Here is a 51480-nt window from a genome sequence, read left to right on the forward strand (position 1 = left end):
AGTCATTTGAATTCATCATCTTTTGGAAACCTTCAAATTTAGATTTAAGTTTGGCAGATCTCTCAACATTTTGTGTCTATTTTTACAGCTATACATGATTATTATTATTGATATGCTTATCTAAAATGAAAATAATTCATGATGTGTTTCACAGACCCACAAAAGTTAATGTAGCACTGATGATTATAAATACTTTTCATACAGTCAGATGATGATTCTGCAGCGATGGATTCAGAGATTGGATCACTTCTCAATTATATTGATTGTGTACAGTATAAGAAGCATTTTTGTGAAATTTCTATTTAAATTTATACTTTTTTTCACATAAAGTTATTTTATACTGAAAAGAATTTGGTGTATGACTTTAAAACAATTTTCACTCAGAATGTGCTAGTAAATTTAACAATTACAAAGAAGAGCAAGTAACACTTTGGATTAAACATGAATGTTTGATGTAGAAAGACTGAAATAGTATGAAGTCTTATTCTTATTTTCTGTCTTAAGTCTTATTTTCTAAAACTTACTCCATGAATTTGTTTTATTTACAACTTCCACAAATTAGTGTGCATAAGTCTCTTAATCATGTACCAAAATTTAAGTAGAACAAGAAAATGTGTTTTGCTTACAACGCCTAGTTTTACCATGCATAAGCATAACCTCATCTGCATATAATTTCCATGAATATTCCCATCGGTGTGACACCATGTTTAACACAGTCAAAGGTACAGGACATTAAGGAAATATGAGATACAGACTATAAATGCCATTTGTGCCAAAATATCCATTAAAACAAAACTAATTTAAAATTCTTTAGAATATTTAAAATATTTTAGAATATAGTTGATCTAGTTCTTTTCTACTGGTACTTCAGTTTTAAACTATTCAAATCAAATTGATGCAGTTTTGCTGATAAGGTGAACATATTTTAGCTATTTTTAGTGGATATACTAATGATGAATTATTATGCATCTATACCACTCCTCGCTGTCATTAAAACATAGCATGACACAGGAGAAGTGTTCAAGCACATCCACCATAAATATGTCTAAATTCATATAATTTTTAACTTCTGCGTAATGACTTTATGTAATTTCAGTGCTTATTTCTATTCATGAGATTTGAATATTTAATGTAAATGTGTATTTATCAAAACGATTAAATAGTTTAAAATCGTTGTTTACTTCTTTAGATTTCTCACTCCAGGAAAAAGAGGATGTACACTGTAGGCCTAAGCATGGTCATATGTCCCTACCATGCATGCATATTTACGCAAAGTTTTATAAATTCTGATAAATGTGTGATATTTCTATGCCCCATTTTGTGCACTCAACGCTTATAAATGAGACCCCAGGTCTCTGTTGTGGGCTTCCAGGACTTCTAAGATACAAAAGAGAGTCCCAGAAGAGGATGTACAATCCTCGGGTGCATTCATTTGATCACTGCCATGGTAAAAGCCTGACACTTAATAAAATGTATTTATTTATTTTAAATAAATAAATCGTTATACTCAGCCCCAACTGCAATGGGACTCTCTCATATGCTGTCAGTTCTGTGGTTTAAGAACTTGGTCTGCTCTGGTTCCTGAACATGAGAGGTTTGTCTCTTGAGAAAGGATGTAGCCAACACAAACTCTTACTGCTTCAACTACGAATGTCCAGACCAGTTTTTTGTGTGTGTATCCCCAATTATATCTGAGTTTCAGAATATTAAATATTCATAATAATATTAATAATAATCCAAAATATTCTGAATTGAATAATTCTCTTCTTTTTAACTTTCTATTCATCAAATATTAATAAAAATTAAAATAAAATAAAAACTCTCATGGTTTCCGCAAAAATATTAAGCAGCAAATCAGTTTTAACATGCTGGAAAATTCAGCGTATTAATTTTAAAACATTAAAACAGTACAACAACAAAAAAAAAAAATTAAATTAAATGTAGAACTATTTTTCATATTCATATTCACATATTGATATTTTATTATCAAATAAATGCAAATATAATAGACCTTTCTCAAAAACATAAATAATTGTATACCAAACTTTTGAATGATAGTGCACATGGCATATATTATGTTGTAACAATATATATATATAACTGAAATATGCTGGATTAAATAATTTTGTTTACTTTTCATTCCCACCTTTGGCTTAGTATCAGACAGCAGCAGATAGAGATGCTCACTTCAGTTTTGTGGTATCAAAGAACAGTGAGTATCCACATGATGTGCTTGGACAGGATGTCTGTAGATGGACCAGTAACAACAATCACAATTCAAAACAGCAATAAAGAGAAAGTAAAAGTGAAATCCTGTTTCACAAGCCAGCTTTTAAAGTCAAACCATTTCAATTGCTTATACGTGTTCAACTCGTCGTCACAAGTCAGCAGCAGTTTGCCCGATTCAACATGTTGCATATTTAATACACATAATATTGTCCTCCAAAAAATGTCCCATTGACTGCAAAGTAAATTACACTGTCAAGGTCCAGAAAAGTATGAAAGACATCACCAGAATAGTCCATCAGTGGTTCAGCCATGTTATGAAGTGACGAGAATACTTTTTGCACGCGAAGAAAACAAAAATAATGACTTCATTCAACAATTGGTCTCCTCTGTATCTCTCCGCATCACTGTAGCACCATTTTGTAGAATATCCGCTGAATGCAAACTGCGTACATTATTCTGTGTCAGCTATGACACAAGAATACGTTTTATATGTGTATTTACGCTTTAACTTGAATGAAAACAGTGCATCCGTGCAGCGGATTTCATAATTTTCTGGACCATGAAAGTGTAATTTACTTGGCAGTCTATGGGACAGTCACAAAACTATTTTGGGGTGGAGTATCCCTTTAAAGTTGTAACATTTTTGATTTGTGGTCTTTCAGTGGATGGACTAAAAAGATAAGACAATATTAAACATTTTGAATTAATCGGTAAAAAATTTTTTTACGTTTGAAACTACACGAGGAAGAGAGTAAATGATGACAGAATTTTCATTTCTGGGTGAAGTATCTCAGTTCATTGAACAGCAAAAACACAAATTATATACAATAACTGAATCTGCCTTGGTGTGGCATATGTTTCCCGTGGAGCAGGTTGAGTATGGATGCTTGGGGTGGACGGAGTCTAGATGAAGGCGGGAGAAGGATCAGAACATGGAGCTGGGCAGACCAGGCTCAATCACCAACCTCTCTGAGACCATGAGACCACTCGTTCTGTCACTCAACAGGAATATAGGGGTTTAGATCCAGGTTCAAAGTATGCAGCTGTAAATCAGTAAGAAAGTACACAGGTCTTTTATTTTTAATCTGATTGCCAATTCTAGTTTCAAGACATTTTCTTGATATGTTAAACTTACTACTCAACTCAGATCGGTCCAGCTAAATGTTGTGTCTGCCATGTCTTTGCTTATAGTCCAAAGAACACAACATACCTCCTCAAGTCCTCATGTGCAGAGGAACTAGTACTTCTGGCATGCAGGGTTGGCCTTCACATGGCTCTGATACAGTTACAGGAGGGCAAAGCCTTCCCGTCCAGCTTAACACTCCTACGGGTCAGACCTCCACCTTACCTCCACTCACTGGTTTGAAGAATACAGAGTTTGAGCCACAGAGTACTAATGGAAGAGCCAGTCAAGGCCTTTAACACACGTCTGCAGGCCTGTCCATGAACTGACATGCTCAAAAAAGCGTATAAAACATCATGAGAAATTTCACTTGATTAAATGTGTGGATGTATATGACTTACTGTACATTTGGATGATTGTGAAGGTCACTCAAGAAGTGACATAAAACCCCAGAGGACTGTTATTAGTTCTCGCATGAGCTTCACGATGTTTACATTTACTTACCATTTATTCACCCTCTCGTGAAGGTGTACAAAAGTTGGCCGTAAGTGATGGTCAATGGTTAAAGTCTTTCTTACACACACTTACTGTGTAATTTCACTACAGAAGATATTGATTTGTCTATTGTGGTTTTATGGATTGTCGTCATGATGGCTATATGCGCTTTTTCAAGCGTCAACATTTGGGCACTCAATTACTTGCAATGAATTCAAATTTGTGGTTGGGCTGTCTTCACAATCAGAATATAATACAGTCTAGTTTTCCCTTGTAATGATAACTTTACTGGCATTCACATTAGGAATGTTCATTATAAGCACACGCCATGGTTTTGTCGCCTGCCAGTTTAAATAGTTGAGCTTTTTAAAGTTTAGTGGATTCTGAGTTGACTCTGTTTTTGTTTTTATCATTCATCAGCAAAAAATTGTTCAGCAAGAAAAAAAAATGTATTCAGCTATATTAGTACTCTGTGGCATTATCATTGTAGCTGTGGTGTGGACTTCACCATTTTCCTAGAATTAAACAGATTATTAAAACATTATATTTATTGTCCTTGGTGTGAAGCCGAAGGTCTAGACTAGTAGAGAGAATTCACAAGGTGATCTGGATGCTAGATGAACTGACCCAAATCTTTTGCTAGTAATCCCATTGTATGTGTAATTGTACATGTAACATTATCAAATTCCAGCTATTGCAATATAATCAAAATCTTTGTATTCCAATTATAGAAGTATAAAGCCATGTTGAAAAGCTATTAAGCTGAATGTTTTTGTACGGTGTAAATCGTGCATTTCAATAACCAAAATAAGATGAAGCCTTCATTAGACGAAATGCATTAACTGAAAATCTCAGCTCACAAGGATTCTTAGATGGAGATAAGACTTTTCACCTGAAGTGATCTGGGTAAGACCAGACTAAACCCAATTCTGGACTAGGTTAATGACATTACAGGACTAACGAGCGAACAACCATATTTAACAGCATGTTTAATGAAAAGAAATCAGTTGTTTTCTAATGGTTCAGTATTATTTCAAACATTAATGTAAAATGTAACTTGTAAATGTGACTGTAAAAAACTTTTGTTTGATTACATTTTATTTTCCTTTTAGTAAACATTTTAAGCTATACAAAGCAATATAAAAACCAGGGCTCAGAAATATAATAAATGTTAATAAGATGTAAAATGATCATGATGGGGGTTGGGTGTTTAAGTTAGGAGCATCTCATATCTACTTATTAAATAAAACAAAGACCAGGTTTAGCCATACAGTTGCATGTGAAGAAAACATATGCCATCATAAATTCTGTTGACTGAGCTAACTGGACTAAAATGGAAACTGTAGTCTTTGTGAACATTTATCCTGACCTGAACCAAATGGTTATTGCACAAGATATGGGCTGCAATCATATTTATATGGCCACTGTTGTTGCCGTAGATCCCACACCAGCATCTGTAGGTGATGCATCTCCGAGGGGCACAGTGAGGAGAACGCAGAACATCGGGTGTGCGCTAGTAGTCTTTACTTTCAGGGCAAACCTTCATAAATGTCACCTCACAGCCGTAGGAGAGCTTCACCATAGAACTAAGAGACAATGTGGAAAAAATACAAAGACAATTAATTCAAAAGGGGAAAAAGCAATATCACTAGTAATCCACTAACTCACGGTTTCATGAAAATGAATATACATTTTTTCCTTATAGCGGAACATAATGTTGGCTAAACTACACTGAGATTAAGAAAACAATCAAAACATTAAAGTTCAATGACATTTTTTTTTTTTTCAAATTTAGTGTTGTGTAGTTGCCGTTTCCCCTGTTAAACTACTGTTCAAAAGTTTGGCATCGGTAAGTTTTTTTAAAAATATTTTTATAACAGTAAAGATTTTAAATGTTACATCATTTGTATTTCAAATGCCATTCTTCTAAAAACTTTATACTCGTCAAATAATTATGAAAAATGTTAGAATGATTTCAAAAGCATCATGTGACACTGCAGACCAGAGTAATGGCAAATGAAAATTCAGCCTTGCCAACACAGGAATAAATTACATTTTCAAATATATTGAAGTAGAAATACAGCTAGCTAGTGTTATAAATAGTAATACTAGATCACAATATTAGTGCTTTTACTTTATTTGTTACCACACAAATTAGGGGTGCTAACCCCTAACACAAATGCTGATTGGTGATTAAGTTGTAAAAATATTTCACAACATTACTTTTTTCTTTATTTTTTATCCGAATCAAATCAAACAAATGCAGCCTTGGTGAGCATAAGAAACAAAGTCTTGCTGACCCCAAACATTGTTGTGTATACATTACAGATTTTTTTACAGACAATATTTTGAATAAAAATTGATTTCATATATGGTAGGCTAATGATGGTTGAACATACGAGGAGGGGTCGTCAGCTCCATTCAGTGAATCAGAGACAGGGTTACGAGTGATGGTGTGGAAGTGTGTCCATGTGCACGTTCATCTTCATCTCATTCTCCAGAATTTGGACCAGTTGCTGCATGGAAGGCAGATGGCCGGACTCTAGCTTGGACCAAACTGGAACATCTAACCAAAAAATGCCCCAAAATAGTGTTACTTTGGTGATAATGCAACCAAGTCATTTTTCTAACTTTGGCCAGACTAAACCACAGAATTAGACTAAAGCCACACTTCTTTACTTTAAAGATGTCAATAAAACCATATGCTTAATACGTCTGATAGACATAACAACTCTAATTCTTCTGATATGATAAACTATTTCTTGCATAATACACTTTTCATGTGGTATTCCATAAAAAGAGCATGAATGCCGTGGGTCAAGACAGGTTATGTTTTTCTGAAAAGGGTCAGAAATGGATTTTCTAAACTTTAAAATCATTCAATCATCCCATAAAAAAAAAAAATAATAAATATGTGAAGGTTTAGGTAAATTAATATACAATAAATACACTACAAATAAAATAACTCATTACAAAACAGGTATTATATTAACGAAATTATATACATTTAATGGTCAATTTATGAATTTAATATACGCTTACCATTGAGGGTGATTTCAAAAGCACCGGTAGACATACACTGATTCTCGATCATATTGCTGAAGAAGAACACCATCATACAGGCATATATCTAAAAAAAAAAAAATAATAATAATAAAATAAATATTAAAAAAAAATGAAAACAAGAACTGCTGCAGCTAGTTTGTTTGTACATACTTGAATACTTTATTTTTTGTGGATAGTTTATACATAACTTGTGTGCTACTTTTTTCACATTGAAACGCACAAAAAAATAATAGTAAAATAAATAAAGTTTAAAGAATGCCAATGGTTTTCTTCTCTACTATTAAATCCACATTAAATACATATTTACAAATTTCATTTTGTTAGCGCCCACTGCTAGTTTTGAGTTGATCCACTGAAAAAAAAAAAAATAGTTTGTCTTCTTGATAATGTTTGATTAAAATCTGAATATTTGCTTCCGCTCTGTTATGGTATTCATTCCTTCTCTCTGTAATATTCTATTTCAGTCGGAAATATGTCACTATACTGAAATAAAGTTGGCAACAGCTTCTAGTTCAAGAGGACTTTAATGCCTACATTTCAGAAATAGTGCAGAAAGAGTCAGGTGAACATTAACATGGGAGCTTGCTCTTTAGTCTCTTGTGTATTACACTCACTGAGGTGACAAACTAATGAGCTCCATGGGGGAAAAGATTGTATTTGGAACCTACTACTCAAATAGATTCTAGTTAAGAACAAGATTCTAAACCTCCAAATGAAAAAAAAAATCTCAATTGGAAAAGTCTGAGGTCCTGCCTTATTCTCCTGACTCCAAACCCAGAGACCTGGGGCCTGCATGCCAAATAGAGCGAATGGATCCTTGCCCACAATGATCACACCGATTAACAACAGCTTAAACATAGACAGAAAGGAAGCAATGTGCCTGGAGGGGAATAAAGAAAGAAAAAACACACACTGTATAAATAAATATTTCACACACAAATACATGCACATACATACACTAGTAGAATTTGTAGAATAACAATAATAAATGTTTCTTGAGCAGCAAATTAGAATGAATTCTGAATATGCTTCTGAAATAATTTTTTTAAATACTATTCAACAATATAAGTGTGTGTCACATAACTGCAGCCTTGGTGAAACAAGAGACTTCTTTAAAAGCAGTTATCATAAAATCATAAACTTTTCCAAAGTTTTGGAAGTCAGTGGTTATTCTTTTGCAAAGATGTGCGAGTGTGTGAGGCCACAAGGATAGAAGACATGTAAGTGGTTTGTATTGTAAGCGATCACCTGTAGACAGGCAGAGGAAGGTAGTTCTCTCCTTCTATGCGGATGTCTGGGTACCGCTGGGACAAAGCCTGCATGTACTCCTCAAACACCCGCTTGTATCCTCAGGAGATACTGCAGAAAACAAACAAGACACACCTTACAGCCTTTGGTTCACTACCACAGGCTGACATGAAATACTACCGACTCTTGTGCAGTAACTACACAAATAACGTTTCCCATTTCAGACTGTGATAAATGATCTCCCATTGGAAACTATATATTAAAGTAGCCTCAAATTGGCTTTATAAATCCATGAATGCTGCATTATTAAACGTGCAGCGTCTCAAATGACTTAAGTGCAAGCACACAGACACATGGGCTGATCCTCAAATGACAGCTCTCCACTTAACACCAGATTACTGGACGATTATAACATCCTACCGAGGTTATCTGCGAGACTACTTGTGCCATATGAGACACATTAACACTCTTTGTATACTGTTACAGTACACATTCCGTTGCTTAAGTGTGGTTAATATATCTCTGCGAGGTTAATCACGTCAAGCAGAGCTACCATCAACAATGTCATACTCTGGTCGGCTTGTACCGGGGACAGACATAAAAACGCCCAAACTCTCACTCACCAGATCTGGAATTTAAGAAGAGGACCCGTGGCAAACTGCACCTTCATTTTCTTGACGGCACTGTTATCTGCAGAGACACTGTAAAGATAACAGGCCCATAATATCACGACCGAGAGAGGTAACCAGCGCATCTCTCAAACAACGATAAGTGAGTGAACTGAAAACAGGAAGTGGTGTACTGAATTTCATACGGGTAATCCAGGAAGCCACGCTGGGATTGGTTCGCGATTGCTTGACGTGGGGTCACATATTTTGACGAAGAAAGTCTCTCAGTTCAACGAATCTGTTCTTTTGAACAGTTCGTTTCAAAGAACAATTGAACAATTGATGACGTTAACAAAAGCAAACAAACAAAACAAAAAATATATATTATATATATATAAATATATAATAATATATATAAAAAATAATTTAGTAGACCATAATTCCAATGTTTTGCCTTGGATAGGCATAAAAAAATATTTGAAAAGTAAAAAATGTATAATTATTGTATGATATGGATTATTTTCTATTGTTCTGTATTTGTTGAAACAATGTTAAGTCGTATGTATGGTATGAATTAAAATAAAAATCCATAACAATTCAGCTTCCTTACGTAGTCACGCAATAATAGCGCTTATTAAAAATGTATATTTTCAAGTTCAGTTAACTGCAAACTGTAGACAGTCAACTAATAAATGAATAGTCCTTCATTAAATAACATTAGCTATTTCCAGATATAAATTTACACTTCTCCTAGCTGTTTTAAACCACATTAAATTGTTTTAAACGTGTTTAAACATGTTACAAATAATATGTAACTTTTTAAACACCACGTACACTCACTGTGCAAGAATCCAAGATTTATATGCCAATTGAAGGTATCGATCAAGCTCTACACAATACGCAAGGCTTGTAAAACTTTTTAAAAACTAAATTTAATAAATGATTCAAAAAACGGGCGGGTCCGTGCATCAGTCCATTTGTGATCTTCCGGTATGGGCGGAGCTTACATTCTGTGTACGTAGACAAAAAAAATCGACGTAGTTCTCTCTTCATCCTCAATAGTTTGAGTTCGCAGTATTTGTAACCGTCACCAGCTCACTTTTACAAACCACCAGCATTTTTAACGATGGTCGCCAAACAGAGGATTCGTATGGCCAACGAGAAACACAGCAAAAACATCACCCAGAGAGGCAACGTCAAAGCATCGGTATGACAAATCTTCTTGATGCTCCATAATGTAACAACGGAAGTGAAATTAACTTAACGTAAGGTATTAACTTGATTTTAAAGTGAAGCGTTTAAAGGTATTATTATTAATATTAGGAATTATTGATTTTGCAGTGAAATAGTGTTTCTTAATACTACATTGTATGCTTTCATTGCTAAACCTCATTGCGTTACTACTAACTACTATACAACTAAAAACAGCGCTAATGTAAATTCACGCAGAGAAACGTCAGTGATGATAAAGTCTCGGTGGGACCGTGGCTCTTGGCGCTCTTCATCTTTGTTGTCTGCGGCTCAGGTGAGTTACTTACCAACACAAAAGATTTCCAAGTGATCTGTCATATTTAAGATCAAATCATAAACACATTATGTTAAATTAAATAGTATTTTATTTTTATACTAGCATATGTTGCCATTTTTGTTAAGTCCAAGGTAGGTAGACAAAGCTGACCTCCACTCATTTTTTGGCACACTGTGAAACCTTGCACTGTAGTGAAGGCCAAGATAATAATGCACACTATTTACATGGACAAGGCTGGACTGATAGCATGACTTTATCTGCTTATTTTCACTGGGGACAACACGTGGATCTGCAGGTGCTCTTACTCTTAAAACGGCATTGAAGAACATTGCCAACAAGTGCTAAAGTGCTCCCCTGAAGAGCAATGGATCTACTTGCCAGCTTGCTTAAAGTTTTTGATACATAGCTTAAAAGATTTAGCCTTTTTGACAATGACATAAACAGCTCCATCCAGATTTGATATGGCACATGCTCTTGACTTATTTATGGGTTGCTGCCAGTTTTTACCAGATTATATTTGCTTTGAACAAATGACATTTTGGTTGTGTTATTTCAGTCATCTTGCACTCTGTTTGCTTGCCCTAACTTTTGTACTGTGGAGAAGCGTAAGGTTTTCACTGTTAGAGATGACACTGTTTTGGGAAAAGCAAATAGTTTTCTTTTGTGAGAGAAAAGAGCACAGTGGCCCATTATATCCCGCTTAATCCTGAAGATGGCGTTTATGTTAAGCATTGACTTCACCAAGTGCAGGTTTTCAATACTCTTCCTCCTCAACTTTTCCGAAGGTTGGAATGTCTGCCTTCTGTAATGTGTGTGTGTGTGTGTGTGTTTTGTTTTTTCTCTTCTCAGCAATATTCCAGATCATTCAGAGTATTCGAATGGGCATGTAAAGAGGACCAGTGATTTATCAAGTATGCTCTCCTTGCCAGTTCCACATGCTGCAACTTTAACAAGGAGCCTCTCTTGAAGGCTTTGTGCTGATTTTATTGGTTTATCATCTATGAGGTGCAGCAATCTTGTCATTCCTCTCTGGTGCCTTGTTAATGAAGAAAAATCAAAAAGCCATAAAATTGCATTGCGATCAATTGTAATGTTATTATTGTTGTTATTTTTTTTGTTTCAAATTTATCTTGATGTTATGTAAAAATCGTTGTATGTCACAAGCAGTGATGTGATTTGTAATTCCTGACTTCTCGTTCATTCCTGAAATAATTGTGCAGAAATTATTATTTAATGTGTTTTTGATTGCAACCCCCCCCCCCCCCCCCAACCTAACAGCCATTTAGAAATTTGCACAGGATGAAGTGTTACGAAAAAGAAAGCTAGTCAGCAAATCGAAATCACAGATGTAAAAATTGTCTCTTATCACGCATTATATTGCTTTTCTTTTACTTGTTTTCTTTGTAATTTAATAGCTGCCTCCTTCCCTCTAGAATATGGAACCTGAAAAATGTAGTTCTCTTGCACATATTCTTGTCGTTGTGGTACTGTTTACCAGAATGTAGCTTAGCAATTCAGCTTTTTTTCAGAACTGATGATGCTTTATATACTGTATGATAGCGTGAAGGAGTAAAGAGGAAGAGGAACAGACCTGGACTAAAATAAAATATAAAAAAAAATTGCATGTGTTTTTATTTTTTATCAGTTAGGTGAAGATCTTCACAATCTGTTTGTAATTTAACCAACAGTTATCTAAGGTGTGTCAGCTACCCAATAAACCTATAAGCAGGAGTATACATTGCTTATATTTATTACCAATAAAAAAAAAATTGTATAATGACATAATCAAAGTAATTAAACAAAATAATACATGAACAGTAAGGAGCATAAGAGTGCAATCTAGTAGGTTAAATGAAACATACCATCTTTGAGCTGTCAATACTGGCTTAAAAGGACTGAAAACGAGAAACTATGTTCTCACTAGAGTTCTATCCAGGTCTGTAATTGATTACATCCTGTCATGATTTCTACCCTCAATCTGAAAAATATTGGGTTGTTTCTAGCCAACTATGAGTCAAATATGGACTAACCCTACTTTGGGGTTAAAAATATAATTAAAAAATATAAGCCAATAGTTGGGTTACTCCATATTTGACCCAAAGTTGTGTTGAAACAGTTGTGCTGTTTAAATGATTACTTCATTTATTTATTTCATTGGCTTGTTTAGCTGGATAAAAAATGCCAAAGACCACAGCGTCACTGAAAGATATTGAGTGGTTTGACATGCCAATATTGCTAAGATATGTATCATATCTTACATTTTATTTTTGGTTGCCATATCCAGTTCATAAAAAATATTATGATAATGTTTATATATATATATATATATATATATATATATATATATATATATATATATATATATATATATATATATATATATATATATATGTATATATATGTATATATATGTGTGTGTGTGTTGACTATTAATAATGTTATATACTTTGATATTCAATTTAGATTGTTCAGAATTGATAAAAAATAAAATGTTAAATATACGTTAGAAAAAGTATTGATAAACATTTAATTGCAGTTAAGTGGTGAATAATTCTGAACAGAACCAACAGCAAGAGCATTAACTGTTTTTATACATTCTACTTGCATTCACATATAGTCTCCGGAAGGCGGCGGTGTGGAGCCAGCAGTTCCCTTTGACTTTCACTGGCCAACAGTGGAAGAAGAGAGACAAGGCTGTGGTCGGAGATGTTGCTGTGGATACATGACGTTTACAACACTCGAAGTCAGGCAAAAAATAAAATACATATTATTTCTCTTATTAGCACTTGCTTACTTACGTCATTGGCGGCTTACTTCTGTAAGCGAAAATCCTTTGACAAACCGATAAATGTAGGAAAATGAACGCTTATTACAACAGTCTGAATATTTCAGCTTGGATTAGCAGGTTTGTTCATAATCATGATTCGACTGGAGAAAAACACACAAGACTAAATGTAATTTTGCCTCAGATGTGTCACGTTTGCTTGGATACTTTGCAAGAAGTAACGTTTCCAGTTAATAGAGTAAGAAAGAATAAGATGCCCCCTTGGCAAAAAACATTTCTTTTTCTTTAAATAGTTAAGGAGGGATGTATGGGTTTCATTGTCTTCCACGTTATTATTTAGTAAATGCATAGGTCAGTTATAATTTTCAGCTGTTCATATCTTTGATATGCATTAAAACCTATGCAATCGGCTTAAAATTCGAAATTATATTGTCTTAAATATTACATATCTTCAATTAAAATATGGGCAGTTAACGTCATAGGCTGCAACAACTAATCGATAATTAAAATAATCGAAACGAATGTCATATCGATTAGTCGCGTCGAAAACTTCCTCCAGTCAGTTAAATCACAGCAGTGAAAAACGCATTTCTATGGACGAAATGCGTCTAAAAATAGCGGATGAAACAGATTGAGCTGTTGCGGTAAGGATGCGTGATCCAAGCTGCCTGAAACATGAGAATGCTTTATTTTAAACTTTAAGCTAATGCATTAATGTGATCCTGACAGACGATTTGACAGATACACGTGCTGTTTAATGTGTGAGATTTGTTTCCTCAGCGCATAAACGACATTTTACTATCATATACTTTCATATAAATGTACCCTACCGTACACAGGTGTCTTGTTAGTGTAGTGCTTTTTGCAGTATGTTCAGTGTTGAATTTCTCATGTGTTGATTTATTTTCTCTTTGTGCACCTAAAGGCTTTATAAGATGTCTCCATCACTGATTGTTGTTTAGAGCAACTTTCAAGCTCAGTCTACATCAGTGCCGGCCGGAGCCTCTTGGGGGCCCTAAGCAGAATTTGATTTGGGGGCCTCCCTCCCACCACGCGGAGTCACCTGTGCTTCAAGATTATTGACACAAATGTCATGCTATAATGTTACATTATAAATGAATACAGTGAGGTTATTTATTAATACAAAATAAATAAAAACCAATACTTAACATACTTCACTCTTAAACTTCTGAATACAAACTGTCATAAAACATGAAATAAATATGCAAATGTGCATTAAATGTGCAATCTTTTAAATGAAACCAAAATAGACAAACATTAATATAATAAAAAATATAATGCTACAACAAAAAAAAAAAAAAAAAGTTTAAAAACTTAAAAGCAAACATAAGAACAGAATTCAACAATGACAATTGTACAACAATGACCTCCAAATTTTTCCTTCCTAGCTTTTCAGGAGGCAAAGTCACTGATGACAGCAGGACAGCAGGACTGTATTGTTGTACCCCCCTTCCTCAAATATGATGATGGAAAAAAACCCACCTACTATAGGGGAGAAAATAGAACTTTAATCAAATAAAAAAGTAAAAGAATAAATTTTATTATTTACTAATTACAATTGTACCATTCAACATTTACCTATGGCTATAACTTTATTATGACTAATTTATTTCATAGTATTCAGCATTAAGAAATCATGCAAAAGGAAAACCATGGGTAATTTTCGTAAGGGAACCTGAAAAAGAAAAAAAAAACCTTTAACAGGAATGTGGCTGAAAGTGATAAACAGGCCCTGTTTTTACCTAAATGATTTAAGGTATATGTATAAGGTATAAGGTAAATGTACAAATGTACAAGTCCTCAAATGCTATTGAGCTTCAAATTTGCCTTTGAGCCCATGTGAAAAAGTAGCATAATTTACATATGATTTACAGTTTATTTTAATAAATATTCAACATTATATTCAATTGTGCATTATAGCTGACACCTAGATGAATAATTACAGTTGTTTTTATGACTGTAAGTCATTCTCCTCAAATGCTAGTGACTTTAGAAAAGTGTATACCAATATCGCATGTAACTTTAGAGACGGTCCCTAAATTTGAGACTCTTGAACGTCCAACGTCAAGCCAACTTTATGTCCTTTTCTTCTTTCTCTTTTCGGCACCAGAGGGATACATCTTTTTGTGACATGGATTATCATTTATTACAGTGACGCGCACTTGCGCGCAGGCGCGAATTGTCAATGCACGCGAGGTGTCTATGCGTAATTGCGCATGACTCAAACGCTAGCAGACACAGCAACAGTTGTCGGTAAATAAGATTTTTCTTGTCTTGAATAATTCATTTATTCGTTGATTATTAATTTATTAATCCATTCATTTATATCACTTGTTTAAGTTATTTAATTGTAAAAAAAAAAAAAAAAAAAAAAAAAAAAAAAATGATTGGGGGGCCCCCAGCCGCTTAGTTCGCTTATGCATCGAGCCGGCCCTGTAGAGTCTATATTCACTATGCTGCAAGCAGAGACCCTCTGACTGCTGTGTCTCACAGCATCCATTAGGGTCCCTCTGTTCTCGCGAGGCTCCTCCAAGCAGCTTACCTTTCCATCATCGGCTCCCTAAATGGTGTCCATATGTTTGGAGCCGGCCATGTGTAAGACGGATCGGGGGAGTCTTGTGGTTTGAGGGGTCTTTCAGAGAACCTGATGCTGATTACAGTGAGTGGCGGTGGGGGCTCTGCCATCAGTTGCGCCTCCTGCTGGAGAAATGTGGAACCGTATGGTCCTGGCAAACATACGCAATGTGGAGCGAGAAAAACCGGAGTTGTTCCCTTGTTACTGTCTGATCGACATGAATGTGTCAATGACAATCAGGGCTTTATGGGTGATCTGACGCAGTGTATCGACTGTTTGCTTCCCTCCTATCCCGGCTTGCTTCAGGAAGCCCTACACTAAAAATACAGGATGAGAAATAAATGGGATTAAAAAAATGGATTCTAAAAAGTGAGTCAAAATATAGACTTAAAAGCACTTGATGACTTCTGTATGAAATGTCATATGTGTTCGCAGTGTGACACCACATGCTACCACATGTTACTGAATTAAAAAAATGGCATTGAGGACCAACATAATAATAAATATTTAAAAGCTATGTATGTTAATATTTACACATTGGTGAACAAATTAGTTTAATAATGTGTTTGAATTTGTGGTGTGAATAATTTCTTATACATCTTTAGATTTGTATGTTCCCTTATATATTTCAGTTATAAGTTTAGGTACCTTATAAGTACCTAAATGCTTGCAGGTTAAATAAAGACAGGATTTTGGGCTTGAGTATGGCTGCAAAATTATATGAAAATTTAATTTTCAATATAAATAACATTGTACAGCCTGCACAACAGCTATATTGCACGCAACAACTTAGAAACTAAAAAAATGCGTGTGACATGCAAATGAAAAAATGGGAAAACATCGTTTTCATTGGGCATACTAGAAATCCAGTCCTGGCTTTCTGTAAAAAAAAATCAGTTTTCATTACATTTTCTCATCATAAATGTGAGGACGTGTATTTTGTTCTTATGGGATATGAAATTATGCATGCAACTATAGTGCTATAGTCCTTGTTGTTATATATAATTATCCATCAACAAATTAAACTTATAATGTCTTCACTCCATAATGTATGATCATCACAAAGCTGAAATATTGTTGGAGTAAAGTTAATTAGCTGTATAAAATGCTAAAATAAAATGTAAATAAGGCATGTTTTATATCAAACTGTTCATCCACACCAAGTCTTGTTATCTTTGCTATAAAGGATTGATCCAGGGTAAATACCAATTGAGATCTGTGACATGCCTCAGTTTGCAAAGACAATGTGTTGATAGAAAGGCGCTCACAATGAAAGTCTATGAGGCCTCTTGACTGTAGGAACATAACCGCCTATCTCTTGTCTCACCAAAAAACTAGTCTGAGTACAAGATCATTTTACCACAGAACAGAAGCAGCAGGCATTGCTTTGTGTCCTTATCTTAAGATATAGCACCCACTTTAGCGGTTATTATCCATCTTTAATAGCACTTGGGGTGCCTGTCAATGCATCTAACTACATAATCAGGACATAACAGGTTATTTATTACATGTAAATTAAAATAGCTCACCCGAAAATCTTGACATCATAGTCTGTACATGTATTCAGACAAAGCTGCTACTGTTTACCTTCTTATGTTTGAAACGTCAAGCCACCTTGATTAATACTACAACACATTTATTTTCTAAAGAATGTCTTTTATGTTTTCTTTTGTTGTGACTTAAAGCAGAATGCATCAAAGACTTTTAGTGGAATTAGCGGGGGGGAAAAAACTGCTGTGAAAAGTACGGATTGTGAATCCACATAAATTAATCTTTATCAGTTGTGCATAAAGTATGTCCCTACATGCACAGTTTCTATGGATTACCTCAGGCTGTTGGTGAGTCCGTGATAAGGAAATGAAAAACTAAAATCAGAACTGGTTTATTCATCTCTGCTGTATGCTAAATATGAATGTTCACATGTTTCTGCCCTTAAACTTGAGGTACAACTTCATGACATCATTTGCTTGTCACCATCAAGCTTTTATGCTTTGAGCTGTGTGCAATTAAATGTGTCACTAGATCAATTCTGTTGACTAATCATTGAACTCTGGGAAACCTCTCCAGAAAACGTTTGCATGTTATTCATTCAGCAATGATTCAGAGATCTGCTGCTTGAATAAATGTACTGATTCAGCATACACGACTATGTACAAACTTGAATCTTAATGTCTAAATTATGGATGGTAGTTACAATTTTTATTCCAGTAAATATAGACTTATTCCATTCAGACTTAAAGGGATAGTTTACCCAAAAATGAAACTTCTGTCATCATTTACTTACCCTCGTGTCGTTCCAAACCTGTATAAGTTGCTTTCTCATGTTGAACATAAAAGAAGATATTTTGAAGAATGCTGCTAATCAAACAGTTGGTGGCTACTATTTACTTCCATTTTCCTGCTATTGGAGTCAATGGGGACCAACAACTGTTCGATTTTTTACATTTCTTCAAAATATCTTCATTTGAGAAATATCTTCATAAGAAAGAAACTCATAGGGTTTGGAACGACACAAGGGTGAGTAAATGATGACAGAAGTATCATTTTTGGGTGAACTATCCCTTTAAATGAAAAATAAAACAGCTTCCACAACATATCTGTTTCAGTTTGTTATAAACTAAACTAAACAACAACAACAAACATATGACAAATGGCCTTGATATAAGTGATTTAAGCCTTAGATTACATTAATAATCATAAAAATACTTACCACTCAGTTAAAGTTCTTGTTTAAAGATTTTGCCTAAAAGTATGAATTCAATAGCCTGCTTTTAAAAATAAAGGTTCCAAAGGTGGGTTCTCACTGCAGTGGCATAGAAGAACCATTCTGGGCTACCTAAATAATTATTCTGTGAACAGTTCTTAAAAAAAATATTAATAATAATAAAAAAAAAACATTTATTTTTCTTATTTTTTTCCCCTTGTGAAGAACGTTTTAACAATATATCCTGTAATATCTCCTCTTTGACAAACAACCAGCCTCCTCTCACATGTTCCAATAAGACCAACGTGGTTGAATAAAGAAGAGCATGCTGTCTGGAACATCACAGTCTCTGATAACAATTAGATAAATTATTGTCAAGTCTGCCATTTTCTCAAGTTGCTCTATATTTCCTGAAGTTTGCCAATAGGCCTTTTGCCGAAAAGTTCTTTCAAAAAACACACTACCCTGTAATGTGATCGCACTGTTTGTTCATCTGTACTGCAAGACATACAGAGCCTCAGTCAACATGGGAGGAGCTGGCGCGCTTTATTCACAGTTATTGGATCAATGGGAGGAGGTTCAATGTGAAGGGAAGTTTTAACCGGTCAAAGTTTGGATCCGCATTAGACGCTTCACACGCCTGACACGGGTCGATCGTTGCTGTCTCTAATCTCGGTAAACGAGGAGTCCTCCCTTTCTACACTTCTGGTGCGTAATTGCCTATTATCGGGACGAGGTACGGGCTATAAAACTCCCCATTTAAGAAGGGGTTGGCAGTCATGGAAAAGTAACTAGAGAAACTCTGTATGTACTGTTTGTGAGCCCAGTAGATAAAAAAAAAAGGCGTGGGGATTTAGTGGGGGTCAGCAGTTGCTTGTGCTTCTTATGAAATCTTGCACTAGGCTATCTTATACACAGTCCAAAGGTCTTCTTGAGTAGATATGTCTAGGGTTTATTACGCGCGTAAGCAAACGTGCAACCAAACAACCAAAGTTTAAGAACCCAAATTGAAGCTCTGCATCAGAAACCTGCTTCGCTTGTATCTGTTTATAAAAATGTTATCTAACAGAACCGTGAGCGTTTTGAAATGGGGGAGATGTGAGGCTTACACGGCGGTGTACCCCAAGGTTCCAGACAGGGTCTTGAACTTTTCTCCGCTGCTTTCCCTTTCTTCTCCTCATAGGAATCTTTCTGCATTCCCGGCGGCCCAAAGAGAACATCTACACCAGAAGATGTCCGAAAACGGAGCGTTACCCCGTCTGGGGAAAGTGCTTACCGTTGACACCATGAACCCCAACGTGAAGAAAGTTGACTACGCGGTCCGCGGTCCAATCGTTCAGCGTGCGGTGCAGATTGAGAAGGAGCTGAAAGAGGTATAAGCAGCATTGATTACATCCTCGCAAACAAAGTTGCATTACATTACGCGAAAGTTTAAACAGGCTGTAAATTCTGCAAGCATCCTGTAATTCTCTTGCGCACAGTCTGGAAGAAAGCATATCTGGAATAATAATAATAATGTGTTTATGTGACATCATCTTAACCTTCGCTCTGAAGTGAAAATAGCTTCTCCTTTTTTTCTTTTTTTGTGTGTGTGTGTGTGATTTGAATTACAGATTACTTTTGGGGTAGCAGTCTTGTCAGGCTAGTATTAAATACTGTTTTTGAATATAACAATTTTACTAAAGCACATTTTAGGTTACTTGACAAAAGTTTTCATGTGCATGTTCACTTAACCCCTTTGATCATAAACTGGCTGTTTCTACAGTTCTTACTGGAAAAAGATGCAATTTCATTCTTCTAGTAAACATCTTTACTGTTGTGCTTGAGGCTCATCACAAAGACACTTTTAGAAGTGGGTTGCAATTCAAAAGCTTTGATTAGGTAATCCAACAACAAAAAGTATGTCTCTCCGTCACTCTTTTTCCTCCATTTTTTGGAACATTTATTAGGTCAGTGTTTGTGATGCAGGCTGCCATCGGTCATTAGTGAGTAAGTCCACTCTTTGTTACTCATTCATAATTAGTTTGGCTACAGACATCTCATAACAATCATCATTTCTGCTGGCCATATGAGTGGTGCTGGGAGTAGTAGTGAACTCTGAGGTCATGCCCTTTAAAAGATCACAGTCTAGAGTCAGCATTGATTGTCATAGGAACAGAGAGCATCTCTGTTTGTCAAGTCTTTACTCCACTTTTTAAATTGGTGGCTGTATCTAAGTAAACTACAGCACCTTCCAAGAACACACATGGAAATTATATTAGATGTCAAACATCTGTTGCCACAGTTTCAAAACAACAGCTGAACCTGGATTATTCCTTCCAGATCTAACATTTAACACACATTCGCACCAGAAGATTTTGTGTTAGATATCTTGTTTTTAAATCATATTCATCACTCTTAAATCACATGCTCTATTTACAAAAACATGGTCTAATAATTTCAGCTTTACATATACACTTTTATTTCCCAGAGGTAAATGTTTTTTTCACAACCTGTTGCCATACGAAGCTTGCATTAAAACTCTAGGTTACGTTTAAAGCTTACTAAACATAGTTATGCCTCAGATGCCTTTTATTTTTCAAATGGATTTATGTTCCTTGTTTTAGCCTGACCTTCAATCATAAGCAAGTCAAGTCAGGTCAAGTCAAGTCACCTTTATTTTTATAGCACTTTAAACAAAATACATTGCGTCAAAGCAACTGAACAACATTCATCAGGAAAACAGTGTGTCAATAATGCAAAATGACAGGTAAAGGCAGTTCATCATTGAATTCAGTGATGTCATCTCTGTTCAGTTTAAATAGTGTCTGTGCAATCATTTGCAATCAAGTTAATGATATCGCTGTAGATGAAGTGACCCCAACTAAGCAAGCCAGAGGCGACAGCGGCAAGGAACCTAAACTCCATCGGTGACAGAATGGAAAAAAATAACCTTGGGAGAAATGAGACTCAGTTCGGGGGCCAGTTCTCCTCTGACCAGACGAAACCAGTAGTTCAATTCCAGGCTGCAGCAAAGTCAGATTGTGCAGAAGAATCATCTGTTTCCTGTGGTCTTGTCCTGGTGGTCCTCTGAGACAAGGTCTTTACAGGGGATCTGTATCTAGTTGTCCTGGTCTCCGCTGTCTTTCAGGGTAGTAGAGGTCCTTTCTAGGTGCTGATCCACCATCTGGTCTGGATACATACTGGATCCGGGTGACTGCAGTGACCCTCTGATCTGGATACAGACTGGATCTGGTGGCTACAGTGACCCTGGAATAAGAGAGAAACAGACTAATATTAGCGTAGATGCATTCTTCTAATGATGTAGCAAGTACATTGGGTGTTATGGGAAGTGTTCCCGGTTCCGGTTAACCTAAAAAGGCAGCCTAAAAATCGGACGGATTTGGATATTAGAAGCACATTAGTGTGTTATGTGCAAGCCAGGTTAAAGAGATGGGTCTTTAATCTAGATGTACACTGCAAGAGTGTGTCTGCCTCCCGAACAATGTTAGGTAGGTTATTCCAGAGTTTAGGCGCCAAAAAGGAAAACGATCTGCCACCTATAGTTGATTTTAATATTCTAGGTATTGCCTGAGTTTTGAGAACGCAGTGGACGTGGAGGATTATAATGTGGGGCTGGATAATTCTACCAAAAATTCCATTGATTAATAGAGTAATCGGATAAAATTTGTTTTTGCTTAATTAAAGTGCAATACTAATTATGCAAGAGAAAATAGGACTCCTGGGTCTCTAAAAATGTACAACTAAGTTTCATTTTTTTATTTTTTAAATGCATAGAATGCAATGCATACATCAAAATAAACATTTAATTATTACCCATTGTTTCTCTGTCTTTACTTGTTCTGTGAACAATGACAATAAAGTTGACAGATGAATTAAGTGCATTTAAGTGCCATACAGTTGGAGTTTTAAATAAAGCATTTTCTGAGATGCACATTAAACATTAAACACATAAAATATTTATGTAATTTATCTTTTAATTATTGAAAATTAAGCAAACTTAACTTTAGGGGATTTACTATTAAAAATAAAACATGGAAGAAATGTGTGATTAAACCTTAAAAAAATAATGTTAGATTTTTTTTTTTTTTTAGTAGTAGGCTATGTACATTCTGTTGAACAATAGTAATACATCTCGGGCAAATACTTGTCTTTAAACTAAAGCAGACTTTTATTTTGAAAGGTTGACGTACCTTTATGTGATGTGACGCTAGTTTTACTCAAATCAAATGGTCAAATGCTCATGAAGTGCAGTTCTGCAGATGCTATTCATGTGTTCATGTCCTTATTTAGTGAGACAGCAGATGCTGAAATCACCGCGAGTGTCACGCGCGCTTCAGTGTGTGTGATAAAGGAAGAAGCGCTTCTGCGCCCTTCATTAACAGAGACACGCAGAACATGCATGATTCATATTTAAATAGACTGTTCCGGCTTAATATTTACAGTCCATATCTTGATTTGATCTAAGTGCAAAGACCTATTTTTGATTAATACATTGAAAATTTGGCAAATTCCATGCGATTCCGCGTTAAACTGTAAATTCCGTTTTAATGACTGGATTCCGCGTTTCCCTCTGCTTTTTTAAAAGATTTCTAACAAATAGCACACCTATGTTCCTAACTGATGACAAATAATTGACAGAGCAGCCATCAAGTCTAAGACAGTGTTCTAGGTTATTACATGCAGAGTTTTTAGGTCCTATAATTAACACCTCTGTTTTTTCCAGAATTTAGCATTAAGAAATTACTCATGATCCAGTTTTTTATATCGACTATGCATTCCATTAGTTTTTCAAATTTGTGTGTTTCGCCAGGCCGCGAAGAAATATAGAGCTGAGTATCATCAGCATAACAGTGAAAGCTAACACTATGTTTCCTGATGATATCTCCCAAGGGTAACATGTAAAGCGTGAAGCGTAACGGCCCTAGTAATGAGCTTTGAGGTACTCCATACTGCATTTGTGATCAATATGATACATCTTCATTCACTGCTACGAACTGATGGCGGTCATATAAGTACGGTTTAAACCATGCTAATGCACTTCCATTAGTGCCAACAAAGTGTTCTAGTATATGCAAAAGAATGTTGTGGTCAATAGCGTTGAACGCAGCACTAAGATCCAATAGCACTAATAGAGAGATACAACTATGATCAAATGATAAGAGCAGGTCATTTGTAACTCTAAGGAGAGCAGTCTCAGTACTATGATACGGTCTAAATCCTGACTGGAAATCCTCACAGATACCATTTTTCTCTAAGAAGGAATATAATTATGAGGATACTATCTTTTCTAGTATCTTGGACAGAAAAGGGAAATTTGAGATCGGCCTACTGTATAATTAATTAGTTCTTTGGGGTCAAGTTGTTTTTTTTTTTGTTTTTTTTTTTATGAGAGGCTTAATAACAGCCAGTTTGAATCTTTTGGGGACATATCCTAATGACAATGATGAATTAATAATAGTCAGAAGAGGATCTATGACTTCTGGAAGCACCTCTTTTAGGAGCTTAGATGAAATAGGGTCTAACATACAGTACATGTTGTTGGTTTAGATGATTTAACAAGTTTATACAATTCTTCCTCTCCTATAGTGTTTAAACCCATGATAATCTAAACAATGCATGAAATAAACCATTTCAGTATTGTGTGACAATGATTTTATCTAGTTTTTATACAAATTACCACTGTCACACAATAATTTCAAATCAAAATAAATTTGCCCCTGAGCCACATACAAAAAGGCTTTTGCTTAGATGCTAGGTACCAGCAGTCACAGTGACAAAGCCACAGACACATGGTTAGACACTGCAGGTACAAGTGCTGCAAGAACAATGAGTCAACACTCTCTATTAAAGTCCTTTGTCATTAAATTGTGAAAGATTTCAATCACATCCTACTCTCATTGCTGTCATAAAAACAGGAAAAACAGGAATGGTTTTCCAGGAATCACATGTTATAATAATGAAACCAAGATTTTTCAGCACAATCTGTTGGGGGATTTCTTGATCTAGCAAAGAATATGCACTGGGTTTTAGTTTTTGGCACCTGCAGGTCCATTGGTTTAAGGTTTCTGGCAAAGACATGCATGACAAAGGTGGCCTTCACCTAATACTGTGCAAATCTATTTTTGACTTCCTGCTTGCTTTCTCTCATTTACGTACCTCGTCTCACTCCTCTATTTTTCTTAAAGACTCTTTGATGCAGTCTCTTTCACTTTTTGTTTGTCTTCGTCTTTCAGCAAAGTGTTATTGGTATGTAAAAGATTACAATACTGCAAAAGCAAGTATACTCCATAGTATCTATGTAGTTACAAAGTATATGAACATACATCACAGGTGAGCAACTCTGGCCTTTATAGTCCTCAGTCCTGCAGAATTTAGCTGCAACCCTAATCAAATGCACCTGAAAAAATCTAACCAAAGTCTTCAGGACTACAATAGACAATTATAGTCTGATCTGTTTGATTCAGTTGGAGCTAAACTCTGCAGGAAAATAGACTTCGATGCCCAGCGGTGGTATTTTCTGAAGTCCAAAGATGAGGTTTTTTAAAGGAGTTAGGGGCACAGGAACAGGAGAGTGAGTGTATCATTGAAATGCACAGTGCACAGTATGCATATGCTTATTAACATTCAGTGGACACCTTACTGTAAACAATTAGCATTTATTCATAAAATGGCCATTCATAATTTGTTCCAGATTTTTTTTTTTTTTTTTTTGCATAGCTCATACAGAATATATCAGAATTAAAGTTTTGTTGCTCTTAGTCTAGGCCAAGGACTTTTAGCTTTGTGTCCATCTGTATGGTAATCAATAATCAACATCAATAGTAGAGCCTTTCTAATATAATATCCACTGCTGGTTTTTGCTGGAGCTGGAACTGAAACTGGCGACTTCCTTAAAAACACAACAGTAAAAAGTCACACCCGGAATGTATTACATAATTATTATTATAAGAAAAAAATAGGGGAAAAAATATAGTAAAATTTCTCTGGAGTGAAGTGGTGTACACAAAAAAAATAACAAAAACAGGTGCGCAACCAAAAATGTTAAAAAGTAAACTTTTTCCTCCAGTGAATTTTCTCATGGGAGCCATGGAGATCATGATTGCACTGATAAGTCTACCGTGCAAAAATGCAACACAGGTTTTTATTTTATTTTATTTTTTTATTAATGGTCTTCAGTCTTCACGGACCTTCGCGGGGTTTAACCAGACGGTTACACGAGCTTCACCAATCAGATGCATCACTGTGGGATTCTGGGATTGTTCAGCATTGTGGGTAATGAAGTACTTAGCCAAGACATCGCGAATAAAAGGCATTTATATCAAGACAAGGTTAGTGCCCCATGATCCTTTTGCGTTTATATGAGCATATACTATCGCTTAGTACAGCCGTAGCTGGTTTTAAGTCTACCATGTATGGTTACGTTTTTATGGCTTATACCCCAAATGCCAATGCAGAAATTGCATTGAATTTTTACTTCCGGCACCAGCTGTGGGCGGGACTGTGATGCTCTATAGGGCTGGGACAACGCGTCGAGGTCACCGATGACGTCGCCGCAAAATATGCGCATTGATTCGTCAACCTGTTTTTATTTATCTAAAAAACGTTTGCAAAACGCGATGGCTGGATCAACATTCTGTCCAACGTTATATAACCAATCCAGGGGTTTTTCTGCATTGATCTTTTTTTTTTGGCGGCTGTCAAAGCCTTATTTGATCGGTGAGTGATGTAGAATGACAGGGCACGTACAAGAAAGAGCCCCGTCTGCACGTGCACACTCACAGTCTTCAAACAACTCGAGCGCTTCTTGCTCTCTCTCTCCCTTGTGCATATTAATCAAAATCATTAAACACGATAGAAAAAGGGCGAAACACCAAAGTTTCACGTGTGCTCGCGCACTCACAGTCTTCAAACTACACGAGCGCTGTCTTGCTCTCTCTCTCTCTCTCTCTCCCTCGTGCATATTAAAGGGGGGGTGAAATGCTCGTTTTCACTCAATATCCTGTTAATCTTGAGTACCTATAGAGTAGTACTGCATCCTTCATAACTCCAAAAAGTCTTTAGTTTTATTATATTTATAAGAGAAAGTCTGTACCGATTTTTCCCGGAAAAACACAAGCGCCTGGAGGCGTGACGTGTGGGCGGAGCTAAAGAATCACGAGCGCCAGTACTCTTTTGCGTTGAGAGCGTTTAGAAGCTGTGACATTACCGTGAGGAAAAAACCATCAACCAAAACAAACCATGGCTAACAGTCAGATTCAGCGTATATTTATGATCCAGAATCAGATCCAGAGGCTGAAATTTAACAAGAGCAGCAGCAGCAACGACGTCTCTATGTTAGGGCTGTGCAAAAAATCTAATGCGATTTTCATGTACATCTCATCAGTAAAGACACTCCTGTAATTAGAAGTATATCTCCAGCACGTGTGTTCAGATCAGGGTTGCCAGGTATTCACAACAAATCCTGCCCAGTTGCTTCTCAAAACTAGCCCAATCCCGCTTCCCCGATAAAACATTGCTTCCCGGGGTTAAAATATACGTTTTTTAGCAGGGTTGCCTTGGTAAAATTCGCGTTTTAGGGGCTAAATATCACGTTATTTGTATTGGGGTCGCTGTGACCCGCGGACATGAAAAACAACCACCACAGACTTGGCAACACTGGTTGGCATTTACTAAACCGAGCCGTAATTCACTGACAATCTACACAAAATCGATGTTAAAATTGCAGGTGATTCTTTGTCGATTTTGAAAGCGATTTTGTGGTAGTTGTCGGTAGACTACGGCTCTGTGTAGTAACTGCCGCTCCACCTGAACCAGTGTTTCCAAGTCTGTGGTTGTTTTTCATGTCCGCGGTTTGAAGCAATCCCAATACCAATAATGTGATATTTAGCCCCAAAAATGCTAATTTTACCAGGGAAACCCTTCCCAAAAATGTATATTTTAACCCCGGGAAGCAATTTTTATCGGGGAACCTCCCGGAAACGCAATTGGGCTAGTTTTGGACTAGTTTTAAGAAGCAACTGGGCAGGATTTGTTGTGAAAACCTGGCAACCCTGATCTGAACGCACATGTGGGAGATATGCTTCTAATTATTATAACGTGTTAACTAAGATTAATTAATTTATTAATTAATAATTTCCCGCATTTTTTATAACTTATTTTTGCACCGCGGAACGTTTCTCACTGGATGAGTTTCGGCGGACCGATTATACTGGAGCACCAACTAGCGTTCGCATATCACTGCAGCACATCGAGCCTCAAGTATCACCTCAACGCAAAACATATAGCAGCTAGCGTGGACTTTACACTTTATGTTGAACTATGTATTATTTTGTTGGTGCAACAGTTTATGTTGAACTCTTTATTGTTTTGGCCAAGGTTATTGAGAGTTGGACTTAGTATGTTATGGCCTCTGAAGCAACAGAGAAATGTTTTCTAATAGTCAGTGTTTCCAATGTTCTGAATGTAATTGACAGTATTGTGTTTTACTTTAAAAAAAAACACTTTACAGAAGGTTCCAGCACCTATAAGCTTCCTGAATTTCTGAAATGTACTATTTCTAAATTGTTTCTAAATATGCTATTGCTACACTTCATGGCAAAATTTGCACTGGTATGGTAGACTTGGTTGAACAAAAATAAACAATATTTTGTTTCTTAAGCTTATGTATTCAGTCATTATTCAATGGTATATTATAAATCCATGTGAAAAAAAAATTACTTCTCACTGTTCTCAGTTCAAATATTTATATGCGATTAAAATGCGATTAATTAATTACAAAGCCTCTAATTAATTAGATACATTTTTTTAATCGAGTCCCGGCCCTAGAAATAAACGATGTGCAAATCCGGCGTCAAACTGGGCCTTGTTTGTAAAACAAGCATCTTCGAAATGCAGGGAACAAACAAAAACACTTGCAAAACTCTGTTGATGCTCTGTAAAAATAAACTCCATCCACTGGTCCCTTAATTCAGTTTTTTTTTTTTTTTGGTAATCTGTGCAGGGTTGTCTTGCCCTGGCAACCAAAAACACACTTCTTTTGTGACAATTCGCTCTCGCTCTGATCAGTGAATGTCGCTCTTCCGGGAGAAGTGCCCTTAGGACCCATATAAGGAAATTCCGCTCCATCTAACGTCACACAGACCCATATTCGAAAAAAACTCTCCGAAACTTGTGACAAAGACTTTGTCTATGTTTAGCATGGGAATCCAACTCTTTAACAGTGTAAAAAACTCAGTATGCATGAAATAGCATTTCACCCCCCCTTTAACCAAAATCATTAGACACGATAGAAAAAGGGCGGAACACCAAAGATTCACATGGAGCATTCGGATATTTTTTTTTCTCCATGGCTGCTGGCTCCCACTGTTAATTTTTATTTTTAATTTTTTTTGGCAAAGCACTCTCTGTATTAGCTTAAAGCCCTCAAGTTTACATTGGTTACTGTATTCTTTCAATTGCTCTAAACAAGTATTTTGGGTGACCTTTTTTATTGAATGCTAGACATCAAGTTGTTGTTATTTTCATCTAAAAGAAGAACTTTTCAGTAAGCTAGGCCCTATGTGTTCAGTAAGCTTGTTTCAGTAAGCTATGTGTTTTCAAGGCTTCAAGGTTTTATTGAATGCCATCTCTATACAAGTCCAAAGTAATGCATTGTTAGTCAGTCTTTTATTTTGTAATTTTAAGAGCAATAAACATATATTGCAATGTTAAGGAATTCATGTTTTTTTTTCATTCAGATATGTAAATCAACATGTATAAATTGTTAGTAGTCAATTAATTGGGAAATAATCAAAATTGAATCGGTCTGAAAAAATTAATCGTTAGATTAATCGATGCATCGAAAAAATAATCTCTAGATTAATCGTTTAAAAAATAATCGTTTATCCCAGCCCTAAAGTGTAAAATTGTGTTGTCCAAAATTTTTTCATTTTTGTATTTTTTAACATTTAATTTAAACTAGCCTTTTAATCTTGCAGTTTGTTTAACACCTTTTGCACCAATTATAGTTACCATGTTTTTTTTTTTTTAACTGCACTTTATATGCTGCACTATATCTTTAATGGATATGCTGCTATAAAAATGCAGATCATCAGTCATATGTTGACTAAACGAATGGCAGTTATGCGATAACGTAGGGCAAAGCCAGCTGTAATAACTACAGAAATGCTTTGTGAAATCTGACCCACTGTCCCTCATGCTTAATACTGCGGAAGTCAGCGTGACTCACTTTTACAAGTCTGAATACCTCTTTCCAACACAAACCATTTACCTTCTGCTCAAACAGGATTAAAGGGTGTCATTCCTTCATGGGCGGTAGACACACAGCTACATCTGATTGGCTGCCATTTACAACCATCTTCCCTTTGTGGCCAATAGCTAAAGATATGGGAAATAATGCTTTCAGTCTTTTTTGGGGGAGGTGGGAGTTTCTGGTAGATGCAGCTGGTTCTGTTGGACAGAGACTCAGTCTCGCCATAATGAGACACAGATGTGCAGCTTGCAATCCAGTCCCACCCGTACCAACTACTGGGCACACCGCTGTTGTTTGTTGAATTCAAAACAGCTGGAGCCTGAGAGAGAGGATGACATGTGAGAGAATGAAAGAGCCATAATCAAGTGCAAGTACAATTTCAGCACTAAGCCAGTATAACACACATATAGCATGCTGAACTCTTTTGCAAGAATGCCTATTGTGAAATAAGAAATATATTGGTGTGTACTACATGGCTTTTGTTTCTTTTTAACTCTTTTTAGCTCTCATTGCTGTTCTACTTTAATTACACAGCATATGTTCCAAATTATACACATAGGTTGAGTGTCATTTTAGACATTCACTCCAGAAATGCTTAATTATAGCTGAATAGACAAAGTTAATTTCAGTTCATTTCAGTAACACCTTGAAGAAAACAGGACGTTAAATGTAGAACAGTGTGAAGAATAAACTACACTGTCAGAACAACCGGGTACTGTGATAGAAAACATTTGATTTTTGATATTGACAAGATTTTGTCAAATACTAAAAGATTTCCTGCAACCAACTCAAATTCAAAGGACAAATGAGAAATAAAAGAAATTTACAAACCATGTATAAATGTGTTAGCCAGCAGAGTAAACATGTTCAGGGAGTTTCAAACGGTTATTAGGACATATTAAATAGTTTAAAACGTGAGTTTTAAAAATGAAAAATGAAAAGTTGTATCATATCGTTCAAAACCTGTATGACTCTCTTTCTACTGAGGAATACAAGATAAAATTATTTTTTAGGAAAGCTGGTAATCAGACCGTTTTGGTGACCATTTCTCAAAATATCTTCTTCTATATCTTATATAGGTTTTTTTTTTATTTTATTTTTTTACAACTAATATTTACAAGTAATATCAGCTACAAGCTGGCATCGGAAATATATTATGACAGGTTGATTGCTTGAACCTATTGCACTTTTTAAATTCAAGTGTTATGGTTGAGTTTCTTTGTGTGGAGAGTTTCTTTTTTCTGTTCCTGTTTCCCCAATATACTCTCATGGCATTTTGCTACAATTATGTGTTTGTTACTATGTTGCAAATTGGTGGCAATTTTTTATGAATTTGTGTAATCTCATTTGTACATTTCTGGTTTCATTAGTACTTTTGTTATTATATTATTAATATACTGTATTTGTATCCAACTCTCGCTCTGGCAATTTCCCGCATGACACCTAGAAGTCTGACTCTAATTGTATAGCGTGGTATAAGATTGGAATCCAGGAACACCTTCTTGCTGATCATGTAAGGACCTGCTCTAGCTGCAAGAGTTCACATTCATGACACATTTTTACAAGAAGGTTTTTGACCATTTTACAAGTTGCAACTCTGACTATAACGATTTTTATAAAACAAACATTATTTCTATCATTTGTAGAACAGCCTATATAGTTTATAAGGTGTGTGATATTCTCTCACTCTAGTGAGAAATTCACACATTTACACATTTGTTACAACTAGACTTCACAAATGCAATGTCTTTATCCCACACATTCAGTGTTTGAATAGGCTTTCACTCCCTCTGTCTGATCGCTGATTTCTTTTATCATTTTCTTAAGCAGGTAATTTGTTAAGCAGAAAAATCCTCGGATCACAGAAAAACAAGTTTTATTATCTTGTTCTGTCCGAATGGTGTGTTCCACTCCGGAGAGAACAACATATTTTGGAAAAACAAGGTGCCTGTGTGTTGCAATCAGCATGCAGCGAGAGTGACAAGGATGTTGTTTGTGAGGCTTCAGCTGCACAGTCTGTTAAAGTGCTTTTGAAATGAGTAAACAGAAAGAATGGGACACAGAAGGGGACTGGGTGAACCCCTGCCATCAGCAGTACAACTGACCCTTGCTGCTTGTTTGTACGCCAGATACGACACGTAAACAACATTTTAGCCCTCTGCTGATCAGACGAATTCAGAGGTCAAATGAAAATCACAAAACTCATCTTGCACAGTTGAGGAATGATCTGCTGTTACTTTTCTAAGCAATCAGATTTAAGGATTTTCCTGCATGGTGAAAAATAAAACATTTCCTTAGAATCACATTGAAGATGAAGCTTGAGTTGCAAATGTCTGAAATGTTGGATGGTAGAAGAAAGCTTAGTCCCTATGCCTAAAAATTGTTTTATTAAAAAAATCCACATTAATGTTCACCAACCAATCAGGTAGAGCCTTCACCATGAGTATTAATGTTCCAACATTTCAGTTCACACCCGGGCCATATCATAAGGTGTAGTCAACTTTGCCTGTGCCTGAAAATGCATAATGTGGCATTAGTGGGACTTGAGGTGTCAGAATAAGCATGAAACACGTCATTGTTGTCAACAGCCTATTCTCTACCCGGCATGCACTACTTCAAGTCGGATGCCAGTCAGTCTCTTCAGTGCCGCGTTAAGTTAAACACACCTATTGAGACTTGTTGGTGAGCACTTTTGACTTGGCCACCCAGAACACTTTACCATCCACTTACCAACCTCCCTGAATACCCTGGCAACCACAGCAAACACATTCGCAACTGCTTAGCAATGACTTGGCATTCCATCAACTTTGCATCATGGCAAAAAGTCATAGCCATAGTCTGCAGATTTTGGACAGCTGCAATTGGCAGGTTTAACAGAAAATCATTTAGCGTGTGATGAACACAGACTTTGATTTTAGAATTTATTTATTTATATATATATAGACCTTTTTTTTGGAGGATTTCAAACATGTTTGGTTTTTGAGCCAGTTTTATAACACACTGCTTTCATTTGTCACCTGTCTTCTTACACTGAGGTGCATGAGTTTTGTCCAAGTTTTTTTTGTATGGAATGACTTGAATTTATGTTTTTTTTTATTCTATTACAGGGGGTCAAGAAACCTTTTGAAGAGGTCATTAAAGCAAACATCGGAGATGCTCATGCTATGGGGCAACAGCCAATCACCTTTTTTCGACAGGTACAGTACTACCTACAGTACCGCAACTCCCTATATGCAGAGTACTCAGTCTGTGTAGGGCACCTCCCATCTGCCATTCTCCCATCATGTTTGCGGCTGAATGTTCATAATTGATGGATGGACATATATGCCCGGGTAAAGGACATCAGCAATCCGGCACAGAGAAAAGAAAACTAAAGAAAGTAAAAAAAAAAAAAAACAGCTTGACGGGACCATCTCTAAAGTTACATGCGATATAGGTATATAAACTTTTCTAATGTCAGAAGCATTTGAGGAGAATGACTTACAGTCATAAATAAAACTGTAATTGTTCATCTAGGTGTCAGCTATAATTGAATGTTTGATATTTATGAAAATAAACTGCAAATATGTAAATTATGCTACTTTTTCACATGGGCTCAAACGCAAATTTGAAGCTCAATAGCATTTGAGGAGAAAGACTTGCAGTCATAAAGCTACAATGCACACCTTATACATTTTTAATATATATAAAAATAAATTATAAATCATTTAGGTTTTTTTTGGGTTCCCTTACAAAAAATTACCCATGGTTTTAACAATAACAGCACAAATCATCGTTCTTGTAGCCATGGTAATTGCAAATAAACGTCTCTAGGTTACGATTTATAGCGCAATCTAAATTCGCCCTTCATATGTCTGGTCTTAGCTTTGCTCTTAGGCATTATTTTGCTTTATTGGGACAGACAACAATAAATAAGACTCACAAGACAGACATTTTGACATGCACACACAGAGCGCTTGCTGAAAGACGCGAAGCTGAAGCCAGCTGCGTGGCACGTGCCTTTATGGCTTCCTGGTAGCTACGTCACCCCGCCTGTGACGTCACGCTCTTCCATTGGACAGATTGCACACTATATTCAGAGTTGATCTTGCCAAAGGCGTTTCCCCAAAGCGCTCGACGCAGCTCGAGTTCCTGAAGAGGAACCATGGTTTTGTTACTTCAAATACAGTAATAATTTATAAAGGAGTATTAATATACTGTAATATTTTTTGTTGTTGTTGTTGATATAAAAACAGACCTAAGCCATCAATAACAATGAGACAATAATGATTGGTTAATAATAGCACTGTTAAAATACATAATGTAGGCAAATACAAAATCAACAATTTATGTACATGTTATTACAAATGCCTGCAAAGGGAGCCAAATGCCATGTAAGTGCTGCTGTTATACTTACAGGACAATCAAATCCTTGTTTAGGCTACTGACCAACCATTTAATTCAAATATTCACATAATCTTTCATTTTTGGCCACCTTTTTGCTATAGATGACACAGTCTTTATAATTTCTTCAACAAAAAAACGTGCATTTCACAACCCCTTACAAAAATAAACCATGGTTTTATCATAGTAAAACTGCTTAATTTCCCTTTTGCATGATTTTTGAATGCTTGAGACTATAAAATAAATTAGAGTCATAATAAAGTTATTACAATTGTAATTTGTAAATAATACAATTTATTCATTTACTTTTTTATTTGATTAAAGTTCTATTTTTACCCCTATAGTAGGTGTTTATTCCATCATCATATTTGAGGAAGGGGGCCACAATAATACAGTCCTGCTTAGGGCACCCATTTGGCTAGCAGCGGCCCTGGGTACCTCTGACTCCTCTCCTTTTGCTGACTAATAGTGTCAATGAATTATCTACTGTAGACGTTTCCAGTCATTTGCAGGTCCACTGCGCTTTTCAACTGTTCCATGCATTAACCAAAGTCAACAGTTTTACATTTGTAAATAGTTTTACAATTTTTTTTCTAGATGTTTTATGTAGCCTCATAAGCTACTTTGTTTCTCTCTAGGTGATGGCATTGTGTACTTATCCACAACTACTTGATGACAACAAGTTTCCAGAAGATACCAAAAGTCGAGCGAGGCGTATTTTGCAATCATGTGGAGGAAACAGCATCGGTATGTGATGTGTGTATAATGAGAGTTGGCATGAAATATCAAATGCAGAGGTACTTCAAATGTTTATAATTACACATGCAGATGTATGATCTCATACAATGTGAAAGACTATGTGAAATATATACCTTTAGATACACATCTTGTGTAAATGTACATGTATATGACAAATGACAACCTAATATGATACATTTATGATACATTTATGAGAGAAACTGGATATTTGTCGAGAACATTTTTTTTGAGGGGGCAAATTGTTACATTTTTTCCTTTGGAATATTGTGCACTGATGTACCATTTACAGCAAGGCTATGAATTATATGTGCTAAGAAAGTAAATATGGTCAGTTTTAATTTAATGTTTCATTTTAAAAATGCTGAAAAACTGAAAATTGTCACAATTTACTCACCTTGACATTATTTCTTCTGCATAACACACCGCACACACACACACACACACACACACACACACACACACACACACACAAAAAGTCAGTTTTTTGTGTTTTTGTTGTTCATACAAAAAGAACCACTGGGGTCCAGTTTTATTTTGGACTCTATATTTATGAAAACAGCTGACACATTCTTCAAAATATAATCGTTTTGTGTTCCACAGAAGAAAAAAAGTGGTGACCAGTTACAGGACTTAAATATACTTTTATGAGTACATTTTAACCAAAACACTTAATTATAAACTAAACAAGTGTACTAATTGTACACTACTGAAACCATTGATGTAACTCAGTGTGCAGTCAATATGTTACTATCCAAAAGTCCTCTGAGGTTTTGATGCTATATTATATGTTGTAAGGAAACTATTCCATATTGAAACATCCCTTTGGTCTGTTCCTTCTCTCAGGTGCGTACACAACCAGTCAGGGCATTGACTGTGTGAGACACGATGTTGCAAACTACATACAGCGTCGTGACGGTGGTATTCCGTCCGATCCTGATAACATCTACCTCACGACAGGAGCCAGTGACGGCATTGTGGTGCGTCAGGCAAACGCAAACACGGTTCTCTGTACACTGAACTTGTGTACTCAGAAACAGTCCACCAGTTTTCAGCTCTGCTACATCCAGTATACTTATTTCATATAAGTACAGCTTTTATTTTAATTCATGATTCAATATATCAGACTTAAGGTTTTTTACATTAAAAACAAATCCCATAATCTTACATTGAGCCTTCTAGATGTAAACAACCATTTAGAAACCACATGATAAGACCCCAACAACCGAGGAAATGTAGAAATGTAGTTTTATAACTTATGGTCATCTTATTTCTTGTTGTCTTTTAGACCATACTGAAGCTGTTGACCGCTGGGGAAGGTCGTACACGGACAGGGGTCATGATTTCTATTCCTCAGTACCCTCTTTACTCTGCATCTATAGCAGAGCTGGGTGCTGTTCAGGTCAATTACTACTTGAATGAGGAGAAGTGCTGGAGTCTAGACATTAGTGAGCTACAGCGCTCTCTACAGGCAGCCAGGGAGCATTGCATCCCCCGTGTACTGTGCATCATCAACCCTGGCAACCCCACTGGTGAGCCGGTGTAATGACAGTATGATATGAATAAATTACCCAAAAATATTTTCAAATATAAAGCTTGCGTTTTGAATTGCAGTAAAATTTTCACTATAATTTTGCAGCTTTGGTGAGCAAAACGTTCTGCATGCTATAATAAACCAAAACATTGTTTAATAACTAATGTGCAAGTTTAATTACATCTGCCCATTTTTTTTCTTATCTTTTTAAAATGATTTATAAGTTTTCTTTCCATTTTATAAATATTTTTTTACATTCTTTCAATAGGTCAGGTACAAAGCAGACAATGTATTGAAGATGTAATCAAATTTGCAGCCAAAGAAAACCTCTTCCTAATGGCTGATGAAGTAAGTTGATACTGTTTACACCATATTATATAATTCTATAAACTCTGTATTAACATCAAGTGCACCCCTAGCATCAGCATCTACAGGCAGAGAAGTGCACCCTTAAATAGTTATACATGTTTTCTTTACAAGCACTAAACATTTCTCTTACTGCTCGTCTCCTTCATAGGTGTATCAAGATAATGTGTATGCAGAAGGCTGTGAGTTTCACTCCTTCAAGAAAGTGCTGTTTGAGATGGGTCCAGAGTATTCAAGCAAAGTAGAGCTGGCATCATTCCACTCCACCTCGAAGTGCTACATGGGAGAGTGAGGACACGCTTATCACTTTTAATTTCAGATAGGAATACTTGCACGTTCATCCAATCCATTCAATGTACTTTCATTTCTAACATTCATAAATAAACACACACACTTTTCAGATGTGGTTTTCGAGGAGGATACATGGAGGTCATCAACATGGACCCAGAGGTGAAGGCTCAGCTCACCAAGCTGGTCTCAGTGCGTCTGTGCCCGCCTGCACCTGGACAAGCCCTCATGGATCTGGTTGTCAACTCCCCTCAGCCTGGAGAACCTTCCTACCAAACCTTCATCAAGGTGCCTATCTTTCCATATTGCAGATTTTTTACCACAGCAAGCAGACAAACTAAAATGGTGGTGTATGACTCTGGTTATAGGAAAAATTATTTTCAAGACACTGGGTTTCATTCATTAGTAGCTGCTGTATTAATGAGCACATGAGAGAAATTCCACAACATGTGCATCCACATGTGAATCTATTCTTAACATCTGATGTTAATGAATTTTGGAGTATTTCAAATGAGCGACCACATGCTTGAGGTTCCCTGTCAAGGGAACTTCGAACTGCGTCCTCTTAGGGGACACTTTGGGGAACACCTCGTCGTGACCCGTGTCTGAAGCATACTTTGAAAAACGCCAACGTGTTGGCCGGCGACAGCCTCCGACGTCATTACCGGCGCGACTATAAATACACACCCGTAGGACCCGTCACTTATCTTCTTCGTCTTCATTGACTGTTCTACTAACAAACTCTGTGAGTTTCCTTTACAGTGCTCAGTTCCGGCCTTGTGCTCTGGTATTAGGTGGCCAAGATGACAGGCTTTCGGCAGGAGGCCACGCTGCGTGGGTTCCACCCCCCCCCGGGGCACGGCACCCACCGCAGAGTGGGACCCGCATGTGGGAGGCAGGCGCGCTGCGGTTGTCCATCCCACACCCCCTCCCGAGGAGCCTGGCTCATCATTAGAACTGCCACAGCAATGCAGGGAATTTCATGGATGTCCGGCCAGGTCACCCTGAGGGGTCTCCTGGCCGTTTAGTGACGTCGAATGGGAAGGTGGAGGTGGTAGTTACGGAAGTCTTTCTGTATGTACTGCCTCAGGTGATGCTCCCCTCGTTTGAGGTTTGGAAAATTGGAGCTGGCCTCTCCGGTGCGAGCCGGCGCCTCTGCGATGCTTAGGAACCTTTCAGTACACACTAAGCCTGTGTACTTATCTCAAAACCACATGGTGATCAGTGTGCACGTGAACACTTTGCGCACTGTCTGTAATCCACGTTAAGTGGTAAGTGTGCACGCAAGACTCTGCGCACTTTCTGAAATCCTGTACGGTTTGGGTTACGCGCTCTGCTTCATTCCCTTTCTTAAGATGATTAGCCCTGGGTACCTTGGGCTTCATTCAACCAGTGTGTCTTTGTTATACGCCTCAAGCATCGCTTCCCTCAACATGAGGGGCTGTTTGGGCAATTCTCGTGGTAGTTTAGCAGCGCTCCCCTTTTCCAAAAGAAAAAGGGTCGCCTATAAGAGTGCTACTCTGAGCTCGGAATCCTCCTCTTATATGAGACTGAATTCTCGTTTTTTTCGCCAGAGCGCTCCAGTACTACATACTGATTTTGAGATGCACTGTGAGAGCAGACATCCTGTTGAGGCAGGGGATGAGGATAGGGGAATAGCGCCTTCGCACCAAGGTAATGAAGCAGAGTTAGAGAGGTTGGCCAGACTTGGGTAGATCGGTTTTTCCTCTGGACGCCATGGTACAGGTGTGGCCGAAGCTTCATCTGTACATTTCTTCCTCCAATTGCTCTGCTCCTGGGCCATTCCATCTACGAGCTGCTCTATCAGAGTGCCACGAGAGCCCCTCAGTATTTCTAATTCCATGCTATGGTAAGTGTGCACGTGAAGTCTTAGCACACTTTCTGAAATCCACACTGTGGTAAGTTCGCACGCTAGTACTCTGCGTTCTTTCTAAGATCCTATATGGTGAGGCCTTCGTGCCCTTTCTTAAGTCGGTTAAAGCCCTGTTCATCTTGGGCGCCACTCGACCCAGGTATTCTCTGATACCTATCTAGAACAGGGCGTTGCTACTAGAGAACTGTAGCCCCTGTGTGACAGGCAAGACTTGGTAAAAGACATGCTAGTTTCTTAGTCGTATCCCTTTAAAGGAATCTTTCGTGATTCCAAGCCTACAGGAGACCCTACAGGTAAGTTGGGTATGTAGCTTAGGCCTTTGGCCATAAGGGATAATGTCACGGACAGCCGTCGAACCGTCCCAGGGGCGAATCCCGGTGAAATGGTAGAGTTGGTACTTAGTGTTTGGCATGATTCTGGCCTGCACTCCCCTCATCATGGCGGCGTGGGTATACTGTTCCCCAAAGTGTCCCCTAAGAGGACGCAGTTCGAAGTTCCCTTGACAGGGAACGTCTCAGGTTACGAATGTAACCATGGTTCCCTGAGAGGGAACGAGACACTGCGTCCTCTAGCTCCCTGCCATGCTTCAGGACGCAAGCTTCACAAAGAAGATAAGTGACAGGTCCTATGGGCGAGTATTTATAGTCGCCCTGTTATTGACTTCAGAGGCTGTCACCGGCCAACACGTTGGCGTTTTTCAAAGTATGCTTCAGACACGGGCCCCTATAAAGTGTTCCCCAAAGTGTCCCCTTAGAGGACGCAGTATCTTGTTTCCTATCAGGGAACCATGGTTACATTAGTAACCTGAGACTTTTTTCATTAAACACGCCAAAATCACAGGAACTGGTCAAACTTTTGAACGGCAGTGTATCGCAGTTCCCCCAAAAAATTTAAGCAGATTTAAGAATTGATAATTCTAAGAAATGTTTCCTTTGAATCTTAATGCATAATTCCATGTATTGCCATTACAGGAATACATAAAGTGTATTACAGTAGAAAACATTATAATTATATCTCACATCATTAATGCATTTTTGGGCAAATAAATGTTGCTTTGTTGAGCATAAGAGATTTCTTCCAAAAAATGTTAAAAGATCTTAATTATTCCAAACATTTGACCATATATATACACACACAAATGATAACAGAGACCAAAATCCAAAAAACATTCAAAACAGAGGAAATTTTCTGAATATTTTGTGTTCTGCTGAAGAAATGAAATTATTCAGGTTTGGAATGACATGAGGACGAGTAGATGATGACATAATTTTCATTTTTAGTGATTTAAATGTGAAAGAAAAGATGGTAGATAGGACAGAAGTAGATATAGTTTTCAACTGCTGTACACTGTTTCCCATGTTTCTGCAAGAAAACCTGGGTTTCGCTCCCAGTTAGCTGTATGTATAATCCATTTAACCGTATTGGCTAGTATCCCAGTCTTCTTCCTTTTGTCAGTCCTCTTCCTCTGTCTTGTGTAGGAACGGACAGCCATTCTGAGTGCCTTGGCTGAAAAAGCCAAATTGACTGAGGAGATTCTGAATACAGTGCCAGGCATCAGCTGCAACCCTGTGCAGGGAGCCATGTACTCTTTCCCCTGTATCACTCTACCTGAACGTGCCATCAACGCAGCCAAGGTCGGTTTGTGTCACTTGTTTTTTGTCTTCAGCTTGGTCTAGTTCACTTAGTTCATGGCTTGTTGTGTGTGTGAATACAGGCGAAGGGTCAGGCTCCAGACATGTTCTACTGCATGAAACTTCTGGAGGAGACTGGGATCTGTCTCGTTCCTGGCAGTGGTTTTGGTCAACGAGAAGGCACTTATCACTTCAGGTGTGTGTGTCCTCAAGAGATTTGATGCTTTTTAAAAGTATTTGTTTTGGGGTGAAATGGATTAAGAAAAAGAAAAAGATTTAGGGTGAGATTTTTATTTTTTTAAATGAAACAAGCACAATGAAGTGGTCACTATAATACCCATAATACCCAGTTTCACTTTCACTTTCACCCATAACATGCATTTAGAAAATAGATAGTTTGGATTTTCTTTTCATGCTGACTTTATTACAGGGTTTTAGTAGGTCCTTACATTTAATTTAAGTTAAAGCCATAAAAAGTCTTAAACTGTATAAGAAAATCTTAATTATAATTTCAGGAGGTTTTAAATTTGGGAATGGAAAGGCCAGAATTGTGATATGCCTTAATGTGATGATTAAACCTCAAAAGACTATGTTTTCATTTAATAAATATAAGTGCTGCAAGATTGCTGCATTGTGTTCTGCCTTTACCAGGGAAACTTATATTTTTGCCGTTCCGAAAACGCCTCTTGGTGGCGGAGAATGAATGTGCATTTTCAATAAGCCATGTATTCCTGCAATACCAGAGGCTACCGTTTCAGGGCTGTGTAGTTTTTATAAAGGGTGTAAGAAAATATTGATACTTGTGAGTAGAGATCGACCGATAAGGGTTTTTCTATAGCCGATGCCGATGCTGATGTTTAGAGGTCAGGGTCAGCCGATGGCCGATATGTGCTGCCGATTTTTAGGGCCGATATCTTGGAGTTTTCCCCTTGATTTGCATGCTAAAATGTCACACTAATAATAAGTGGATGCACAACTAATTTTTTATAAACTTATCATTTACTGAGCACTGACTTGAACCATCTCTCGAATGTTAATTTAGTGCACTGCACAGTATTAAAATAAAAAATGTATCCAAAGTTAACTAAACAAAGGCATCAGCTTCACCTTATTAATTTGTTTTTGGATTGACATTTTCATAGCCTTAACTTTAGAGGATTTGTTTTGGAGAGAAACTAATAACTGTTTTTATAATGTTTGGAAACATTTTGCTTTAGACTACAGGCATTTTAGCCTTCATTATTTCGGAAAATAATATGGCCAATAAAATGCGATGTGAGCCGTGACTTAAGTTTTTTTATTTATTTAATTCTGACAATTTTATACAAGTGTCTCCCGGCTGGCCTGGGAACGCCTCGGGGTTCCCCCGGAAGAGCTGGAGGAAGTGGCTAGGGAGAGGGAAGTCTGGGTGTCTCTGCTTAGACTGTTGCCCCTGCGACCCGGCCCCGGATAAGCGGAAGATGATGGATGGATGTATTATACATTTAACTAAAGGATCCTGCAAGCACTTTCATTGATTCCCCTTTACTCATACTGCACAAAAATTGGTTCAAAAATGTTGAATGTTACAAGGACTGATTATTGCAAATGCAGATTCCACTATCGCCTTGCTTACAGTATTGCAATGTATCGCAAAAAATCGTATCGCAACCCATGTATCGTGATACGTATCGCCAGATTCTTGCCAATACACAGCCCCTAGTTTTTATTATTATTATTATTATTATTATATATATTTTTTTTTTATGTGTATGTATGCTGTACAATATAGTGTGCCCATTGGTAAATTAATACATTTTAAATATTTGGAATACTAATACTAGTTCACAACATCCAGCAGCACAATGAACAGATTGCTGACATCGCCTCACACACTCAAGTTCATGCCAGCTCTTACATTAAAAATAAGATGTAAAGATAAAAAAATGAATAGCTTCCATGGATCTAGTCTTTGCATCTGTTTGTTTGATGTTTGAATCAGGTCTCCTCTGTTGGAATCAGGCCCGTAGCCAGCAATGAGATCACATAAATCTTTCATGTTCAGAAATAAAATTTGTTCTCTGAATGATTAATTTGCTGTTAAACTACTCATATGAATGTCTGCAAGACATTTATAATTCACTTAAGACAGTTTGCAAAAATGTTTAGCGTCCATGGTATGACAATGATCTCTGTGAGACTCTGCTGGAGTGAACAAGTCTTCAGAGAGTTGTGAGTGTGGGCTCTGTGTTGCCAAATCCAGCTATTATAAGCCGTTATTAAATCTGTGTTTTTCACTTAATTTGACTCTTTAGAAAGTTAATAAAGTAGGAATATTCAGTTTGGGGTCAGTGGTAGCTTTATCATATTTGCAGAAGTGATTTGAAGTAATTTTGGTTTATTCTATATTTATTTTTTCCGTTTTTGTTTGTTTAAATAGCAATATCTGCTTACAGGATAACTTATTAAGGAACATGCAAAAATATTATGATATTATCTGTCAAACATGATCAACTCTGTCAGAAACAGAAGAAATTAACACTAGTGCAGAGATCTGTAAAATAAGTAGGTTGCAGAAGGTAACATTCATAAGACCACATAAAAATTATAACAGAAATATGGATTGTTGCATGAGTAATAAACAACTGATTAAATTATTCACCCCTGACTATAGTAAAGTATTAACATATAATTAGCAAATAATTATTTTGCAAATTGTCCAAGCTTCTCAACATATAAGAAATTATTAGAATTTAGAGGCTATATGCAATATTTGCAAAAAATGTAGCCTGTCAAAATGAGATGAAAAAAAATATTTCAGTGCTTTTGTTTTCGCTTGCAAAATATCAGAATCAGAATGATAAATATTTCTGTTCTCTTGTAAATTTTGTCCTTTATAATTTATATATTTATGTATATACTGCATTTTATATATAATTTATACATTTATGTATATACTGAAAACATTTAATGCAGTCTTGGTGAGCATAAGAAACATTAACAAATCCTAATGTTTACAAACTTTCGACAGGTATTGTATATATATTCTGACATTAAATAGGACTTCTCTATTTATATCCTCTCCATTCCTCTTCTGTGTTTTTTTGTTTCACCAGGATGACCATCCTTCCTCCAACAGACAAGCTCAAGATTTTGCTCAACAAACTGAAGGAATTCCATCAGAAATTCACCCAGCAGTATTCTTGACCCAGTTCAGCTCGACCAATTACAGCCCTTCTACTACAACTTACTGACTAAAAGTGCTAAAATGCATTGTTCACATCTTAATGTTTGGTCAGAATGTGGCCAAATAATCACTTGGGCCTTGATGGACAATAATCTTCACCTTTACCACTGCATATTTTTATGCCTTGTGCTAAAGATGAATTAATATACTTTAAAACTTGAACTTGATATGACTGTTTTAACATCCAGCGGGTAGACATAACATGACTTGATTACTCATTTCACAAGATTTTAACAAAATTATGACATCCTGAACATCTTCTTGATGTGGTGTGATGTCTAATGTATGTATGGTGTGGTGCCTGAATAGTAAAATGAAAGTAATGGGCATTGACCTGATTTTGAAGTTTTCCCTTCAGTGCGTTGTGGTCATTGTAATTCTAAATGAATTCATGAATCAATGCATGCTACAACATTGCTGTATATGTAAATAACAGATGTATTATATAGCAGATATAATGCAATATAGATTAAAATTTTTGTGCCATGTGCCGTTTTAAAGGGTAGACACTTTTATTTTTATGCAAACTCCTCACCACTAGAGGACACACCACCACAGAAATCACACTTGATCATGTTTTTGAATTGAAGCCTTGTTTTGTAACACCTCTGTCTCTCTCCCACACACAGACACACTACTGAGAATCCCAACTGCTTCATTCTTTGATGGTGTCATTTTGTTAATGAGCTAAGAGACATAATGGGATGAGATGAACTTTGAGAACTTTACATATCAGAACTTTTAAAAGCTAATGTCTCTCGTCAGCACTCTGACACACACACACACACACACACACACACACACACACACACACAAAAAGAGTAAATGCAAAGCCACAAAAATATTATTGGTGGGATATAGATGCTGCATTGCCAAGTAATCGGTACAAGACCTTTGTTTGTCATGTGAAAACATTTAATCTGTTAAAGGAATTTCTAGTCTTAGTTTCCTCAGAAGAATAAAAGCAGATTTTAAGATGAAAAAGGAGATTATCCTCTAATAAGTCTATCCAAACTAAAAAGTACTGTCCCTGACCTCTGTCAGCCCATATTAGCAGTGGTGAGGCAGAGTTGGCTTTTTAATTAAGCAGCATCTTGTTCGTACCGCCCGCTGCCTTTGTCTTTGCACCTAACGACTACCTCTAAATGCTGCCTCTGTTTGATCTTGATGTGCTTGTCTTAACAGGGAGTGACAGCATTAGCAGAGGCAGAAATCGAATCTACCAGCTGCTCAAAGATGAACGTGGCATGAAACAATCATGCTTCCAGAATGTTTTTGCACATCACAGTTCTTTAATGAACATGTTTACATCTGTGCTCTCAATACACATTTCTTACCAAAGCAATAAATCCCACCATCATCCAACCATAGACCTATATGGAGCACGCGGTCCAAAAGTCTGAAAACACACTGAATATGAGTTCATCTTTTTATTTTTCAATCAAGCTTTTGACCAAAGAAATACTTTAGAAACATTATATATAAATAATGCATTATAACACTATAGCTTTCTTTTTTTAGCTAAAGTTTTTTTATAGCACTTTTCACAATACAGATTTTGTCAAAGCAGCTTTACAGTAGGGAAACAGTGTGTCAATACAAAGGGACAATAGTAAACACTCAATTTTCAGTTAAAGGCAGTTCATCATCGAATTCAGTGATGTCATCATCCAGCTCAGTTCAGTTTAAATAGTATCTGTGCAATCAAGTCGACGATATCGCTGGAAATTAAGTGTCCCCAACTAAGCAAGACCGAGGCGACAGTGGTAAAGAACCAAAACTCCATCGGTGACAGAATGGAGAAGGCTCAGTCGGGGTGCAATTCTTTTCTGGCCAGATGAACCAGCAGTTTGATCCATGCTACGGCAAAGAAGGGACTTTTTAAAAACGTAAAAAAAAATATATATATTACAGGTCTAAAACTTTTGAACAGCACTAAATATATATTGAATTTGATTGACTGAGTGGCATTCCTACATCACTGGGACTTTTCACTCTTTGCATCACTACACTAGTCTGTTTGTGTGTCCAGACAGACTGTGATGAGTCTTTGTTCTGCAGTTATAACAGTAAGATTTTTCAGTGACTCTTTATGCGGGTTAAATTTTTAATTCAGTTATATTTAAAATCACGTTGGCTGCATCCAAATAGGTATACATCACAACAGTAGGTGAAGAGAATAGCACAACCAAATTCACATTATTCATAAAAAACATTTCCAAGTAAGATTCAGAAGCATGCATCCAATGGACATTTTACACAGGAGAGAATGAATGGCTGTGAAGTGTCGACAACTTGACAACAGTTGTAAAGTAATATATTTGAAGTCAGAAAGAGCTTTATTGCCAAGTATGTTTGCAAATACAAGGAATTCATTTTGTTAACAGTAGAACCTATGGCAATACAATAAAGTCACGTAATAGTAATGCTCTCCCACATATTTGGGTATTCTGCACCGATTGCATTGATATAAGTACCAAGGGGTGGTAATAGACAAGAAACGTAGAGTTTATACCATTGTGCTGATAACGTTTCTTTTAGTCTTTCAGCAGTCCTACAGCCTGAACCAACAAAACCAATATCCAATCCGATGGGAAATCCAAATGAGTTTAATAAACACAGGAAAACAGAACAGCGATCTAAAAGAGCGGTTTTTAACCTTGGTCTTGGAAGGCCGGTGTCTTGCAGAGTTTAGCTCCAACCAGGGGCAGACTGGCCATCTGGACGTTCTGGAGTCCAGAACAGCTATCCATCCAACGACCATCAGCCTGACTGGTTCATTATCAAACAAAAAGTGTCAGATTAGGTTATGTTGCCGGCTGACAAAAGGGGGCGCTAATGCAATCTATTTTTGCTTATAAGAAACTAAAACTGACGTGAAGGCAGTCTTGCCAAGTGTGTGGTTTTCCCATGGAATTGGGCTACTTTAAAACAGTTTCCACTGGTTTAAACAACCACAATATAATGATATTTAGCCCCTGTAAAGTGTTTTTACCAAGGAGAAAACAACAACATGTATTTTAGCCCCTAGAACGTGATTTGCAATGAGGGGTCCACCCTCGGAACTCGATTGGACTAGTTTTGGTTTAGTTTTGAGTAGCAATAGGCCTGGAAATTTCAACTTTGACAATATGGGACCTTTAATACACATTTGAGTGATTCTGAGAATGTACATAACAGTGATTAATTATGATAACAATCTAATTGACTCTAAACATTGATGTTTAAAATTATTCAACCCCCAAAAGTCAAATTTTGTGTAGAATCTTTTGTTCTTTAAATCCACCTATAAATGCTCCTATAAATTCATAGAAGCTTGGACCATTCCTCGCCAAAAAAAACTTTACGATCACTGATAATCTTTGGTTTTCATATTGCCTCTGCTTTCTTCAAATTTAACCAAATATTTTCAAAGAAAAATAAATCTGGAGACTGAACAGGCCACTCAAGTACATCCTATGACTGATCCCTGAACCATGCAAAAGTAGAATTGGATGTATAAACTGGGATGGCTGCCCTCCACGAAAGTCCATTGATCATCAACTTCCGTCTTTGCATCAAAGGCATCACAATTCTAGCCAAAATGTCTTGATACTTCAAAGAATCGATTATATCCTTCATACAGTCATAATTTTCACTTCCTGCAAAAGTAAAACACCTCTATAAAAGGACTGGTCTACCTCCAAGTTTTATCATGGAGATGGTTTTCTGTTTATAAGCTTTGCCTTTTTTGCAAACGACCATACTGCTGATCCATGGGTCCAAAAGTTCCAGTTTGGTCACATCCCTCCATAAAACATTATGAAGTTTCATTAACAAGATTCGGGAGGAGCACGTCAGATACTTAGCCTAATTAGCACAGGCGTAGCACACTTAAGATAATCAACACTAGGGTATAAATACAACTGACTTACCTATCTCCATTGACGGTTTATCAGCATTCGGTTCGCTCTGTCTGTCATCTTATCACAGACCCAATTTAACTTGCAACAAAGAGATCTATACCGGGGATTTTTCAGATCTGCCGGACCCATGATCATTTCTACCCCGCCAAACACAGCCACTGAGCACCATTAAGCGTCATCACGACAACTGATCTTCTCGCCAAGCCACTCGTTGTGGCCAATAGACCGTGCAAAGCCCCAATCTCACCTCGCTCTACACCACGATCGTCCAGCCCAAGACCCGGCTCTCCTCGAGTGCTGGATCGCAGCAGCAGCAGGCATTCAACAAGCCTGGGCCACGGCCTATATCTCACCGCAGCAAGCCTCTGTCAGCCTTTCACCACAACTTTTCCGGCCGTGGCACAGTTTGAGGCTGCCTCCACTAGCGGCGCAGACCGTGTGTTGTAAATCAATGCATTTTCAGGTGAAGACGCTAAATGCAGGTTTCGTGGCTAAAGTTTGTTAAATGATGTTATGACGTAATTCTGTCAGATGACGATGCCATTTTTAACCACGAAGCCAAGGCATTTTTTCATCCACACTGAAATGTCAGAAGTAGAGGTCTTCACGGGTCCAAAAATTCTTGCCCGAACCCGACAGAGACCCGTAATGTACTACACCGAACCGACCCGGACCCGTCTGTTATTTCAAAAGCTGGACCCGGACCCGTGTAGATCCGAGAAATGCCTACCCGGACTCGACCCGGACCCGTATATTACTTGAAATCCGGACCCGAACCCGCCGGGAAGACACAGACCCGACTGGACCCGACTGGACCCGACGTTGACATATTCCACCTTAAATTGCTATTACAAGTCAATAAACCTGTTGCGAAGAATACAGCTTTTTGTCTTACCTAATTTAAAGAGCCGTGGTCTCTCTTCCTTGTACCTGACTGCCTGTGATGCATTACAATCCTCCGTCAAGAAAGTTATTCATGTTTTTCCTCTCGTTATTCCAAGTCCAAGCTGAATCCACTCATTATTTCAGCTTCAAAAGTCCACTTGATGTCACGGTGAAGGATGACAAATGCTACTGTGCACATGTACATTCTGACTCGAGTTAATTCGCATAATAACTTACACTGTTTGCCTTTTGAACTATAATAACGATCGCTCGTGCAATGCCATGGCCGCTGACATTATTTATTTACTATCATCTGATCTCTGTCTGTGCTCTCTGCTCAGCATCGAGTCTGAATCTGAACCACTAAAACTTTAAGATTAAACGGTTCATTTATAATATTATAAAAATGGGAGAAAATGTAAAACGCGGTTTGGCGGTAAACATGAGTGTGTCAAGTCTGCAAGCATTACCGTGTGTGCACTTGTATTAACTCTTGAGTCTGCGAGCGAGAGAGAGAGAGAGATCACTGTTTTTGGCTCACTCTTTTCTTTTCCTAATTTTACAAGTTGCAAGTTACAAAAAACACAAGCAGTCTTTGATAACGGCCGAATGTTCTCCGAGTCCGATGACTCCGATCGGCGATCGCACGGGTATTACACACAATGTTAAACAGACCCGGGACCCGAGGTAATAGATTCGGACCCGACCCGGACCCGGCTGATGATTTAAAATATAGACCCGAACCCGTACGGGTCCCGGGTCGGGTCCGGGGTCGACGGGTCTCGGGTGCACTGTGAAGACCTCTAGTCAGAAGACATTATATTTGCCTTACTGTGGCATGTTTAAACCCCACTGAGATTATACAGACATAAGTTTCATGCAATTATTCTGGCAGGAACAATTTATTTAGGGACATATTTCACAATTTACTGGCGTGATCACACAGAATTTATCTAAAACGCAACTACCCTCGTGTTTTGCCGCAGGACAGCAAGTTTGCGTAAAATTTATGTTGTCTTTTTAGGCCTGTAATATGAAAAGCATGCAAAGTAAATATCTTTAGAAACCGCTTGGAAGTGAATAGCATATAACTGCAATTAACGTTACTGTTATAATCATGTCTATTGGTACAATGTTTTACGAGACTAAACATGCTTCATCGTTTTCAAAAGCCTCTGTTTCCAAAGTCCATACTACAACTTCTCTATCTAAAAAAAAACTTCACTGTCTGGCCAAATACTGGCTATTAAACTTTACCTTTCCGTTTTACGTTCGGAGAGGCTTTCCATTTGATGTTGTGAGTATATACCTCCCATCAGATGTCGGTGAGGGCCTCCCCCCTAGACAACATTACTTTTTCCTTTCTACAATCGGCAAGGCTTATCCATTCGATGGCATGAGTATTGAGCTCCCGTCGGATGTCGGCGAGAGTCTCCCAGCTAGACAACTTTCTTTTTTCATCCTATGGTCAAAAAAGGCTTACCCGTCCAATGCTGTCAGTATCGAGCTCCCATCATATGCCGGCTAGAGCCTCCTGGCCACACATCCTTACCTTTTCCTCCTACTGTCAGTGAGGTTTACCCATTCAATGCTTTGATTATTGAGCTCCCATTGGACGCCAGCGATAGCCTCCTGGCAACAGTGGTGGACAGTAACGGAGTTACTAGCTTGTTGGTGATAAGTTGATGTAATATTTATAAATAATGTCCAAATATTTTTAAGCCACCTATTTATATATATATATATATATATATATATATATATATATATATATATATATATATATATATATATATATATATATATATATATTGTAATGGGTCATCACCAGACGGGGAATTCATCTTGCAAGCTTTATTAAACAATTCGTGGTCGTACAGGCAGGGGTCAAAACCAGCAAACACAACAGTGGAGATAACCAGAATCGTCGTCAAACACAGGCAATAGATCGGGGTCACAGGCAATATTCAGAGTCCAATCAACAGTCCAAGGTAAAGAGGTGGGCAGCAATGGTTCAAGAAATGGTAAACAAACAGGACTGGTAAACGGGAAACCAAACACGGGAAATAACGCTTGGAAATGTCAGCCGGAGCAAAACAAGACTCTGCGTTAAACTGATGTAGTTGTGCAGCTTATATAGCAGTACAAATAAGCTGCACCTGTGTGGTGATCAGAGTCCAAGGCACGGGGTAGATGGGTAGTGTAGTTGTGAATCAGTTTAAGTGAGTGTGTGGGTGCGAGAGTGTCAATATTCAGGAGATGGAGCCCTCTGCTGGCCAGTAGAGGGAATCACGGGGTTCGTCTCCGTGACAGAGCCCCCTCCCTGTGAGCGACTCCTGGCGCGAGATGGTAGACGACGTCGGGGTCTACCGCGTGGTCGAGGGGCCGGTCTCTCCGGATGTAAACGGTGAAACTCAGTGATGAGGTTGGGGTCTAGTATGTCATCAGCATTGACCCAGGATTGTTCCTCCGAACCGTACCCCTCCCAGTCGACCAGATACTGCAGGATGCGTCCACGACGTCTGGAGTTAAGAAGTTCTCGCATCTGGTAAGTTTCCTCACTCTCAATCTGGACGGGCTGGGGACTCTGCTCACGGGACCTCCCCTCTCCCTCCTCTCCGGGGGCAGCAGCGGGCTTGAGCAGAGATAAATGAAAACTGGGAGAAATGCGATAGGTGTCAGGTAATGCAAGACGGAATGAAACAGGAGTGATCTGATGTGTAATTTTGAATGGACCCACGTACCTTGGACTCTGCAGGGTAGTCGAAGGCGGGGATCTCGGGTAGAGAGCCACACCCATTGTCCTGGTTGGTATACAGGCCCAGGACGCCGACGGTGGTCAGCATGTTCCTTTTGATGGCGGATGGCTCGTTGAAGATGTACATGAGCTTGGTTCCAGGTCTCCTCACTGCGTTGCAACCATTCCGTGACGGCGGGCACGTCGGTGGGTTCCCCGGACCAGGGAAACATGGGAGG

At 37.4% G+C, this 51480-nt stretch overlaps 2 protein-coding genes and 2 pseudogenes across 6 annotated transcripts; 3 read left to right on the forward strand and 1 right to left on the reverse strand.

The window, feature by feature from the left end:
* Positions 1-4819: 4819 nt before the first annotated feature.
* LOC128022300 (thioredoxin reductase-like selenoprotein T1a) lies at positions 4820-8971 on the reverse strand (annotated as a pseudogene).
* A 769-nt stretch (positions 8972-9740) lies between these two features.
* On the forward strand, positions 9741-11765 carry LOC128022308 (stress-associated endoplasmic reticulum protein 1-like). The gene is made up of 3 exons (XM_052609703.1): positions 9741-9976; positions 10219-10294; positions 11147-11765. The coding sequence occupies exons 1-3, from the start codon at positions 9896-9898 to the stop codon at positions 11185-11187; spliced, it is 198 nt and encodes a 65-aa protein (XP_052465663.1). The 5' UTR covers positions 9741-9895; the 3' UTR covers positions 11188-11765.
* Positions 11766-15586: 3821 nt separating this feature from the next.
* Positions 15587-17744, forward strand: LOC127939588 (protein fuzzy homolog; annotated as a pseudogene).
* Positions 17745-18907: 1163 nt separating this feature from the next.
* Positions 18908-44214, forward strand: LOC128022314 (alanine aminotransferase 2-like). 5 transcript variants are annotated; one of them, XM_052609741.1, is made up of 12 exons: positions 18908-19057; positions 19566-19755; positions 32744-32833; positions 34658-34766; positions 35622-35755; positions 36064-36307; positions 36578-36657; positions 36827-36963; positions 37077-37251; positions 40336-40491; positions 40572-40684; positions 43584-44214. In XM_052609741.1, exons 2-12 carry the CDS (start codon positions 19615-19617, stop codon positions 43672-43674), a joined length of 1470 nt encoding a protein of 489 aa, XP_052465701.1. In that variant the 5' UTR covers positions 18908-19057; positions 19566-19614; the 3' UTR covers positions 43675-44214. The 5 variants fall into 5 exon arrangements, with proteins under 5 accessions (XP_052465701.1, XP_052465709.1, XP_052465684.1 ...); XM_052609724.1 differs by having other exon boundaries at positions 18938-19090; XM_052609734.1 differs by having other exon boundaries at positions 18963-19118.
* The last annotated feature ends 7266 nt before the right edge of the window (positions 44215-51480 follow it).

This window comes from Carassius gibelio, chromosome A2, assembly GCF_023724105.1.
Source record: "Carassius gibelio isolate Cgi1373 ecotype wild population from Czech Republic chromosome A2, carGib1.2-hapl.c, whole genome shotgun sequence".
Lineage (NCBI taxonomy): Eukaryota > Metazoa > Chordata > Actinopteri > Cypriniformes > Cyprinidae > Carassius > Carassius gibelio.

What these genes read in the sequence shown, in the direction of transcription:
- LOC128022308 (XM_052609703.1), top strand. Translation starts at nt 9,896, where the DNA reads ATGGTCGCCAAACAGAGGATTCGTATGGCCAACGAGAAACACAGCAAA. An exon ending in GAGGCAACGTCAAAGCATCG is followed by an intron (nt 9,977 to 10,218) that starts GTATGACAAATC and finishes AAATTCACGCAG; the next exon opens with AGAAACGTCAGTGATGATAA. An exon ending in CTTTGTTGTCTGCGGCTCAG is followed by an intron (nt 10,295 to 11,146) that starts GTGAGTTACTTA and finishes TTCTCTTCTCAG; the next exon opens with CAATATTCCAGATCATTCAG.
- LOC128022314 (XM_052609716.1), top strand. Translation starts at nt 19,438, where the DNA reads ATGTTATCTAACAGAACCGTGAGCGTTTTGAAATGGGGGAGATGTGAG. An exon ending in CAACCCTGGCAACCCCACTG is followed by an intron (nt 36,308 to 36,577) that starts GTGAGCCGGTGT and finishes TTCTTTCAATAG; the next exon opens with GTCAGGTACAAAGCAGACAA. An exon ending in CCTACCAAACCTTCATCAAG is followed by an intron (nt 37,252 to 40,335) that starts GTGCCTATCTTT and finishes TGTCTTGTGTAG; the next exon opens with GAACGGACAGCCATTCTGAG.